This window comes from Helianthus annuus, chromosome 16, assembly GCF_002127325.2.
Source record: "Helianthus annuus cultivar XRQ/B chromosome 16, HanXRQr2.0-SUNRISE, whole genome shotgun sequence".
Classification (NCBI taxonomy): Eukaryota; Viridiplantae; Streptophyta; class Magnoliopsida; order Asterales; family Asteraceae; genus Helianthus; species Helianthus annuus.
Window position 1 is genome coordinate 55887000 of NC_035448.2, and position 72089 is coordinate 55959088.

At 39.0% G+C, this 72089-nt stretch overlaps 2 protein-coding genes across 5 annotated transcripts; one reads left to right on the plus strand and one right to left on the minus strand.

Moving 5' to 3' along the window:
* Positions 1-25241: 25241 nt before the first annotated feature.
* Positions 25242-25733, minus strand: LOC110919228. The gene has a single exon (XM_022163504.1). It carries the CDS (start codon positions 25731-25733, stop codon positions 25242-25244), a length of 492 nt encoding a protein of 163 aa, XP_022019196.1.
* Positions 25734-64471: 38738 nt separating this feature from the next.
* LOC110916377 lies at positions 64472-69130 on the plus strand. 4 transcript variants are annotated; one of them, XM_022161130.2, is made up of 11 exons: positions 64472-64865; positions 65033-65079; positions 65410-65495; positions 65604-65724; positions 65825-66071; positions 66802-66906; positions 67018-67146; positions 67223-67272; positions 67361-67458; positions 68090-68374; positions 68522-69130. In XM_022161130.2, the coding sequence occupies exons 1-11, from the start codon at positions 64846-64848 to the stop codon at positions 69026-69028; spliced, it is 1695 nt and encodes a 564-aa protein (XP_022016822.1). In that variant the 5' UTR covers positions 64472-64845; the 3' UTR covers positions 69029-69130. The 4 variants fall into 4 exon arrangements, with proteins under 4 accessions (XP_022016822.1, XP_022016824.1, XP_022016825.1 ...); XM_022161132.2 differs by having other exon boundaries at positions 64474-64865; positions 65437-65495; XM_022161133.2 differs by lacking the exon at positions 64472-64865 and adding an exon at positions 64868-64948 and having other exon boundaries at positions 65437-65495.
* The last annotated feature ends 2959 nt before the right edge of the window (positions 69131-72089 follow it).

The following is a 72089-nucleotide window of genomic DNA, read 5'->3' on the forward strand; positions in this document are numbered from 1 at the left end:
CATGGTACGGGTCGAAACGGTAGAGGTCAAAATGGTACGGGTCGAAACGGTTCGCATCGGAACTGTAAGCGTCGAAACGGTTCGCATTGAAACGGTACGGGTCGAAACGGTTCGCGTCGAAACGGTTCGATTCGAAACAGCACGGGTCGAAACCGTTAGCGTCGAAACATTACGGGTCGAAATGTTCGCGTAAAAACGGTACGAGTGGAAACGGTACGGGCCGAAACGGTTCGGATCGAAATCAGTATGGGTCGAAAGGGTACGGGTTAAAACGGTTCGGGTCGAAACGGCCGAAGATTCCAATAATTTACTTTAATTCCTTCACATATAGGAAGAATTTTGAATTCCTTTATTAGTTAAAGGAATTTGAAGGAATTCGTGCCTAATTCCAATTCATGTTCCATGTTAATCTAAGAGTTATGTTGTTCAGAATTGTATATTTCAAGCATATATTTTTTTTGAGATTTAAACATGCGCGTTTGCAAATTGCGGATAATAATTGTTAGATACTAATCTAAAAATCATGCAGCTTGTGGAACAGGCCTAAAAATTAAAATGTGTTACAAGAACATGCCCATCAAGTTTGATAAGGGGGCGTTTGGTTTGCGGAATGATTTGGAATTAAAATTGGAATTCATATAGGAATTAGAATTTGAAGAAATTGGATTTGGAATTTAAACATTCCAATTGGAATTAGAAATTGTTGGATTTGGAATCGCAATTCCATTTTTGTTGTGTTTGGTTGTCAAATGAATTGGAATCCATCACCCCGGCACCCACAACCACCATTTCGGGTCGAAATGGTTCGATTCGAAGCGGTTCGATTCGAAACGGTATTGGTGGAAATGGTACGGGTCGAAACGGTTCGAATGGAAACGGTTCGCGTCAAAAAGGTTTGGGTCGAAACGGTACGGGTCGAAACGCTTCGCGTCGAAATGGTTCGGATCGAAACAAGTATGGGTCAAAACGGTTCGATTCGAAACGGTTCGGTTCGAAACGGTACGGGTAGACATGGTACGGGTCTAAACGGTACAGGCCAAAACGGTACGGGTCGAAACGGTTCGCATCGAAACGGTATGGGTCGAAACGGTTCGCGTGGAAACGGTTCGATTCGAAACAGTACGGGTCGAAACCGTTAGCGTCGAAACATTACGGGTCGAAACGTTCGCGTCAAAACGGTACGAGTGGAAACGGTACGGGTCGAAACTGTTCGGATCAAAAGCAGTATGGGTCGAAACAGTACGGGTTGAAACGGTCGAAGATTCCAATGATTTACTTTAATTCCTTCACATATAGGAAGGATTTTGAATTCCTTTAGTTAAAGGAATTTGAAGGAATTCATGCCTAATTTCAATTCCATTATCAACCAAATACATGAAGATTGGAATTGGGATTCCAATTCTTTTGAATTCCTGCGAACCAAACGCTATATACATGTATATATATACATATATATATATATATATATATATATATAAGAAGATTAAATAACAGCCAAGGTTACCGAGTACGATAATGCTTTTAATGTTTTAAAATTAAGAGGTGTTTTTCGTATAAATATAAAGGTGCTCGCAGTTTGATTTGAACTGTTTTTAGGTTAAATTGTGAATCAAATCGTTAGTAGCGGGTTTTTATCAATAAAAAGAACAATTTAACAAATAACTAATAATGATTCCTTGTTGTGGTTAATAAATAAAGCTTTTCTCACGTGAACATTTCTGTAGCTTCCAAATAATAAATTACTATTTCTGGAGCTTCCATATAATAAATTACTTAGATACATAATTGTACTATTAATATAACTAGTTATAAAAACCGTCGTCGCGCGTTACGGAGAACTTCTTTTGTTATTTAGTCTGTGTTTATATGTGTTTGAAATCACTATGAGCGCGTTACACACGGAACTGCTGACAGGAATAAAAAGAAAATGTAGAAAAAAACACTAAAAAATAACCGAAAGAAAATCAACTTAAAAAGTTGTATGGTAATGATGTTGTTCGGTAGAAGCACGTAGTCACGTAGTCAGAGATGAGCAAATAGTAATGGGTACCGGTACCGAATTTCCTGACGTTTGACGTTCCTAGTAACAGTTCACTGCCGGTTTTTACCTTCATATACCGGTACCGTCACCGGTATCTTCGGTACCAATACCAATTCGGTATCAGTTGGCACCGAGCTCATCCCTACCCCTGAAACAAAAAAAAAGTTGTACATACCGTTGGTGTTCGTACGGTACCCGTGATTAGGGATAAGCAAATGGTACTGGGTAGCAGTACCAAATTTCTCGAACTAAAAGATTATCAAACTCAATCCGGTACCGACTTTTGGCGTTTTATGTACCAGGCTGGTGCTGGTTTTTACCTACGATAACGAACCGGTATTTTGAATACAAGTACTGGTTAACACGAAGCTTATCAGACTTAAAAAGTAAAGGAGATAACAATTACTATAGAAAAAACTATATACAATATTTTATTATATTATAGTTTGTTTATTGTTCATTTTATTATATTATAGTTTGTTTACTATTCATTTTATTATATTATATTTTGTTTACTATCCATTTTATTATATTATAGTTTGTTTACTGTTCATTTCATTCGTATATTAATATATAGGAGAATTAATAATAGTAACTTCGATACATATTCTAAAAGAATTAAAAACTAAAGTACAAAGAACATGAAGCTTGTGGAACAGACGAAAAATGTGTTACAACAACATGTACATCATTTTTTATAAGAGTTGAGAACGATATACCTTATAGAAGAGGATTAAATAACAACCAAGTTTTATCATAATGTTTTTTTTTTTAATTTGAGGTATTTTTAGGTTAAACCATGAACCAAACCGTCACGAGTTGTTTTTAATCAATAAAACAGAACAATTCAACAAAGAGAACTAAGACCTTGGGGGTATACTTTTACTCTCCTCAACTTCACATAGATGCCACATCACTCACTTTTCTCCATTTCACTTCACCTCACCTCAAGGAAATGGTTGAATCTCATTAACTTCACCTAACCCTATTATATTAGTAGTTTGGGTATAATTAAAAAAAGAAAACAAATTAATTCAATCTTTTAACATCCCGTTAACATGTTAACAAATGATCCATTTAACACCCCTTAACATAAGGAAGGATTGATGTACAATGCCGGTTAACAAATTACTTGAATACATAATTGTAGTATTAATAAAATAAAAGTTACTTCATTACAAATTCTAAAATATTGGAAACTAAACTGATGCAGACGACCCGGACCAGCTCGTGGACCGTGGACCTGACCCGTAAGGTGAAGACCGGTGCAAACCCGGACTGAAAGCCAGCTTGTTTCGGAGTTTATCTCTATCTTGTTTTATGTTGTTTATCTTGTATTTGAATTTTGATTTATTAGTTTTATCCCTTGAATTGTTAGGTATTTCCAATGGACATTTATTTCTTTATATTCTGGAACTTAGTTTGAGATGTTTGTTGGTTTTTTTATCAAAGAATAATACGAATTTGAGTTCTTGAAACCTTCTATGAGAGAATTTGCATCAGTTGGTATCATAGCACATCAAGAATCAATGCTTTTCGTGGCGGAGCACCTCAACGTCCTCGTAGAGACGCCGACTGAGGCAACGAAGATTACGGGAGAGACCCATGAGACATAGCCGAGAATGCGGGGTTACAACAACAGGTCCAGGATCCCTTTTGGACGTCGTGGAGATCGAAGGGAATCAATTGGTTCATATTCACTTTGAAGTCTAGGGATTAAGATCGAGATTCTTGAGTTCGATGGCAGAGCACAACCAGATGATTTTATTGACTGGCTTAGCACGGTGGAATGCGTCATTGATCTTCGGGAAATTTCTGACAAATGTAAGGTAAAACTTGTTGCTATAAAATTACATAAATATGCTTCCTTGTGGTGGGATCATGTGAAAAAGAAAAGAGCTCAAGAGGCGAGATCAAAAGTTGAAACCTGGGCAAAAATGAAAAAAAAAAATTATTACAGGAAAAGTTCTTACCCGTGGATTATCGCCAAGATGCTTTCTTGGAGTATCATAACCTCTCCCAACGAACATCCACCGTTGAGGAATTAATTGCTGAATTTCACAGGCTACGCATGCGGTCCTGAGCTGAAGCATAGGAAGAACAAATTATCGCGAGGTTCCTTGGGGCGCTACGCTCCGAAATCGCAGATATGGTACAACTCCAATCTTATTGGAACTTTTGTGATGTGTGTAGGTTGTCTTCGAAGGTGGGAAAAAACTTAAGGTTAAGAGCATAAGCATGTCTTCTAAACCCGACCCAATCAGAGCCGAGGTATCACATGCCCCAGTATCCTCCTCATCCGCGAACCGGTTTTGTCACAACCCCCGTCCCCTAATTACCCGGGAACGGGCGGCCGCGACCAGTATTAGTGGTATCGGTGTTTATCAATTTGGCAGCGGAAATTACATCAGGACCGTAGTTAGGAAATATTTTATCAAAGTAAAATACCACACTTTTATAATATTAAACACATGGGAAACTCCCAAGTTTCCATTACAAACATTTTATAGGGGTAAACCCTATTTTATTTAATAAAACATCTTCTTTATTTTAGGTAACTTTATTGCCACTTTTCCAAGCCTTCAGTGTTGTCCAGCTCGCTTCTATTTGGCTTTCACATTTTGTTACCTGAAACGCGTTTAGAAACATTTTGTCAGTGGGAAATACTGGTGAGTGAATCCCAATTTAATCAAGACAAGTAAAATCGTTTACAGCATTGACGGCGATCTCGCAATTACATTTGTTTATTTTTCTACTTTAATTACCACCCACAGTACTATCAACCCGACTTATGGTTATGTTACTACTCACAGTGTAGTAACAAATTTTGTATACAAAACCCCAACATACCGACGATAATTGTAGAATACAAATACTCAATCACTGTTTAATATAATGTAAATCATTTGAGGTTTTGTAAAAACAGTTTGCAAAAAGGAGGATTACTCACATTGCTATCTTAGGGTTTTCCTTTGTGATTTCCTGGTGATTATCTATTAATTACACAATGCACACGCATTAGTATAATAACCCAATATTTACATTAGTTATACCCTCCCCGAGACAGAACTCCAACGACTACGTCGGACAGAGCCTCGACAGCCGTTACGGAGCGCTAGATCAATTGGGCAGCGTATCTAATACGTAACCGGGGGTTAAAATACTTACAACGAGGCAGGGCTTCGCTATTTTAGGGGGTATAATACCCGATACTACTTTCTAATATTCAGAATTGAGAGAGAATTCGAATTTGTGAGCGAATTGCAACTGATGCCGATCGAGCCTATTTATAGTGCTGATCAGAAACTTCGTCGCGCCCCGCGTAACCCGAAGGCTTAGCCTTCACGGCCCGCGACATAGGGGTAGTAGGCCCTAGCCTTGACCAATCACTAATCTAGCTTCGACATGCGTTTGACACGTGGCAGCACCGGGCTGCGCCCTGTTGACCAGCTGTCGCGCCCCACGTAGAAGACAATGAAGGTCTTCGCGGCCCACGAGCGACCCCAAATTCTTGTTTTTATTTTATTTTTATTTATATAAGGAATTTAGGGCCCGGTTTTTGTATACGGGTGTATTTTAGGAACTTTAGGGATATTCTAAATATATTAGGAGTGTCGGAAATATTTTAGGAGGGTTGTTATATCCTCCCCACCTTGTTTTAGAACTCGTCCTCGAGGTCTACTGGAATAGGTGTGGGTATTTCCTCTTTTGGAATCCCATTTCACTTTGACCAGAACTAATCTCTTGTGTTTAAGATTCTTGACTTTTCTGTCTTCAATCTGAAGAGGCTTCTCTACAAATTTTAACTTTTCATTTACCTCTATGTCCTTAAGAGGCACTACCAGTGATTCATCGGCTAAGCACTTTTTGAGATTGCATACATGAAATACATCATGTATTCCTGCCATTTCCTCTGGCAATTGTAGTTGATAACCTACAGGCCCTATCCTCTTGATAATCTCAAAGGGTCCAACATACATGGGGCTTAGCTTTCCCCTTTTGATGAAACTCACTACTCCTTTCCAAGGAGAGACCTTTAATAATACCTTGTCACCTACCTAAAACTCCAATGGCTTCCGCCTGTTATCAGCATAACTTTTCTGTCGGTCGCGTGCTGCTTTCGGTCATTCCTTGACTTGAACAATCTTGTCCGTTGTTTCTTGTACTATTTCTGGTCCAGATAGTTGCTTTTCTCCAATCTCTGCCCAACAGACTGGAGTTCGGCACTTTCGTCCATAAAGTGCTTCGAATGGTGCAGCATTTATACTGGTATGATAGCTGTTATTGTAGGAAAATTCTATTAATGGTAAGTGATCGTCCCAATTACCTCCGAAATCAATTACACAAGCTCTAAGCATATCTTCCATTGTCTGAATTGTCCTTTCGCTTTTCCCATCCGTTTGAGGATGATAAGCAGTGCTTAGATTTAGCTTGGTTCCCATTGCTTTTTGGAAACTTGTCCAAAAATGAGAGGTAAACGGCTATTTCTATCAGAAACAATTGATAAAGGAATTCCATGTAATGAAACTATTTCATTTACATACAGCTTAGCTAATTGTTCCATACTGAAAGATTCCTTCATTGGTAAGAAATGAGCTGACTTAGTTAGCCTGTCTACAATCACCCAGATTATATCATTACCTTTCCTTGTCTTGGGTAATTTGGTAACAAAATCCATTGTTATCAATTCCCATTTCCACACTGGCATTTCTAGCTGTTGCAATAAACCTGAGGGTTTCTGATGTTCAGCTTTAATTTGTGAACAGGTTAAACACTTAGAAACATAAGCTGCTATATCCTTTTTCATTCCTATCCACCAGAAATTCTTTCTTAAGTCTTGATGCATCTTATCACTTCCAAGATGCATCGTATACTTAGACTTATGGGCTTCTTCTAATATACGGTGGCGTAGGTTTTCTAATTTAGGTATCAAAATCCTTTCCTTATGGAATTTCCAAATTCCATCTGTTCCTTGTTCTAATTCCTTAATCATTCCTTTCAACTTCTCAGTATCATCCTTGATTACTGATTCTTGTGCTTTCCTGATCTGTTCATTTAAGTCTACTTGTAGATTTAATTTAAGAGAACATACTCTTTTTGGATTTTTGTGATACTTTCGACTTAAAGCATCGACTACTACATTTGTGACAACTCGTATTTTCAAGGATACTTTATGTACTAGTTTCTATGATATTATGTATGTGATTGAGTGAATGAACTACCTGAATAGATTGTTTAATTATACTTAAACATTAGTGAAATTGTATGTGTTTTATGTCCGTCACGTTTAGTCTCGGATCGCACAAATGCTTATCAGCCGCACCTGCCAAGCGGGCTTCTTGAAGCCCAAAACCTTATAACCCAAACCGAGCCCAAATCCACTTCCTTGTGGCTCGCATATATGCATATGAGTTGCATATCATTCTATTCTTTTCAAGTACTTGCAAACCCTATTTCCTCTCAAGCAAGCGACGACAGGAACTTCTCTTCGAAGCATTGTTTCTCTCGATCAAGCTTTCAACGAACAATCTCATCACCTCTCGGTTAGTGAACCCGTTTCTGTTTTGATCCTTGTCGACTATCCTAGAGTATGTGTGAAGTTGCTGAATATGGTTAGTGAGCATTAGAATGGTTGTTTATGATCTAGGGGTTTTGTTAGAGATTGTGGTGGATATGATTAACTGTGTACATGATGTTGATTGTTACGAATGCTTGATAGGATTTTAGTGTGACTAATTGATTTAACACTCAAGGGATTCGGTAACATCTATGTGTTAACGAACTCATGAAACTGATTTAAACGATGGCAGTAATGTTGTTATATGAATTGATGATTTAGAAATAAATATGGATCATGGAACAATATGCTCATTCGAATTGTTTTTGATGTTAATATGTGCTGTAATGTTCAAACATAGATCTAGGGTTCATGAGAACTAATGGAATATGGAAAATGTGGTAATTGATTTGCAAATTAGAGTGTGTAACCATTTTCCATAAATCTTGGTCAATCGCACAAGGGAGGGTGTCACCTGTTTACACGGATCGCACAAGTCGTGCCAGTCGTACAAGTCCGGATGGGCTTGTGTGAATCGCACAAGAAAAAGGCCCAGTCATATCATCGTTGAGTCTTATCTGGGCCACGGACCTGGTTACAGTCGCACAAGATCAACCAGTCGCACAAGTGGACCGAGGCGCACAAGTGGACTGAGTCGCACAAGTGGACCCAGTCGCACATGTCACGTCGGGTCGCACAAGGGGGCTCAATCGCACAAGCCAATGTTGGGCCTTACTCACACCACTGTTTGTGCACTTGGGCTGGGCATCACTTGGGTTGGGCATTACTGATTATGCACTGATTGTAGATTCTTGTTTAGTGTGTGGTCGTGTTGTAGGATTTATCGATGAAATGTAGTTGGCCCAGTAGTGTGTTGCATATGTTATGTGGTAATCTTCTTGTGTAACTATGTGAACAACTGGAATGCGAACTGATTATGTGTACATGAACATCATAGGCTTTGATTTATTAAGTGTGATCAAGTAACTAATCTTACCGAGCAAACCAAGGTGAGTTCACTTCTCTCAAAACAAGCATGCGTCCGGTGGGGACAATCAAACTGACAAAACTGTAAACGGATTTTCGTAAACCCATATCCTTGTAGGGAATATGAGGCGGTTTTCAAATACCCACATCCTTGTAGGGGATGTGAGGCGGATTTCACATACGCATATCCTTGCAGGGGATATGCGACGGTTTTCAGTAAACGTTAATGTTGGATAATACACTCACTCTCTATCACTTAAGTCCCATCATACTACTGGGTTAGTTGCTTGTAGGGCAACGGGGTTATTAGTTGATAGCGCTATTAGGTTTGGCACCCTCACGATGTACCTGGATAGGACGGGCGTGAACTAATAACTTTAAATCATGACCAATGTTTAATAGAGCATTGGAGAAGGGCAAAAAGGGTCGTCTGCGGTATCGAGTTATTATCAACATAGCATAACAAAACATATCATAAGTCACTACTTGGTATTAAACGGTTAAAGCAAACTATGAACTCACCAGCGTTGTCTGATACACTTTTCTGCATGCTTGCAGGTCCTTAAGTTCATGGATGGGAACTTGCTATCTGGGAGTGCTGGAGTGGTCATGGGTCGTGGCATTTGGACGCTTCTCAATATTGCTTTGATGAACACTTTTTATTTAAACAAACTATTATGCTTCTGCTGAACATGTTGATTTTATTACTGGTGTTTGAATTAGACAATTTCATTTAATGAAAGGTTTTATCACATTTAATATGTCTATGGTTCAACGTGATTAGTGGCTAGATCCTGGTACGTCACACGCCTCGCGGGGGTTTCCGCTTGTGGTATTTTTGGGGGTGTGACAACATTAGCCTTTCCTGCATGATACAGGATATTACAATCATAATTACTAAGAATTTCCATCTAGCGTCTCTGTCTCATATGTAATTCCTTTTGCCTGAGAACATACCATAAACTCTTATGATCAGTAAAAATGGTGAAGTTACTACAGTAAAGGTAATGTCTCCAAATTTTCAGGGCGAAAATTATAGCTCCTAATTCTAAATCATGGGTTGAATAATTCTCTTAATGATTCTTAAGTTGTCTAGAGGCGTAGGCTATAACCTTTTGACGTTGCATCAACACACATCCATAACCTAACTTAGATGTGTCGCAATAGACTACAAAGTCTTCAGTTCCTTCTGGTAACGCTAGTATGGGTGCGTTGGTTAATCATTGCTTAAGAATTATAAGGCTTCTTCTTGTTTTGCTCCCCATTCAAACTTAACAGATTTACATGTTAGCTTAGTTAAGGGAATGGCTATTCTAGAAAAATCTCGGATAAATGTTCTATAAAAACCGGCCAATCCTAGGAAACTTCTAACATCGGTTGGTGATTCAGGGGTTTTCCATTTGGTAATTGCCTCAATCTTTGTGGGATCCACATGAATTCCTTCATGATTGACTAAATGCCCAAGGAACTGTACTTCTTCTAACCAAAATTCACACTTCGAAAATTTGGCATAAAGCTTTTCTTTTCTCAATAAACTTAGGAGTGCATGCAGATGCGCTGCATGCTCCTCTTTACTCTTAGAGTAGATGAGAATATCTGTAACACCCCGTGTTTTCGAATGTCAAATTCAAAGTCAAAGTCCAAGTCAACTTTGACTTCTTGACTGTAATTAGTCGATTTTGTGTTTTATTTATATTATGTGGAGTAAGTGTTGTTTAAATAAAATGATTGAATGTTTAATCAATGCAACCGATTTACGACTGTGAATAGTAGGAAGTAACAATGCGATAAAGTTAATCAATCAATAATCAAGTTAATCAAGTCAATCAATCGAACTCGAGACTCGAACTATGCGAAACTGGTGTGGTAATACTTACGTGTGTGTGTGCCTTATGTGTTACTTGTGTATGTTTACTTTATGTTTTGTGGTATTCAATCGAATCAATCGAAACTCGAATCGAAACTCAAAAAGCAATCAAACTCAATCGAAACCGACATCGAAACGTGACTGATAGATGATTGTATGTTAGATATAGTAGTTGGGACTGAAAGTAATTTGACTAGGAACTCTATCGTATTCGTATCATCGTCTATCGAAATCGAAATATCGAAGACCGTCACGAAACATTCGAAAAGGGGTTGCTGATCGAACAGGAAGCATCCTGATCGAACAGGCCAGCCGATCGGCTAGCACCTTCCTGGCCGATCGAGCAGGCCATTCGATCGGAGATCCTGGCCGATCGGTTGACACTTTCCTCTTTTGGAGCCTATAAATAGCCCTGTCATTGTCACTCTTTCTACTTTTGGAAAGCTCTGACCGAACCAGCCTTGGTCTTCACCTTTTCTCAGATTTCTCTCAACTCTGGTAAGTTTTCACTCTAATTCTTGTACGATTTTGATCATTACATGATTCTACACCTTTCTATCTTTCAAAACTTGAATTCTAACCGTGAAATCACCAAGATCTAAGTGTTCTTGGGTGATGTCATCATGGTGTTCTTGAAGAACATCATACTTTGGCCTCACTCAACCATGAATAGCTTAGATCTGACCGATTTCCACATAAACAACTAGGATTTGTAAGAATCTTAACAATTTCATGGAAGGATTTCCAACTGTTCTTCAACATTTTACACTTAAAACCTTAAAACCGATAGAGACGGAGCTCGAACCCACTGACTAATCATTCTAACAGTCAAGAGGTTCAAGATTCGGATTCTATCTACGAGGCTCACTGATTTCGGGTTAAATGTCAAACTACCCTTCCGAACAGTTCACCGGCCGGACTTGGGTGATTCCTGTCCGAACCGGTGCAACAAGTAAGAACCCACGTTCTACGGTTTAACTCGCTGTCAAAATACCTTAGAAGCATGAAAAATAATCAAACAGCCAAAGGTTAGACCAAAGGCCGACCAGGTCAGAATTGCTGGCCGAACGGCTAGGCTGTTCGAACGAACAACCCAGCCGATCGAACATACCAGCCGATCGGCCGGGCCAGCCGATCGGCTAGCACATGGTTCCACACTTTTCAAATTTCAAGAAGTATGCTATTGACGAAGTGATGTTCGATCGAATACGCTACTCGATTGGTAAACATTACTCTTCGGATCATGAGATACTATGCTTCAACACTTAATCGATTTTGCAACTCGTTCGTAGTGTGGAATGCCAGCCGATCGAACAGGCTGTTCGATCGAGTGACATTCTACTGAGAACCACCTATGAAGTTCCTAACCAATCGGCTAAGCCGGCCGATCAAATAGACCATTCGATCGATCGACCTGAAAGGTAGGAACACTTCAGTGTTTTCAAATACTACAACGAAAACTTCAAAAGTTCAAACCATCATACACAAGTACATCAGAGGAAGAAACAATCCACTCGAATGGTCCAGCCGATCGAGCCTACCGGCCGATCGAACAAGATTATTCAAACGGACTTTCAAGCCGATCGAACAGCCCGTTCGATCGTACCTACTGTTCGATCGACCAGGCTATTCGATCCATTTGCACTTGTTTGCATTTCCGCGTTACTCATCGTTATGCTATCGAACTATTCAGGCTAACCCTACTCTCAGCGCTCCCTTCAATCCATAACCAACCACTGTGAGTATACTCGAACCCTTTTTGCTTTAGCACTTTTGGGTGTTACATACGTTACTTATCAAAATCACAATCGAACACACTATTCAAACTATCTGAACGCTGACCGATTGCATGTATTACGTGACTAAATGTATGCTTGTTGTTATGTTCACACGTGGAATGTTGTCTACATGCCTTAGCAACGTAGTACTATAGTTTGGACTCAGCACCCGTTCACACGGGGGTTGTTAAGGACAATTACTTGCACGGATTACGGTGGTAATCATGTATTACGAACTGTCTCGGACAGTCAACACGCAGTCGTTGGTATCGATAGGTCCATGTCGATAATTAACATGCATCATTTCCCTCTGTGTACGTGCTGGTTATGCGTAAACTATTCGAACTCTATATGCTATTATCAAACTTGTATGCTCACCTTTACATTTTATGTATTGACTTTATTTTAACGTATGTGACAGGTATTTAAGGTTTTTGCCTTCTAGGGAAGTGAAGCTAGAATAAGTCTCTAGAGGCCCCCAACAAATAGTTGTCTGTCAAGAACAAGCTGCTAGTGCTTAGTTGTCTGTAGATCTTGTCAGTCTGGGTCTTTAAGGGCATTGAATAATACTTATGTTTAATTTGAATCTGAGTTGTCGGAGCAGGATTAATTGTTTGGATGTTATTTGTAATAACTTGTTATTTATTCGGGATACGGTATGGGACGTATCATTTTAAACGGAATTTGTATTAATAGTTGTTGTGGAAACTTCTGGACAATCTGTTTCGCTCAGTGCCATGCCCCGATGATTCCGCCATCGGTTGGGGTGTGACAGATTGGTATCAGAGCCATAACTATAGGGAAATAGGCTAGACACGACCTAGTCCGGGTCGCTGTCATAGAGACCTAGACTATAGTTAGGAATCAACAGACCAAGTTTATGTGCCTTATTCTGCAATTCTTCGTTATCACTGCACTCGAATTTTCAATAAAAGTTAAGCAAATTTGGTCAGGAATAGGTGTGAAAACCGCAAACTCTCAACTAAATTGCCTGACTAATGATGATTTTATCCATTTACTCATGCTTATCCTGATATTTTCAATAACATACGAGGAGAATTATACCAAATCAGGAGTGAAATCCCCATTTTGATGAAAATTCTCCTTAGATTTTCTAAAAACAAGGAAGAAATTGCTAAGCCTGGGGTGAGACCCTAACCTTGGCAATTTATTCCGGACATGTTTCCTCTCACTAAAGCTTCGACGGACTCCAACGACCTGAACTCACAAGTATGCCCTAGAGGATGCGTGTGGAAAGCCCAAGAATCGAGGCAGAAACACGACCCTTAAAGTCGAAAGTGACGACAAGTCCACTGTGAATAGTCGGATTGCTTTGGGTAGTCGATGTCTAGTAGCCGCAGACAATCTACCTCTCGATTTTATGCATTTTGATTCTGAGAACCGCAGCCGTGTACTCTGATGACCCGTTGATTTTATGTGTTTCTGTGTGCTTTATCTGTTTACGTGTTTATATTTTGGACATTATTCGATTTTGCTGCCATTTCGATCAACACACACGACTCGCATTGCTATTCTATCTCAATTCGATATTCAATTACAATCTAGACGGTATTATGCTATGCTATGAGTAAGGTAGACTATATTATACGATGCTATTCAGTATGCTATACGCGATCGCTATACGAATGACACGCAAGCTGTGAATGATAGGTTTCTGTATTCTGACTGCATCTGTGATTAAATACCTAGGTGCTTATGTGCTTCTGTGTCTATGTAACTCGGTGCTCTACGTGCCTACGTGCTTATGTGCTTCTGTGTTTACATGTATCTGTGGTTATGTGCCTATGTGCTTATGTGATATGTGTTCCGACGTGTTCCTAAGCTTTAGTAGTCTAGATGTGTGAGGTGAGATTCGATTGCGTTGTGTTGAGTCCCGTGACGATGTCTGTTGCAGACCATGTCGTCGTCTGGATCCCGACACCACCTGACTCGACAGGAGAAGAGAGACAAGCATCTCGCCGCCATCATCGCCAAAAGTGTAGCAAAGGCTGTGAGCAACGTTTATGAGAACGCCAGCAAGTCATCTGAAGAATCACGAACAGACGCACCCAAAGATGCTAGCAAAGCTGGTTTCAGTTTCAAGCAATTCAAAGCATGCGGACCCAAAGAGTTCACCGGAGAAGATGGCCCTACCGCCATGTTTCACTGGTTTGACTCGGTTGAAGTCACTCTGCGCCAAAGCGGCTGTCCTGAGAATCTCCGCACACTCAATGCTACTGGCGTCTTCCAGTCCCGTGCTCTAGACTGGTGGACGGCCGAACGAAACAAGCACGGAAATGATGCAGCTTACGAGCTAACATGGGAGGAGTTGAAGGCAATTATGATCGACGAATTCTGCCCTCCTCATGAACGCCAAAAGCTGGAGAACGAGTTTTGGACCATCAAGCAGAAGGATGGAGACAACGCTGCTCTCACTGCTCGTTTCAAGCATCTTAGCATCATATGTCCCGATCAGGTCAAGACCCCAGATCAAACCATCAAGAAGTACATTCGAGCCCTGCCCGACTGTGTAGCCGACTTTGTTCACACCGCCAAGCCAGCAACGATTGAAGAGACCTACCTACTCGTCGCTGAGATCAATGACAAGCGAGTGAAGTCTGGTTTTTGGGATAAGCAAACCAAGTCTCTGCACCAAGCCACCGCAGCACCCACCGACTCATCTGCTCAACCTTCCAAGTCATCAAGAAGAAAGAAGAAGTACAACAACAACAGCTCCAGCAACAAGAGCTGTGCTACCACAACAACTGCTGCTCCCCTACAAGCTGTACCAGCTCAGCAGCAATAGCACCACCGCTCAGCTCCAGTGATCAATGCACCGCCAGCGAAGCGTGCATACACAGGCCCTCACCCGCTCTGCCCGACATGCTCATATCATCATCCAGTGGGTCTACCCTGTCGTTTTTGCGCTCACTGCAACCTTTACGGTCATTTCACTGGGGACTGTCGCTATAGTCCCCGTCAAGCCCAGTGCAAGCTACAGTCAATCAAGCTCTGCTCCCCGCCCCTCAAGGCCAACAAGCAGCTCAAGCACCTACAGTCAATGCTCGAGTCTGCTTTGCATGTGGTGACCCTAACCACTTTGCAAACAGATGCCTGAACAGGGTGGTTAAGCAAGAGCCCCAGCAGCCCTAGCAGCAACAACAGCAGCCTCAGCAACAGCAGCAAGCAGCCCATGCCCGAACCTTCAACATCAATGCCCGTCAGGCTCAGGTAGATAACAACGTGGTTAATGGTACGTTCCTTGTGAATGGTATTTATGCATCATGTTTGTTTGATACTTGAGCCGATAACTGCGTTGTGTCTTTTGAATACGAGAAGCTCCTTAGTCGTAAGCGTTCTTATCTGTCCTCGTCATTCGAAGTCGAAGTCGCTACAGGAAGAACTGTTGCAGTTAACTCTGTTCTTCGTGATTGTACTCTCGAGCTCAACAATCACATCTTTCCAATCGACCTTATTCTGATGCAACTCGGAAGTTTCGACGTCATAGTAGGCATGGACTTTCTTCACGAAAACCATGCTGAAGTCGTGTGCTTTGAAAAGATGATTCGATTCTCGCTCGCAAATGGTGATCTTCTATGTGTATACAGTGAAACAGCGTCGAAAGGTCTCAAGCTTATGTCGTGTATTCAAGCCAACAAGTATCTCCGCAAGGAATACCGAGCCTTCTTGGCCAACATTGTAGTAGCGGAGGAGGAAAAGAAAAAGAAAGTTGAAGTCAAAGATGTTCCAGTGGTCCGTGAGTTTCCTCAGGTGTTCCCTGACGATCTCCCCGGACTACCGCCAAGTCGTGATATCGACTTTCGTATTAACCTCATTCCTGGAGCTAACCCTGTTGCCAAAGCTCCTTATCGACTCGCTCTATCCGAAATGCGGGAACTCTCGAACCAACTCCAGGAATTGGTCGAAAAAGGCTTTATTCGCCCAAGCACCTCTCCCTGGGGCGCGCCAGTCCTTTTCGTCAAAAAGAAGGACGGGTCGTTCCGGATGTGCATCGACTATAGGGAATTAAATAAGCTAACCATTAAGAATCGATACCCTTTGCCTCGAATCGACGACTTATTTGATCAGCTGCAAGGTGCCAAGTGTTTCTCGAAGATCGATCTACGTTCAGGCTATCATCAATTGCGGATTCAAGAGGAAGACATCCCCAAAACCGCTTTTCGAACCCGTTATGGCCACTATGAATTCGTTGTTATGCCTTTTGGTTTAACTAACGCACCCGCGGTCTTTATGGATCTGATGAATCGCGTGTGTAAGCCTTTCTTAGACCGTTTCGTCATCGTGTTCATTGACGATGTCTTGATCTATTCCAAATCGAAAGCTGAACACGCGCAACATCTACGTTTGGTTCTCGAGTTACTTCAGGGGAACCAACTCTACGCCAAGTTCTCCAAGTGTGAATTCTGGTTAGAGGAAGTTCAGTTTCTGGGTCACATCATGAATAGTCAGGGAATACACGTTGATCCCGCGAAGATTGAAGCCGTCAAAAGTGGATTATGCCTAAGAACCCGTCTGAAGTTCGTTCTTTTCTCGGACTAGCGGGCTATTATCGACGATTTATTGAAGGATTCTCCAAAATCGCTGTGCCGCTTACCGCTCTTACTCATAAAGACAAGCCTTTTGTGTGGGGAACCGCACAAGAATCTGCCTTTCAAACTCTCAAGCATATGCTGTGCAATGCTCTGATTCTTACGTTGCCCGACGGAAGCGACGATTTCATTGTCTACTTTGATGCTTCCAACCTTGGTCTTGGTTGTGTCCTCATGCAGCGAGACAAGGTTATAGCTTACGCATCTCGACAGCTCAAGATCCACGAGAAGAACTATACAACCCATGACCTCGAGCTAGGCGCAGTTGTCTTTGCATTAAAGATTTGGCGACACTACCTGTATGGCACTAAGTGTACAATCTACACTGATCACAGGAGTTTACAACATATCTTCAATCAAAGGGAACTTAATATGCGTCAACGCCGATGGGTAGAACTCCTCGAATCGACGACTTATTTGATCAGCTGCAAGGTGCCAAGTGTTTCTCGAAGATCGATCTACGTTCAGGCTATCATCAATTGCGGATTCAAGAGGAAGACATCCCCAAAACCGCTTTTCGAACCCGTTATGGCCACTATGAATTCGTTGTTATGCCTTTTGGTTTAACTAACGCACCCGCGGTCTTTATGGATCTGATGAATCGCGTGTGTAAGCCTTTCTTAGACCGTTTCGTCATCGTGTTCATTGACGATGTCTTGATCTATTCCAAATCGAAAGCTGAACACGCGCAACATCTACGTTTGGTTCTCGAGTTACTTCAGGGGAACCAACTCTACGCCAAGTTCTCCAAGTGTGAATTCTGGTAAGAGGAAGTTCAGTTTCTGGGTCACATCATGAATAGTCAGGGAATACACGTCGATCCCGCGAAGATTGAAGCCGTCAAAAGTGGATTATGCCTAAGAACCTGTCTGAAGTTCGTTCTTTTCTCGGACTAGCGGGCTATTATCGACGATTTATTGAAGGATTCTCCAAAATCGCTGTGCCGCTTACCGCTCTTACTCATAAAGACAAGCCTTTTGTGTGGGGAACCGCACAAGAATCTGCCTTTCAAACTCTCAAGCATATGCTGTGCAACGCTCTGATTCTTACGTTGCCCGACGGAAGCGACGATTTCATTGTCTACTTTGATGCTTCCAACCTTGGTCTTGGTTGTGTCCTCATGCAGCGAGACAAGGTTATAGCTTACGCATCTCGACAGCTCAAGATCCACGAGAAGAACTATACAACCCATGACCTCGAGCTAGGCGCAGTTGTCTTTGCATTAAAGATTTGGCGACACTACCTGTATGGCACTAAGTGTACAATCTACACTGATCACAGGAGTTTACAACATATCTTCAATCAAAGGGAACTTAATATGCGTCAACGCCGATGGGTAGAACTCCTCAACGATTACGACTGTGAGATTCGTTATCACCCAGGCAAGGCAAATGTTGTTGCCGACGCGCTCCGCAGAAAGAGTTACGTGCTCAGTATCCGAAAAGTTTAAGCCCAGCATAACCTCGAAGCCCTTATTCGCGAAGCTCAACATGCTTGCTTTAACGAGCGTACATTGAAGAGAGAGAGGATCTACCACGATGGAGCTCAGTTAGTAAGCAAATCAGATGGGATATTCTATTATCTGGACCGAATTTGGATCCCTAAGCGGACCGATTTGCGAAAGATTATCATGAATGAAGCCCACAAGTCCCGATATTCTATTCATCCCGGTGCCGATAAAATGTACCAGGATCTTCGTTACAAGTACTGGTGGCCGGGTATGAAACGTGATATCGCCCTTTACGTAGGAAGTTGCTTAACTTACGCAAGAGTCAAGGCTGAACATCAAAGACGTTCTCGCTTACTCGAACAACCGCCGATACCTAGATGGAAGTGGGAGAGTATAGCTGTGGATTTCGTAACGAAACTCCCGCCCACGCCATCAGGTCATGACAGTATTTGGGTTATAGTTGATCGTCTAACCAAATCAGCCTACTTTTTGCCAATACGAGAAGACTACAAGGTGGAACGACTAGCCCAAATCTACACCGACGAGATCATTTGTAATCATGGTACGCCTCGCGACATCATCTCTGACCGTGATGCTCGGTTTACTTCTTGGTTGTGGGAAACGTTTCAGTCGGCTCTTGGTACGTCGCTTAATCTGAGTACTGCATTACATCCACAAACCGACGGACAAACTGAAAGAACGATCCGTACTCTTGAAGACATGCTCCGGGCGTGTGTCATAGATTTTGGTGGTAGTTGGAACAAACACCTGCCACTAGTCGAATTCTCGTATAATAACAGCTATCATGCCAGCATTCAAATGGCACCCTTCGAAGCCTTATATGGTAGGAGATGTCGATCGCCTATTGTGTGGCACGAGATCGGTCATTCGCAACTAACCGGTCCCGACATTCTACAAGAAACGACTGACAAAATCCACCAGATTCGAGACAACTTGGTAAAAGCTCGAAGTAGACAGAAAAGTTACGCCGATAGAAGACGCAAGCCCCTTGAATTTGACGTTGGCGACTACGTACTCCTAAAGGTATCCCCTTGGAAGGGTGTAGTCAGATTCGGCAAGAAAGGGAAACTAGCGCCTCAATATGTTGGACCTTTTAAGATTCTGGAAAGGATCGGAAAAGTCGCCTACAGACTCGAACTACCGGAGGAACTCAGTAACGTCCACCCGACTTTCCATGTGTCTAACCTCCGAAAATGCCTAGCTGATCATGATTTAACCGTACCACTCGACGATCTTCAGGTCAACGAAACCTTACACTTCGTGGAAAAGCCTGTCGAAATCATGGATCGCCAAACCAAGCAACTCAGGCGCTCGCGCATCCCTATCGTGAAAGTCCGATGGGAAGGCAAGCGAGGCGCGGAGTTCACTTGGGAACTCGAAAGCGACATGAAGGCCAAGTACCCGCAGTTGTTTAAATAGATATGAAGCATCAAATTGGTAAAATGACTCACGGCGATGTGCAGCTTCGAGCCTAATTTCGGGATGAAATTCCCTAAACAAGGGGAGGCTGTAACACCCCGTGTTTTCGAATGTCAAAGTCAAAGTCAAAGTCAAAGTCCAAGTCAACTTTGACTTCTTGACTGTAATTAGTCGATTTTGTGTTTTATTTATATTATGTGGAGTAAGTGTTGTCTAAATAAAATGATCGAATGTTTAATCAATGCGACCGATTTACGACTGTGAATAGTAGGAAATAACAATGCGATAAAGTTAATCAATCAATAATCAAGTTAATCAAGTCAATCAATCGAACTCGAGACTCGAACTATGCGAAACTGGTGTGGTAATACTTACTTGTGTGTGTGCCTTATGTGTTACTTGTGCATGTTTACTTTATGTTTTGTGGTATTCAATCGAATCAATTGAAACTCGAATCGAAACTCGAAAATCAATCAAACTCAATCGAAACCGACATCAAAACGTGACTTATAGATGATTGTATGTTAGATATAGTAGTTGGGACTGAAAGTAATTTGACTAGGAACTCTATCGTATTCGTATCATCGTCTATCGAAATCGAAATATCGAAGACGTCGCAAAACATTCGAAAAGGGGTTGCTGATCGAACAGGAAGCATCCTGATCAAACAGGCCAGCCGATCGGCTAGCACCTTCCTGGCCGATCGAGCAGGCCATTCGATCGGAGATCCTGGCCGATCGGTTGACACTTTCCTCTTTTGGAGCCTATAAATAGCCCTGTCATTGTCACTCTTTCTACTTTTGGAAAGCTCTAACCGAACCAGCCTTGTTCTTCACCTTTTCTCAGATTTCTCTCAACTCCGGTAAGTTTTCACTCTAATTCTTGTACGTTTTTTATCATTACATGATTCTACACCTTTCTATCTTTCAAAACTTGAATTCTAACCGTGAAATCACCAAGACCTAAGTGTTCTTGGGTGATGTCATCATGGTGTTCTTGAAGAACATCATACTTTGGCCTCACTCAACCATGAATAGCTTAGATCTGACCGATTTCCACATAAACAACTAGGATTTGTAAGAATCTTAACAATTTCATGGAAGGATTTCCAACTGTTCTTCAACATTTTACTCTCGAAACCTTAAAACCGATAGAGACGGAGCTCGAACCCACTGACTAATCATTCTAACAGTCAAGAGGTTCAAGATTCGGATTCTATCTACGAGGTTCACTGATTTCGGGTTAAATGTCAAACTACCGTTCCGAACAATTCACCGGCCGGACTTGGGTGATTCCTGTCCGAACCGGTGCAACAAGTAAGAACCCACGTTCTACGGTTTAACTCGCTGTCAAATACCTTTGAAGCATGACAAATAATCAAACAACCAAGTGTTAGACGAAAGGCCGACCAGGTCAGAATTGCTGGCCAAACGGCTAGGCTGTTCGAACGAACAGGCCAGCCGATCGAACATACCAGCCGATCGGCCGGGCCAGCCGATCGGCTAGCACATGGTTCCATACTTTTCAAATTTCAAGAAGTATGCTATTGACGAAGTGATGCTCGATCGAATACGCTACTCGATTGGTAAACATTACTCTTTGAATCATGAGATACTATGCTTCAACAGTTAATCGATTTTGCAACTCCTTCGTAGTGTGGAATGGCAGCCGATCGAACAGGCTGTCCAATCGAGTGACATTCTGCTGAGAACCACCTCTGAAGTTCCTAACCAATCGGCTAAGCCGGCCGATCGAACAGACCATTCGATCGATCGACCTGAAAGGTAGGAACACTTCAGTGTTCTCAAATACTACAACGAAAACTTCAAAAGTTCAAACCATCATACACAAGCACATCAGAGGAAGAAACAATCCACTTGAATGGTCCAGCCGATCGAGCCTACCCGCCGATTGAATAGGATTATTCAAACGGACTTTCAAGCCGATCGAACAGCCCGTTCGATCGAACCTACTGTTCGATCGACTAGGCTATTCGATCGACCAGGCTATTCGATCCATTTGCACTTGTTTGCATTTCCGCGTTCCTCATCGTTATGCTATCGAACTATTCAGGCTAACCCTACTCTCAGCGCTCCCTTCAATCCATAACCAACCACTGTGAGTATACTCGAACCCTTTTTGCTTTAGCACTTTTGGGTGTTACATACGTTACTTATCAAAATCACAATCGAACACACTATTCAAACTATTTGAACGCTGACCGATTGCATGTATTACGTGACTAAATGTATGCTTGTTGTTATGTTTACACGTGGAATGCTGTCTACCTGCCTTAGCAACGTAGTACTATAGTTTGGACTCAGCACCCGTTCACACGGGGGTTGTTAAGGACAATTACTTGCATGGATTACGGTGGTAATCATGTATTGCGAACTGTCTCAGACAGTCAACTCGCAGTCGTTGGTATCGATAGGTCCATGTCGATAATTAACATGCATCATTTCCCTCTGTGTACGTGCTGGTTATGCGTAAACTATTCGAACTCTATATGCTATTATCAAACTTGTATGCTCACCTTTACATTTTATGTATTGACTTTATTTTAACGTATGTGACAGGTATTTAAGGTTTTTGCTTGCTAGGGAAGTGAAGCTACAATAAGTCTCTAGAGGCCCCCAACAAATAGTTGTTTGTCAAGAACAAGCTGCTAGTGCATAGTTGTCTGTAGATCTTGTCAGTCTGGGTCTTTAGGGGCATTGAACAATACTTATGTTTAATTTGAATCTGAGTTGTCATAGCAGGATTAATTGTTTGGATGTTATCTGTAATAACTTGTTATTTATTCGGGATACAGTATGGGATGGGACGTATCATTTTAAACTGAATTTGTATTAATAGTTGTTGTGGAAACTTCTGGACAATCTGTTTCACTCAGTGCCATGCCCCGATGATTCCGCCATTGGTTGGGGTGTGACAATATCATCTATAAAGACAATTACGAATTTATCCAAATATGGCTTTCATATTCAGTTCATCATGTCCACAAAATGCGGCTGGGGCATTGGTTAAACCAAATGGCATGACAGTAAATTCATAATGGCCATACCTTGTTCTAAAAGCGGTCTTAGGAATGTCCTCTTCCTGTACCTTTAATTAATGATATCTTGAGCGTAAATCGATTTTCGAAAAGAATCGAGCTCCTTGTAACTGATCAAACAAATCATCGATTCTTGGTAACGGGTACCGATTTTTAATCGTGACTTTATTTAATTCACGGTAATCAATGCACATCCGCATTGACCCGTCTTTCTTTTTGACGAATAAGATCGGTGCTCCCCATGGCGATGAGCTTGGCTGTATGAATCCTTTTTCCAACAGTTCGTCCAATTGTTTCTTTAACTCTTGCATTTCGGCTGGTGCCAAGTGGTAGGGTGCTTTGGCAATTGGTGCTATTCCTGGTAGCAGATGGATTCTGAATTCGACTTCCCTGTCTGGCGGTAGTCCTGGTAATTCTTTCGGAAATACATCTGGAAACTGAGATACTACGGGAATATCTTTCAGTTATTTTCCTTTAGTGTTAATGATTATAGAAATCAAATACACTAATGATCCTTTTCTTACATAACTAGTTGTTTTCATCACAGAGATAAATTTTGTGAATCTAGACGGCTTATCTCCTTTAATTGTGATCTTTTCACCCTTTGGTGAATTTACTTGTATTGACTTTTGATCACATTGAATACTGGCTTTATTGGCTATTAACCAATCCATTACTAATACAACATCAAATCCTGCCAGATTCATTGGATAAAGGTTTGCAATAAACTTTTGATTTAAAAATTCTATTCTTGCCCCCTGCAAGATTTTAGTGATCTTAATGGTTTCTCCATTTGCTCGCTCTACTAGACATTCTTGTGGGAGTTTAGTTAATGGTTGATTGAGAAGTTTGCAAAATGAAGTATTAATAAAACTTTGGTTCACACCAGAGTCAAATAATACTTTAGCAAAAACATCGTTAACTAAAAACGTACCGGCAATCACGTCCGGAATCATCTTGGCTTCTTCTGCAGTCAGAACAAATGCTCTAGCATTTTTAGTAGTCTTGTTATTCATGGCTGGAGCTAGTTTTGGACAGTTCAGCTTAATATGACCTTTTTCTCCACAATTGAAGCACACTCTATTACTAGGTTTCTTCCTACAATCTTCTTCCTTGTGTCCTGGTATCTTGCAGAAATTGCAGTAAGTGGAGCATCTTCCTGAATGCTTTTTCTTACAGGCTTTACAGTAAGGTGTAGAGGTAGAACCTACATTTTTCCCACGATTGGAATTTCCATAACGAAATTCTTGGGTAAGCCCTTGGGCTAGGTTCCTCCTCTGGTTCTCTTCTTGTGTATGTACTAATTCATCTGTCAAGGTATTAGTTAGTTCTACAGCTTCTTCTATAGTTTGTGGTCTAGCTGCCTTGACTATATGCCTAATCTCACTGATTAATCCCTAGATGTAGCGGGAGATTAATACTGGTTCTGATGATGCAAGGGTTGGCACTATTCGAGCATATTCAAAGAATGTAATAGTGTAACCCTTACTATCTACTCCAGTCATTCTAAGGTTTAAGAACTTGTTTGCTATGTGTTCCTTTTCATTAGGGGGACAAAATTTTCTTTCCACCATATTCTGAAATTCATCCCATTCCATATTATAAACCCTGTCACTTCCCCTAGACTGGAGGATAGTGTTCCACCATTATAAAGCTGAGTTCTTAAACAGATTGGAGGCAAACATTATCTTATCCTCTTCTGCGCACTTGCTTATTTTCAGAAGTGACTCAGTCTTTTCTATCCAGCGTAGAGCTGCAATGTGTCCTTCATTGCCCGATAATTCCATTGGTTTACAAGACCAGAATTCTTTGTAAGAACAACCATAAGACATGGTTCTTCTTCTTTTTGGAATGGGCACTTACAGTATTGGTCCATTGTTCACGCTGTGTTCTGGTTCAGTAGGTGGTCGTTTACTGCCATTATTAATTTTATTATCCGCTTCCTTAACCGTTTTGATAATGTATGGCATTGCATCTATAATCCCTTGTGCCACTATATGTTGGATGACACTGTTATCTACTTGGTTTTCGTTATTATCATTATTCTGGTTTTCTTGATTCACTTCGTTGTCTATCTGAATTTTAAACATTTTTCACATATTAATATCACAAAACAATATTTACTGCAACCAATCACAGAACAAGCATATTGATCAAAATCGTCGAACATTGCGACCTTTACTCTATTTTATATTATGCATCAATATCTATATCTATTACAAATACAACTGGAATTGAAAATATAATACTAGTATGCATTCGTAGCTATTGTCTATTCTAGTTGGTTATGATATATATATATATATATTCAACTTACAAACATACACACATACATATATTAATATATTATTATTATTATTACTACTACCGATAGGGTTCATCCAAAATTCCATGTTACGCTCGTCATATTTCCAGACGAGTCACTCCCCTATTTGTCTCATCCTCTCACTTCCTTATAAAATCTCCTCACCAAAGGTTCGGAGTTCTTGCACATTCTCAGTGCTCATGGGTAGGGCTGGTGCTGGTATTGGGTCTGGGAACTGAGGCATCGGTTCTTCGTGTGGGTAAGGGTTCTCTAGGATTTCCCTGATGAATTGGTCATTATCAAAATATGGGTCCAGGGGGTCTAGGTTTGGATAGGCTGCTAGGTTTGGCATGGGTTCGTCTTCTAGTGGGTAGCGTTGTTGATAATCTCTATGGTTATCAAACCATGGGTCATAGTCTGGGGGATGAGGTGCTGGTACTCTAGGTATTTCAGCTGGGTCAAAATCAGGCATTGGAATTTGGTCTACTGGGTTTGGCTCCAATTCCATAGGTTGTGTGGGAAATAGTGGTAACGACTGGGGTGCTATTAGTTGTTCTAGATTCGGGTCTGCAGCTGTAGTGGCTAATATGTGGAAATTGGCTAGTCTCCTATTGATCATATCCTGTGTTTGAGCATTCATTTCTCTATTAGTGGCTGCTAAAGCTCGCTGCTACTGAAGTTTTCTCATCCTTTTTCTACGTTCATGAGCTCCTCTGCTGAACCATCCTCTTTTCTTGGGAGGGAATGGCTCTTCAGATTGTGCTTTGAAAATCCCGTCTTCGGTGTCAGCCGAATACCCCGAGGGGGTAAGCTGTGAAGAGGTGTCTTCGTCCCTAGGTGAGCTGGACAAATGACGGTAAGCGTCTGAAGGTCCTTGGTCGCTCATACTATAAACTAACAAATTGTCAAATAACACACAACAATAATATACAGATATGCACATATCCATGTAAATTATTTCCTAACATATTGAATAATATTTTAGTGTCAGCAGAACACTTCTGTGGCTGAATCAGTGGCTGTAGCTCTGATACCACCTTCTGTCGCAACCCCCGTCCCCTAATTACCCGGGAACGGGCGGCCGCGGCCAGTAATAGTGGTATCGGTGTTTATCAATTTGGCAGCGGAAATTACATCAGGACCGTAGTTAGGAAATATTTTATCAGAGTAAAATACCACACTTTTATAATATTAAACACATGGGAAATTCCCAAGTTTCCATTACAAACATTTTATAGGGGTAAACCCTATTTTATTTAATAAAACATCTTCTTTATTTTAGGTAACTTTATAGCCACTTTTCCAAGCCTTCAGTGCTGTCCAGCTGGCTTCTATTTGGCTTTCACATTTTGTTACTGAAACGCGTTTAAAACCATTTTGTCAGTGGGAAATACTGGTGAGTGAATCCCAATTTAATCAAGACAGGTAAAACCGTTTACAGCATTGAGGGAGATCTCGCAATTACATTTGTTTATTTTTCTACTTTAATTACCACCCACTGTACTGTCAACCCGACTTGTGGTCATGTTACTACTCACAGTGTAGTAACAAATTTTGTATACAAAACCCCAACATACCGACGATAATGGTAGAATACAAATACTCAATCACTATTTAATATAATGTAAATCATTTGAGGTTTTGTAAAAACAATTTGCAAAAAGGAGGATTACTCACATTGCTATCTAAGGGTTTTCCTTTGTGATTTCCTGGTGATTATCTATTAATTACACAATCCACATGCGTTAGTATAATAACCCAATATTTACATTAGTTATACCCTTCCCGAGACAGAACTCCAACGACTACGTCGGGCAGAGCCTCGACAGCCGTTACGGAGCGCTAGATCAATCGGGCAGCGTATCCAATACGTAATTGGGGGTTAAAATACTTACAACGAGGTAGGGCTTCGCTATTTTACGGGGTACAATACCCGATACTACTTTCTAATATTCAGAATTAAGAGAGAATTCGAATTTGTGAGCGAATTGCAACTGATGCCAATTGAGCCTATTTATTGTGCTGATCAGGCACTTCGTCACGCCCCGCGTAAGCCGAAGGCTTAGCCATCGCGGCCCGCAACATAGGGGTAGTAGCCCCTAGCCTTGACCAATCACTGATCTAGCTTCAACACGCGTTTGACACGTGGCAACACCGGGCTGCGCCCTGGTGACCAGCTGTCGCGCCCCACGTTAGAAGACCATGAAGGTCTTCGCGGCCCGCGAGCGACCCCAAATTCTTGTTTTTATTTTATTTTTAATTATATAAGGTATTTAGGGCCCGGTTTTCGTATACGGGGTGTATTTTAGGACCTTTAGGGATATTCTAAATATATTAAGAGTGTCGGCAATATTTTAGGAGGGTTGTTATAGGTTTGGTCAAAGTAAAACGGAGGTGTCGAGCGATTTGGGAAGTTCGTACGGCTCAAAAGTGACCCGTTGCAGCAACCTTGTAAACGAACCAAACGTTCAGTGAACCGTTCATGTATCGTTCAGCAGGAAACTCGTTTATGTTTGTTTATTTAGTAAACGAACAAACATGAACATTTTTTGCCGTTCATTTAACTAAATGAATGAACACAAACAATGTCTCGTTCATTCATTTACGTTCATGAACGATCGTTTATGTTCGTTCAGTTATGTTCATTTGAATTCAATCATTTATGTTTGTTTATATCAGTTCGTTTATTTAATTGTTTAACTTTATATATTACTAATATATTAAGTTTAGAACTAATACTAAATTTGAAATTTACAAGATTTTCTTTGCCATCCCATTACATGTTTCAAGTTTCCGATTTCAAAATAATCTTTATTTGGTATTAATATATTTGATATCTACATTCCAATTTAAAAACAATCTTTTATGTCTTATGAATGGTTGATTAAGGTTTACTTGTTTTTAGCTTTTTCTTTTTCTCTACTACACCTACACAATTGAGACTTGTTTCGTTTTTCTATAACAGGTAAGCACTAAAAAATACATATGTAATTTTGGTTTGACAAGTAATGTTTCCTGACATTGTCATATACATAGAGTTAGAATGAAGTTGATGCATTGTTGATCATAATGGTGAATTAGTGATTTCAAGATGGTTCTTTGAAGTGTCTATTAGACTATAATTTTAACGAATTTATTTACATTTGAAGTTCTTTTTTTTATGATGGTTATGTTTGGATATTCACGTTTACCTTTAATTAGTGTTTCATCATTTGTGTTCGTTAATTTATATTTAGTTATTTTCATTTTTTTGCTCATTTATGTTCGTTTAGGTTCGCTTATGTGAAATCGCGTTCGTTTATGCTCGTGTATGTTTGTATGCTCGTTTATGTTCGTGAACTGTTCGTTTACACTATTGATAAATGAACATAAACGAAGATGAACATTTTCGTTTTCTAAACAAACGAACACAAACAAGAAAATCCGTTCGTTAGGATGTTTATGACCGATCGTTTGTTCGGTTAAACTTTAATGAACGAACACGAACATGCTTCGTTCATGTTCGTTCGGTTCATTTACAAGCCTACCATTGCATCAAATGTCATGGCATAGGACATTTCGTGAGAGATTGTTCTACGGAGGATACTCTTGATACTTTACCTATTTATGATACAGATAAGGAGGCAGAAAAAGACACAAGCGGGGAAATTTTTTATCCCGACAAGGGAGAATCTCTAATTGCTCAGCGGGTCCTAAGCACCAATAATATGTCAGTGTGTGATGACACAAGATGGCTCTGAAACAACATTTTTCGGACAAAGTGCACATCCAAGTGAAAAGCTTGCACTATCATTATTGATGGTGGAAGTTATGAGAACATGGTCGCGACAAACATGATCGAGAAACTTGGCTTGAAAGTGGAACCCCATCCTAAACTTTACTAGTTAACTTGGTTGAAGAAAGGCAACATCGTTAAGGTGACTCATCGTTGCCTCGTTCAGTTCTCTATTGTTACCCGATATTCTAACGACGTATGGTGTGAAGTTATTCGATGGACGCTTGTCATGTTGCAACCCCGGCTATAACAACCCTAAATCGACATCCTCGTAAATTTTCCTGACACTCTAATATATTTTAAAATATCCCAATATGTCCCAAAATATACCCGTATGTGAAAACCGAGCCTAAAATCCATTATGCCATTTAAAATAAATAAAAACAAGAAATATTAAGTTCAGGCGGGCCGCGTAGGACCCCACCTCAACCTTACGCGGGCGGTTTCAAGGTTGAAACCTGATTCTGTTTGATTTCTTAAGTTCAGGCGGGCCGCGTAAGACCCGGTTTAGTTAACGCGGGCCGCGTGAGACCAGAACATGGCAACACCCCAGGCCGACACGTGTCCTCATCGTGGCGGACCTACCTGATGATCCGGACAAGCTAGTCCGTTGACTAGCTTTGACGCGGGCCGCGTAGGCCTTGCGCGTATGTTACGCGGGCCGCGAGGGAACCAGATTCAACAACTATAAATAGATGGCCTCGGATCTCAGTCGAAATCATTCAAAAATCATTTCTCAATCTCAATTTATGAATTGTAGGCTTTATACGCGGGTCTTAGACCCCCCCTAAATAGCGAGGTTCTACTACGATGTAAGTATCATAACCCCCTGGAGACGTATTAGATACTCTGCCCGGTTGATCTAGGGTTCCGTAAAGACTGTCGTGGTTCTGCCCGACGTAGTCGTTGGAATGCCATCTTGGGGAGGGTATTACTAATGTTAAAATGGGTTATTATACTAACACACGTGCATTTGTGTAATTTATAGATTGTCATCAGGAAACCCTTACGGATAATCTAAAACAGCAATGTGAGTAATCCTCTTTTTGTTAAATGTTTTTACAAAACCTCACTTAATTAAATATATAATAAGCAGTTATTGAGTATTTGTAAGAATACAATTATCGTGGGTATGTTGGGGTTTTGTATACAACATTTGTTACTGGCGTGGTAACATTTCCACAAGTTGAGTGTGACAGTACCACGGATGTTAATTGTTATATCTTGGAAACAAATGTAATTGCGGATGTGCCCTCAATACTGTAAATTGGTTTTTATTTAAACTTGATTAAACTGCGATTCACTCACCAGTATTTCCCACTGACAAAATGTTTTTAAAATGCGTTTCAGGTAACAATATGTGAAAGCCAAATAGAAGCCAGCTGGACAGCACTGAAGGCTTGGAAAAGTGGCAATAAAGTTACCTAAAAGAAATAGATGTTTTTCTTAAATAAAATAGGGTGTATCCCTATTGTGTGTACTAAAAACTTGGGTTTTACCCATGTGTTTAATGATTTGGAAATGTGGTATTTTACTCTGATAAAATATTTCCTAACTACGGTCCTGATGAAAATTTCCGCTGCCAACTTAGATAAATAACGCGATACCACCGAAACTGGCTCGCGGCCGCCCGTTCCCGGGGATTAGGGATCGGGGGTTGCGACAGAAGGTGGTATTAGAGCTATGCCACTGATTCAGCCACAGAAGTGTTCTGCTGACATCAAAATTCAAATTGTTAGGGAATAATTTACGGAAATACGTGCATAATTGTATTTTCTTATTATGTGTTATCTGACTATTTGTTAGTTTAAAGTATGAGCGACCAAGGACCATCTGACGCGTATCGTCAATTGTCTGGTTCGCCTAGCAGCGAAGGTGCCTCTTCTCAGCCTGCCCTCTCGGGGTACTCTGCTGATACGGAAGAAGGAATATTCGTATTTAAGGCTCAATCTGAGGAGCCATTTCCTCAGAAAAAGGGGGGATGGTTCAATAGGGGAGCACATGAGCGTAGAAAGCGTATTAAAAAGTTACAAGACCAGAGAGCACTAGCCGCAGCCAAAAGAGAAACCAATGCATATGCCCAGGATATGCTCAATAGGGGTATAGCTAATATCCATATTTTAGCAACCACTGCAGCTGACCCAAACCTTGAGCAAATGCTAGCACCTCAACCACAACCACAAATTCCTGACCAACCCATGGAGATAGAAAACCCTGAAAACCAAGTAGAAATGCATGATTTCAATCCGGAAGAAATACCTAGGGTACCTGCAGCAAATCCCCTAGACCCAAATTACGACCCCTGGTGGGATGACGTTAGGGACTATGTGCAACGTTACCCGATACATGAAGATTTGCCAATGCCCAATCTAGGAGCCTACCCAGGGTTAGATCCTCTTGATCCCTATTTCGATAATGATGTATACATTAGGGAGATCTTAGAGAATCATTACCCATACCAGGCCCCGTACCAGGAATATGCACCCCAGATTCTGAACCCAGTCCTAGAACCTGCACCCCCAATGAGTGCAGAAAACGTACAAGAACTTAGGACTTTTGGTGAGGAAATTTTAGAAAGCAGTGAACGAATGAGATAGGTGGGAGAGCGTCTCGTATGCAAATACGACGAACGCAATATGGATTTTTGGATGAATCCATATCCTTGAATCGATGGTGGAAACGGTAGAAATAATAATAATATAATAATAATAGATGTGTGTATGTGTTAGAAAAAAAACTACGGATGCCTATTACTAATAGTGTAGTTTTAAATTTCAGTTGGTATTGTAATTTATATTTCTGTACTAGTGTGTAATAGACGCATAGTATATGAATTGAGTAAAAGTCGCAATGCTCGACGCTTTTGACCAAAAGTGTGTGACATGTGATTTGACTATATTCAATTATTATTGGTGATATTAATATGTGGTAAATGTTTAAAATTCAGATGGACAACGAAGTGAATCAAAAAACCAGAATGATAATATCCAGAACGATAACCACTCGAATAATGATAATCTGAATAACGAGAATCCGAACAACAATAACAATGGAAATCAAGTGGATAATAGTGCTATCAAACACATAGTGGCACAAGGAATCATAGATGCAATGCCATTTATTATCCAAACTATTAAGGAAGCAGATAACAAAAGTAAGCATAGCAGTAAGCGACCAATTGAACCTGAACACAGCGTGAGCAATGGACCCGTACTTCAAGTACCCATTCCCAAAAGAAGAAGAACCATGCCATATGGTTGTTCTTACAAAGAATTCTGGTCCTGCAAACCAATAGAATTCTCGGGCAATGAAGGACCCATTGCAGCTCTACGCTGGATAGAGAAGACTGAGGCTGTTTAGAAAATAAGCAAATGTGCTGACGAAGACAAGATAATGTTTGCTTCGAATTTGTTTAAGAACTCGGCCCTAGAATGGTGGAACACTATCCTCCAGTCAAGAGGAAGTGATATGGTATACAACATAGAATGAGAGGAGTTTAAAAACATGGTAGAAAAGGAAATTCTGCCCTCCCAATGAAAAGGAGCAGATAGCAAATAAGTTTCTGAACCTTAGAATGACCGGGGTAGATAGTAATGGATACACTACCACATTCTTTGAATATGCTAGAATAGTACCGACCCTTGCATCACCTAAACCGGTATTAATCTCCCGTTACATCTGGGGATTAATTGGAGAGATTAAATATGTAGTCAAGGCAGCTAGACCTCAAACGATAGAAGAAGCTGTAGAGCTAGCCAATACCTTGGCTGATGAACTGGTGCGTACTAGAGAAGAAGACCAGAGGAGAAACCTAACCCAAAGACTTACCCAAGAATTCCGTTTTGGGAATTCCAACTGTGACAACCCTCCAAATTACATGTATCCGTATGATTAATTAATGTTAATTAAAGTGCTTGATGACTGTGTTGAACTAGTTAACAGCCTTCTGATTACTGTGTCATACTTACATGTGCTTGTTAACATACTAGTCTTGTGCAGAAAAAGTTACTAAATAGTCCTGTATGCTTCCCTAAGTGTTGGAAATTCAAAGTGTTACAAAAAGATATATAAAAGACACTTTACGACATAACTTAGCACCTTAACAGAATAATATCAAACCGAACAACCGGACATTACCCGGAGCACGAAACTAATGCTAGAAGCATTGTTTTTATTTTTCTGAACTAGTTATGGTTCCCGAACATCAAAACACACCTTATAATTGCATAACATCTAAAACACTAATCTTTATACTTGAAACCTAACTAAACATCTAACTAACTAGTTGAAACCCAACCTTATACCCCCCCCAAACCGGTTATGAGACAAGTAGGACCCCCCCCCCCCCATGATTTTATTTAGTTGATTATTAGACATGTTAAGTACTTAAGAAACACATGGACTAATGGTTAAAGAATTGGTGGAGGATTATAAGACTAACTCCTAGATCTTCATACTTTCATTATCATCTTCACACCAACAACAAAACTCCTTCTTTCTTCCTTCCTTGGCTTCGGCCGAACTTAACCACCCTCACCATCATCATCATTCAATCATCTTCAACCAATCTAAGAGCATACCAAGGTGTTAAAGTGCATACAACGAAGCTTGGTGTTCTCGGAAGTTGAAGGACCTTCTCTACTTGCTATTAACCACCACTTTTCTTCTCTTGAACTTCCCTAGCCTTGAGCTAGTGGTAAGAACATGAATCCCTTCATATTTCATCTTATCTTAGTGGTTAAAGTAGGATTCATGGTGTTAATCTTGAAGATCATCAAGAACACTAAAGAACATAAGGATGAAACTTAAACATAAGCTTTAAATACAAAGAAATCATGTTGTTTTAGTGATGAAATACTTGTTGATTATTGTTTGTTTGTTGAAATGATGTTGATCATCATGAAGTCTTGCTAGATCATGATTAAAAACATAATCTAGCAAGATAAGAGGATGAACATGTTAAAGGTTATGGATCATCCTCACTAAAGTCTTGAACTTGAATGAATATAATGTTTCTTGTAAAATGATGAACAAAGTAAGTTTAAAGTCTTGTAGATCTAAATATTTCAAGTATGATTTACCAAGAAACCAAGTTAAAAATACAAGTTTTACTAAATCTTGGTTCTTACATAAATATACATCATTTTTAGTGGTTAACAAAGTAAAGAAATACATGTGTAACAAGAAAAATACATGAAGAAACATTTCTAGAAAATATGAACATAAGTTGTAAAGATCCATATTCTTTAGAAATGGAGTTTTTAAAGAAGCAATCACACTTTAAGGGGTAACAAGACTTACTAAATTCGCTAGTAAGATACAACACATTTTTATAAATTTTCAAGTTCATGATATAGAAATTAATGCTTGTTTTTAACAAAGATTGATAAGTAAAGATTTTATATTGTTGATTGATGATTGTTGAATAATTTTTGGAAAAGAAAATGATATGCTAATAAGCATGGACACCTCTAGTTACAAAGGAAACTTTGGCGAAGTTTTCTAAAAATTTCAACACTTAGAAAATATTTTTCTAAACAAGCGTTACAAGTATATTTTATAACTTGTGTTTCGAATATAAACTTCGCCATAATTTTTGGTAACAAAATACAAAGTGTCGGAGGTTAGATTTTGTAAATAAAAATGGGTAAATATATATTTAGAATATATATCTTAATACTAGAACACTTGTGTGGATACTTGTTTATTTTGTGAGATAGTTATATTATTTTAGGATAAAATACTGTAACTTAACAATATAACTTGACATTTGAATTGTGTGGTATGTGGTAGAAGTAATAAGTAAATAAACCGTATGTAGGATACGTGTTATGCATGCACGAGAAACTGATTGTTAACTTTACCTTATTAGGACGTGCTTGATTTCCTGATTATTTGAGTAATTAATCTAACCGAGCAAACCAAGGTGAGTTCACACACTTTCTAAGGCATGGGATTCCCGGTGGTTGGGAATGGGTTAAAGAATTAAAACAAAACCTACATATCCTCCTTTGGTAGGATATGTACCGCCATCCTCCATAGGTAGGATGCCAATATTAATACTGCGTATTCTCCTTAGGTAGGACAACAACCTTAAAACTTACTAGACAAAACTCTATCATGAAGTCCCTCATTTTATATCGACTTAATCGCCGAGGCCAATGGTGAGCGGGTCATTAGTTAATAGCGCTATTAGGTTTAACAAACCTCACACCGTGCCAGTCGGACGGGCGTGTGCTAATGGACTATGGCAAACGGTCAGTGATGATAGACACTGATGTAGGGCACATCTCATTTTCGTTAGTAGTCGATATGGTACGGTCTAGTGGTTCACATGGGGAAGCCCCCACTGATTATGGATATGGTTCGGGTAATAAAGAAGGAACCGGTTAATCATACTTTCAACTATGGGGTAACCCCCACGGTAATTAAGCCAACGAAAGGCAAACCATGTTTTCGGAAACAACTTAAAACTAAACAACCAACCGTGAACTCACTCAACTTTGTTGTTGACTCGTTGTTACATGCCCTACAGGTCGCTAGATGCTTATGGAGCTTGCACGAGGAGTAGGGCGTTGTAGGATATGGACTATTTGTCCCGTGCTTAATAAATAAACTTTATGAACTTATGGAACTGATGTTTTGGTCTTTGAACTTATGAACTATGAACTTATGTTTTAGTTTCACGTGTTATGCTTCCGCTGTTAACTTAAAGATGATCACCAATCGTATTGTGGTTGGTTTTATTTACTTAATTACGTGTTCAATATGATTGATGGTTCAATCCTGGTCATGTCACGCCTCCAAGCGGTGATACTCCGCATGGTGGATTTTGGGGGCGTGACAGATTGGTATCAGAGCCATTGGTTATAGTGAACTTGGTTTTAAAAAAGAAAAAAAGCTTTTTGACAAAACCAGACTATAACCTGTACAGTGCTCAACGATCCACAACGACGCTTCGCTCCACGTGCAAGACTCGACACAATAGGTGGTATGATTTATGTTATATTGTCGGTTAGATAGTTCACATTGTGCATCAATTAACGTGATAATTGCTATTTGAATCTTGTGTGCTTACTCTCTACTGTCGTCCCACACTTACGCACTTTCGCGACACTTTTCTCATTACGTTGCTACGTTGTGAAGATCATGAACGGACGTGGAGGACGTATCAACCTAACTCAAGCCCAGTTGACGACTTTGATCAATGAACGAGTTGCTGAGGCACTAGCAGCAGCTCCAATGGGAGGTATAACCTGCTATTTCGACCTATCCTAGGATGTTTAGATCCTACTCTCATAAACCAACCTTTGTGATAAACTTTGTCCTTCCTTGCTCTCACGACAGGTCAACCTGCACAACCTCCTGTGTGCATGTTCAAAACATTCATGGATTACCGACCTAGTACTTTCAGCGGCACAGAAGGAGCTGTAGGCCTTCTCCACTGGTTCGATAAGCTTGAGTTTGTTTTTGAGATGTGTGAATGCCCTAAAGATCGTAGGGTGAAATTTGCTACTGGAACGCTGGAAGGTGCTGCGTTAACGTGGTGGAAAGCACAGGTTCAACTGCTTGGGTTGGCGGTTGCTAATGCCGCCCCATGGAACGACTTCAAAGAATTGATCAAAGAGGAGTACTGTAGCCGTGACTACATCCACAAGCTTGAGGTGGAATTTTTCAATTTGAAGATGACGAGGTCTGAGATCGAGGCATACACAAAGAGGTCGAACGAACTAGCTATCTTGTGTCCCACTATGGTGGACCCTCCCATCAAACGTATTGAGCTGTACCTCAAGGGTCTTGTACCAGAGATTCAGAGTCACGTGACCTCAGCTAATCTTGGCACCATTCAGAAAAGCATTCGGTTGGCTCATCGTCTCACTGGTCAGGCAGTTGAGCAGAACAGGCTGCCCAAGCATATTAGCGCTACTACTACTTCTGATGCTCCCAATGATAACAAGCGCAAGTGGGATGGAAATTCGGGCAAGGGTTCTACTTTAGTTCAGTCTCAGCAGCGAAAGACTGATGACCACCAGAGTCCTGGTCAGCAGTCTTCTGGTAGTCAAGGACAGGGTGGATACCGAGGGAACCACCCCAAGTGCAACCGGTGCAACAAGCATCATAGCGGGCAGTGCCACAAGGGTCGTCGCCTGAGATGTAACAAGCTGGGTCATGAAGCCAAGGATTGCAGGAGCCCACGTCCTGCGAATCTGAATCGTCAACAGCAACAACAAGCTCCACTGAACCACCAACAGTAGCAACAGCAGGGCAATAAAGGATGCTTTCAGTGTGGCACTGAAGGCCACTTTTAGAGGAACTATCCTCAGCTGAACCAGAATCAGAACAACAACAACCAAGGAAACGGGAACAACAATGGAGGCAACAACGGAGGTAACAATAATGGCAATGGCGCCCAAGGTCGTGCCTTCGTGATTGGTCAGGGTGACGCAAGGAACGATCCCAACGTTGTGATGGGTAAGTTTCTCCTGGACGACTTCTTTGTTACTGTTTTATTTGATTCGGGTGCCGATACTAGTTATGTGTCCTTAAAAGTTAGCCAAATGCTTAAGCGCACTCCAACCCTTTTGAACACCAAACACGTGGTAGAATTAGCAAACGGTAAAAACTTGAAGCCACACACATAGTTAAAGGCTGTAATCTCGTCCTAGTTGGTCAGACCTTCTCTATTGATCTTATTCCTATCGTACTGGGTAGTATTGACGTTGTTATTGGGATGGATTGGTTATCTCATCAGCAAGCAGAAATTCTTTGCAACGAGAAGATTGTCTGCATTCCTCGTTCTGGTAAAGAACCCCTCGTATCATCTCTTTCCTTAAGGCCCAGAAGTGTCTGCGAAAGGGCCACACTACTATTCTAGCCCTCGTTTCCGATACATCCTTGGAAGAAAGGAAGATAGAAGACATTCCTATTGTGCGCGACTTTCCTGAGATATTTCCGGAGGAGTTACCTGGTCTCCCGCCCCATCGACAAGTCGAGTTTCAGATCGAGCTAGCTCCTGGAGCAGCGCCCATAGCTCGAGCACCTTATCGTCTAGCTCCGTCAGAACTTGAAGAATTGTCCACGCAACTACAAGAACTCTTGGAAAAGGGTTTCATACGTCCTAGCTCTTCGCCTTGGGGAGCTCCAGTGTTATTCGTGAAAAAGAAAGACGGTACCTTCAGAATGTGTATTGACTACCGCGAACTCAAAAAGGTGACCGTGAAGAATCGTTATCCTCTTCCACGCATTGGTGACTTGTTCGACCAGTTTCAAGGGTCGAGCTATTACTCTAAGATTGATTTGAGATCGGAATACCATCAGCTGAGAGTCCGAGATGAGGACGTCTCCAAAACAGCGGCCATTACGAGTTTCTAGTTATGCCTTTCGGATTGACGAATGCACCTGCGGTCTTCATGGACCTCATGAACCGAGTGTGCAAACCTTACCTGGATAAATTTGTCATAGTCTTCGTCGGCGACATCCTGATCTATTCTAAGAGTCAGGAGGAACACGCGCAACATCTGTGGCTTATCCTGGAACTTCTTTGAAAAGAGCAGTTATATGGCAAGTTTTCGAAATGTGACTTTTGGCTTCGCGAAGTCCACTTTCTAGGCCATGTGGTAAACGAGGATGGGATTCATGTTGATCCATCCAAGGTTGACTCAATCAAGAATTGGCCTGCACCCCGTACACCAACAGAAATCCGCCAATTCTTGGGTTTGGCAGGATATTACAGAAGATTCATCAAGGATTTCTCTAAGATTGCGCAACCTCTCACTTCACTAACTCAGAAGGGTGTCACCTATCATTGGGGTGATGCACAGGAGTCTGCATTTCAGCACTTAAAGGACAGACTTTGTAGCGCGCCTATCCTCTCATTGCCTAAAGGCACAGATGATTTTGTGGTTTATTGCGACGCTTCCATCCAAGGACTTGGTTGCGTGTTGATGCAACATGACAAGGTCATTGCTTATGCATCGCGCCAACTTAAAGTTCACGAAAGGAACTACACTACGCATGACTTGGAGTTGGGAGCAGTTGTTTTCGCACTTAAGATATGGAGACATTACCTGTACAGTACCAAGTGCACCATTTACACCGATCACAGGAGTCTCGAGCATATCTTCAAGCAAAAAGAGTTAAACATGCGACAACGCCGATGGGTCGAGCTTTTGAACGATTACGAATGCGCCATCAAATACCATCCGGGCAAGGCCAATGTTGTGGCCGACGCTCTCAGTCGAAAGGATACTATACCTAAGCGTGTACGTGCGTTACAGCTTACCATTCACTCTAACCTTCCCGCTCAAATTCGTGATGCTCAGGTTGAAGCATTGAAAGCAGAAAACATCAGGGCTGAGTCCCTGCGAGGGTCAAGGCAGCGGTTAGAACAAAAGGAAGACGACGCCCACTATGTTAACGGGCGCATCTGGGTTCCACTTTATGGAGGCTTACGCGAGCTTGTGATCGATGAAGCACATAAGTCTCGTTGTTCAGTACATCCTGGTTCGGATAAGATATACATGATCTCAAGACTACATACTGGTGGCCTAGCATGAAAGCCCACGTAGCAACCTATGTTAGCAAATGTTTGACTTGTGCGAGAGTCAAGACCGAATATCAGAAACCATCCGGCCTACTTCAACAACCAGAGATACCTAAATGGAAATGGGAGCAAATTTCCATGGATTTCGTTACTGGTCTGCCTAGATCTCAACGCGGAAATGATACCATTTGGGTAATCGTGGATCGACTGGCTAAGTCTGCACATTTCCTGGCTATCAGGGAAACGGATAAGTTTTCTACTCTAGCAGACGTCTATCTAAAGGAAGTAGTATCAAGGAACGGAGTGCCAACCTCCATCATTTCTGATCGTGACTCACGTTTTACATCTGAATTGTGGCAAGCTATGCACAAGTCCTTTGGTTCTCGATTAGACATGAGCACAGCATATCATCCACATACGGATAGGCAATCTGAACGCACCATCCAAACCCTTGAAGACATGCTTAGGGCATGTGTAATCGATTTTGGTAATAGCTGGGAAAAACATCTCCCGTTAGTGGAGTTTTCGTATAACAACAGTTACCACACCAGTATCCAGGCCGCTCCGTTCGAGGCATTGTATGGACGGAAGTGCCGATCACCTCTCTGTTGGGCAGAAGTTGGTGACAGCCAAATCACTGGCCCAGAACTTGTAATAGATACAACCGAGAAGATTGCTCAGATACGACAACGAATGGCGGCAGCTCGTGACCGTCAGAAAAGCTATGCTGATAAGCGAAGGAAACCACCCGAGTTCCAGGTTGGGGACCGGGTGCTACTCAAAATCTCACCATGGAAAGGTGTAGTTCGTTTTGGCAAACGAGGCAAGCTCAATCCGCGTTATGTCAGACCATTCGAAATCATTAAGAAAATTGGCAAAGTTACCTAAAAGCCAAATCTACCGGCCGAACTCAGCGGAGTCCACAATGTTTTCCATGTGTCGAATCTGAAGAAGTGTTTATCAGATGAGACCCTCATAGTTCCCTTAAAGGAGCTCACTATCGACGACCAGCTGCGATTCGTCGAGGAAACGGTAGAAATTACTGATCGAGATGTTAAGATTCTCAAGCGTACCAGGATACCTCTTGTCCGAGTTCGTTGGGATTCCCATCATGGCCTAGAGTATACCTGGGAACGAGAAGACCAAATGAAACTCAAGTACCCCCAGCTGGTTAAGAAAAGTGCAACCACTACTGAGGCTGAAGCTACTGCAGAATTTCGGGACGAAATTCCAAACCAATGGGGGGTGATGTGACACCCCAGGAAAACCAGGAAACCAACGCAACTCAACTAGCTTCCTCAGTAACCACGTAATAAATTTCGGGACGAAATTCTCTTAACAGGGGGAGAATGTGACAACCCTCCAAATTACATGTATCCATACGATTAATTAATGTTAATTAAAGTGCTTGATGACTGTGTTGAACTACTTAACTGCCTTCTGATTACTGTGTCATACTTACATGTGCTTGTTAACATACTAGTCTTGTGTAGAAAAAGTTACTAAATAGTCCTGTATGCTTCCCTAAGTGTTGGAAATTAAAAGTGTTACAAAAAGATATATAAAAGACACTTTATGACATAACTTAGCACCTTAATGGAATAGTATCAAACCGAATAACCGGAGATTACCCGGAACACGAAAATAATGCTAGAAGCATTGTTTTTATTTTTCTGAACTAGTTATGGTTCCCGAACATCATAACACACCTTATAATTGCATAACATCTAAAACACTAATCTTTATACTTGAAACCTAACTAAACATCTAACTAACTAGTTGAAACCCAACCCTATACCACCCCCAAACCGGTTATCAGACAAGTCGGACCCCCCCCCCCATGAGTTTATTTAGTTGTTTATTAGATATGTTAAGTACTTAAGAAACACATGGACTAATGGTTAAAGAATTGGTGGAGGATTATAAGACTAACTCCTAGATATTCATACTTTCAATATCATCTTCACACCAACAACAAAACTCCTTCTTTCTTCCTTCCTTGGCTTCGGCCGAACTCAACCACCCTCACCATCATCATCATTCAATCATCTTCAACCAATCTAAGAGCATACAAAGGTGTTAAAGTGCATACAACGAAGCTTGGTGTTCTCGGAAGTTGAAGGACCTTCTCTACTTGCTATTAACCACCACTTTTCCTCTCTTGAACTTCCCTAGCCTTGAGCTAGTGGTAAGAACATGAATCCATTCATATTTCATCTTATCTTAGTGGTTAATGTAGGATTCATGATGTTAATCTTCAAGATCATCCAGAACACTAAAGAACATAAGGATGAAACTTAAACATAAGCTTTAAATACAAAGAAATCTTGTTGCTTTAGTGATGATATACTTGTTGATTATTGTTTGTTTGTAGAAATGATGTTGATCATCATGAAGTCTTGCTAGATCATGATTAAAAACATAATCTGGCAAGATGAGAGGATGAACATGTTAAAGGTTATGGATCATCCTCACTAAAGTCTTGAACTTGAATGAATATAGTGTTTCTTGTAAAATGATGAACAAAGTAAGATTAAAGTCTTGTAGATCTAAATATTTCAAGTATGATTTACCAAGAAACCAAGTTAAAAATACAAGTTTTACTAAATCTTGGTTCTTACATAAATATACATCATTTTTAGTGGTTAACAAAGTAAAGAAATACATGTGTAACCAGAAAAATACATGAAGAAGCATTTTTAGAAAATATGAACATAAGTTGTAAAGATCCATATTCTTTAAAAATGGAGTTTTTAAAGAAGCAATCACACATTAAGGGGTAACAAGACTTACTAAATACGCTAGTAAGTTCCTACACATTTTTATAAATTTTCAAGTTCATGATATAGAAATTAATGCTTGTTTTTAACAAAGATTGATAAGTAAAGATTTTATATTGTTGATTGATGATTGTTGAATAATTTTTGGAAAAGAAAATGATATGCTAATAAGCATGGGCACCTCTATTTACAAAGGAAACTCTGGCGAAATTTTCTAAAAATTTCAACACTTAGAAAATATTTTTCTAAACAAGTGTTACAAGTATATTTTATAACTTGTGTTTCGAATATAAACTTCGCCATAATTTTTGGTAACAAAATACAAAGTGTCGGAGGTTGGTTTTTGTAAATAAAAATGGGTAAATATATATTTAGAATATATATCTTAATACTAGAACACTTGTGTGGATATTTGTTTATTTTGTGAGATAGTTATATTATTTTAGGATAAAATAATGTAACTTAACAATATAACTTGACATTTGAATTGTGTGGTATGTGGTAGAAGTAATTAGTAACTAAACCGTACGTAGGATACGTGTTATGCATGCACGAGAATTTCATTGTTAACTGTACCCTATTAGGACGTGCTTGATTTCCTGATTATTTGAGTAATTAATCTAACCGAGCAAACCAAGGTGAGTTCACACACTTTCTAAGGCGTGGGATTCCCGGTGGTTGGGAATGGGTTAAAGAATTAAAACGAAACCTACATATCCTCCTTGGGTAGGATATGTACCGCCATCCTCCATAGGTAGGATGCTAATATTAATCCTGCGTATTCTCCTTGGCTAGAATACGTACGTTCGTCCTCCTTGGGTAGGACAACAACCTTAAAACTTACTAGACAAAACTCTATCATGAAGTCCCTCATCTTATATCGACTTAATCGCCGAGGCCAATGGCGAGCGGGTCATTAGTTAATAGCGCTATTAGGTTTAACAAACCTCACACCGTGCCAGTCGGACAGGCGTGTACTAATGGACTATGGCAAACTGTCAGTGATGATAGACACTGATGTAGGGCACAACTTATTTTCGTTAGTAGTCGATATGGTACGGTCTAGTGGTTCACATGGGGAAGCCCCCACTGATTATGGATATGGTTTGGGTAATAAAGAAGGAACTGGTTAATCATACTTTCAACTATGGGGTAACCCCCACGGCAATTAAGCCAACGAAAGACAAACCATGTTTTCGGAAACAACTTAAAACTAAACAACCAACCGTGAACTCACTCAACTTTGTTGTTGACTCGTTGTTACATGCCCTACAAGTCGCTAGATGCTTATGGAGCTTGCATGAGGAGGAGGGCGTTGTGGGATACGGACTATTTGTCCCATGCTTAATAAATAAACTTTATGAACTTATGGAACTTATGTTTTGGACTTTAAACTTATGAACTATGAACTTATGCTTTACTTTCACGTTTTATGCTTCTGTTGTTAACTTAAAGATGATCACCAATCGTATTGTGGTTGGTTTTATTTACTTAATTACGTGTTCAATATGATTGGTGGCTCGATCCTGGTCATGTCACGCCTCCAAGCGGTGATACTCCGCATGGTGGATTTTGGGGGTGTGACACCAACCGTAGGAATGTAGGTTCTACCTCTGCACCATATTGTAAAACCTGCAGAAAGAAGCATTCAGGAAGATGCTCCATTTCTTTGCAATTTATGCAAGGCACCAGGACACAAGGAGGAAGATTGCAAGAAGAAATCCAGTAATGGAATGTGCTTCAATTGTGGAGAAAAATGTCACATCAGGCAAAATTGTCCGAAATTAGCTCCACCGGAGAACAACAAGAACCCTAAAAATGCTAGAGCATTTGTTCTAACTGCAGATGAAGCCAAGATGATTCCAGACGTCATAGTTGGTACGTTTTTAGTTAATGATATTTTTGCTAAAGTATTATTTGACTCTGGTGCAAACCAAAGTTTTATCAATACTTCGTTTTGCAAATCTCTAAATCAATCATTAACTAAACTACCACAAGAATGTCTAGTAGAAACCGCACATGGAGAAACCGTTAGGATTTATGAAATCTTGTAGGGAGTAAGAATAGAAATTTTTAACCTAAAATTTATTGCAAACCTTTACCCAATGAATCTGGCAGGGTTTGATGTTGTATTAGGAATGGATTGGTTAATAACCAATAAAGCTAATATTTTATGTGATCAAAAGTCAATTCAAGTAAAATCACCAAGGGGTGAAAAGATCAAAATTAAAGGAGATAAGCCACCTAGATCCACAAAATTCATCTCTGTGATGAAAACTGCAAGTTACATAAGAAAAGGATCTATAGTGTATTTGATTTCTATAATCACTAACACTAAAGAAAAAGAATTAAAAGACATTCCAGTAGTTTCCCAGTTTACAGATGTATTTCCAGAAGAATTGCCAGGACTACCGCCAGACAGAGAAGTTGAATTCAGAATCCATTTACTACCCGGAACAGCACCGATTGCCAAAGCACCTTACCGTTTGGCACCCACCGAAATGCAGGAGCTGAAGAAACAATTAGACGAATTGTTGGAGAAAGGATTTATACAGCCAAGCTCATCGCCCTGGGGAGCACCGATTTTATTTGTCAAAAAGAAGGACGAATCAATGCGTATGTGCATTGACTACCGTGAATTGAACAAGGTCACGATTAAGAACCGGTACCCATTACCAAGAATCGATGATCTGTTCGATCAACTGCAAGGAGCTCGATTTTTCTCTAAAATCGATTTAAGGTCAGGATATCAATTAAAGGTACAGGAAGAGGATATTCCTAAAACCGCATTCAGAACAAGGTATGGTCATTATGAATTTAATGTCATGTGATTTGGTCTAATCAATGCCCCAGCCGCATTTATGGACATGATGAACCGAATATGTAAGTCATACTTGGATAAATTCATAATTTTCTTTATAGATGATATTCTAATTTACTCTAAGAGTAAAGAGGAACATGCAAAGCATTTGCACTTGCTTTTAAGTCTATTAAGAAAAGAAAAGTTGTACGCTAAGTTTTCAAATGCGAGTTTTGGTTAGAGCAGGTACAATTTCTTGGACACTTAGTCGATCATGAAGGAATTCATGTGGATCCAACTAAAATCGAAGCAATTACCAAATGGAAAACTCCTGAATCGCCAACCGAGGTTAGAAGTTTCTTAGGATTGGCCGGTTATTATAGAAGATTTATTCGAGATTTTTCTAGAATAGCCATTTCCTTAACCAAGTTAACCTGTAAATCCATTAAGTTTGAATGGGGACCAAAACAAGAAGAAGCATTTAGAATTCTTAATCAAAGATTAACCCATGCACCCATACTAGCGTTACCAGAAGGAACTAAAGACTTTGTAGTCTATTGTGACGCTTCTAAGTTAGGTTATGGATGTGTGTTGATGCAACGTCAAAAGGTTATAGCTTACGCCTCTAGACAGCTTAAGAATCATGAAGAGAATTATTCAACCCATTATTTAGAACTAGGAGCCATGATTTTTGCCCTTAAGATTTAGAGACATTACCTTTATGGTAGTAAGTTTACCATATTCACTGATCATAAAAGTTTAAGGTATGTTTTAGGGCAAAAAGAGTTGAATATGAGACAAAGACGTTGGATAGAATTACTTAGTGATTACGATTGTGATATTCAATATCATGAAGGAAAAGCAAATGTAGTGGCAGATGATTTAAGTCGAAAATATCATGAAAAGCCAAAAAGGGTACGTTCTTTTAAATTAAATCTACAAGTAGATTTAAATGATCAAATAAGAGAAGCACAAGAATCAGTAATCAAGAATGATACTGAAAAATTGAAAGGTATGATTAAGGAATTAGAACAAGGAACAGATGGAATTTGGAGATTCCATGAAAAGAGAATGTGGATACCTAAATTAGGAAACCTGCGTCACCATATATTAGAAGAAGCCCATAAGTCTAAGTATACGATGCATCCAGGAAGTGATAAAATGTACCAGGATTTAAGTGGATAGGAATGAAAAAGGATATAGCAGCCTACGTTTCTAAGTGTTTGACCTGTTCACAAGTTAAAGCTGAACATCAGAAACCCTCAGGATTGCTGCAATAGCTAGAAACGCAAGTTTGGAAATGGGAATTGATAACTATGAATTTTGTTACCAAATTACCCAAAACAAGAAAAGGTAATGATACAATCTGGGTGATTGTAGATAGACTAACCAAGTCAACTCATTTCTTACCAATGAAAGAAACTTTTAGTATGGAACAATTAGCCAAATTATATGTAAATGAAATTGTTTCATTACATGGAATTCCTTTATCAATTCTTTCTGATAGGGATAGCCGTTTTACCTCTCATTTTTGGGCAAGTTTCCAAAAAGCAATGGGAACCAAGTTGAATCTAAGCATAGCTTATCATCCTCAAACGGACGGACAAAGCGAAAGAACAATTCAGACAATTGAAGACATGCTTAGAGCTTGTGTAATTGATTTCGGAGGTAATTGGGACGATCACTTACCTTTAATAGAATTTTCTTATAATAACAGTTATCACACAAGTATCCATGCTGCACCATTCGAAGCACTTTATGGACGAAAGTGCAGAACCCCAGTCTGTTGGGCAGAAATTGGGGAGAAGCAACTATCTGGACCTAAGATAGTGCAAAAAACAACCAACAAGATGATTCAAGTCAAGGAACGACTGAAAGCAGCACGTGATCGACAGAAGAGCTACGCTGATAACAGACGTAAGCCGTTAGAATTCCAGGTAGGTGATAAGGTATTGTTAAAAGTCTCTCCTTGGAAAGGAGTGGTATGATTCATCAAATGGGGAAAGCTAAGTCCCAGGTATGTTGGACCTTTTGAGATTATTAAAAGAATAGGACTTGTAGCCTATCAGCTACAACTGCCAGAGGAGATGGCAGGAATACATGATGTATTTCATATATCTAATCTCAAGAAATGCCTAGCTGATGAATCACTCATAGTGCCTCTTAAGGATGTAGAGGTAAATGAATAGTTAAAATTTGTAGAAAGGCCTCTACAGATTGAAGACAGGAAGGTTAAGAATCTCAAGCATAAGACATTAGTTCTGGTCAAAGTGAAGTGGGACTCTAAAAGAGGACCTGAATATACATGGGAGCTTGAATCAGAAATGCAAAGGAAATATCCATATTTGTTCCAGTAGATCTCTAGGACGAGCTCTAAAACAAGGTGGGGAGGATATAACAACCCTAAACTGACACCCTCGTAAATTTTCCCGACACTCTAATATATTTTAAAATATCCCAATATGTCCCAAAATATACCCGTATGTGAAAACCGAGCCTAAAATCCATTATGCCATTTAAAATAAATAAAAACAAGAAATATTAAGTTGAGGCGGGCCGCGTAGGACCCCACCCCAACCTTACGCAGGCGGTTTCAAGGTTGAAACCTGATTTCGTTTGATTTCTTAAGTTCAGGCGGGCCGCGTAAGACCCCGTTTAGTTAACGCGGGCCGCGTGAGACCAAGAACACGGCAACACCCCAGGCTGACACGTGTCCTCATCGTGGCGGACCTACCTGATGATCTGGACAAGCTAGTCCGTTGACTAGCTTTGACGCGGGCCACGTAGGCCTTGCCCGTATGTTACGCGGGCCGCGAGGGAACCAGATTCAGCAACTATAAATAGATGGCCTCGGATCTTAGTCGAAATCGTTCAAAAATCATTTCTCAATCTCAATTTCTTAATTGTAGGCTTTATACGCAGGTCTAATACCCCCCTAAATAGCGAGGTTCTGCTACGATGTAAGTATCATAACCCCTGGAGACGTATTAGATACTCTGCCCAATTGATCTAGGGTTCTGTAACGGCGGTCGTGGTTCTGCCCGACGTAATAGTTGGAATGCCGTCTCGGGGAGGGTATTACTAATGTTAAAATGGGTTATTATACTAACACACGTGTATTTGTGTAATTTATAGATTGTCATCAAGAAACCTTACAGATAATCTAAAACAACAATGTGAGTAATCCTCTTTTTGTTAAATGTTTTTACAAAACCTCACTTAATTAAATATATAATAAGTAGTTATTGAGTATTTGTAAGAATACAATTATCGTGGGTATGTTGGGGTTTTGTATACAAAATTTGTTACTAGCGTGGTAACATTTCCACAAGTTGAGTATGACAGTACCACGGATGTTAATTGTTATATCTTGGAAACAAATGTAATTGCGGATGTGCCCTCAATACTGTAAATTGGTTTTTATTTAAACTTGATTAAACTGGGATTCACTCACCAGTATTTCCCACTTACAAAATGTTTTTAAAACGCGTTTCAGGTAACAATATGTGAAAGCCAAATAGAAGCCAGCCGGACAGCACTGAAGACTTGGAAAAGTGGCAATAAAGTTACCTAAAAGAAATAGATGTTTTTCTTAAATAAAATAGAGTGTATCCCTATGAAATTGTGTGTACTAAAAACTTGGGTTTTACCCATGTGTTTAATGATTTGGAAATGTGGTATTTTACTCTGATAAAATATTTCCTAACTACGGTCCTGATGAAAATTTCCGCTGCCAACTTAGACAAATAACACGATACCACCAAAACTGGCTCGCGGCCGCCCGTTCCCGGGGATTAGGGATCGGGGGTTGCGACACCGACCCCTACCCCAAGAGCGGGTGTCGCGAGATCCAGATCAGTGGTATCGGTGTTTATTAATTTGGCAGCGAAAATGAGACATCAGGACCGTAGTTAGGAAATATTTTTATCAGAGTAAAACACCGAACTTTTTATAAGAGATCTTTGGGATAAAACCCAAGTTCATTTGACAATACATTTATAGGGGTAAACCCTAATTATTGAAGACAAAAACTCCTTTTTATAGGTAACTTTTATAGCCACTTTTCCAAGCCTTTAGTGCTCTCCAGTTGACTTCTATTGGCTTTCAAATTGTGTTACCTGAAACGCGTTTTAAAAACATTTTATCAGCAAGAAATACTGGCAAGTACATTCCATTTTGTAAAGCATCAGTTGTTTACACATTACAGTATTAAGGGCGATTACAATGTTTATATCTACACAATTACTCAGTCAGTACCTGTCACTCCACGGATCTGTGACTATGATCATATCACACATTGGATACCCGTGCCCAATTGTGAAGGTTATCAAGTACTGTATACATACCCCATAATACTGGCAGCACTTGTAGAATTACAAAGACTTAATCACTGTAATTGTATTTGAAAATATTTTTGGTAAAACATTTTGACTCGTAAAAATGTACTCTCAAATAGTGAGAAAAAAGTGAATGTACTTACATTGTTGATTTAGGTAAAACTAGAGCTTCCTGGTGTATCTCCTGGTTATTATCTATTAAAATTAAACAATGCACACGTGTTAGTAAAATAACCCAAATCACATTAATCTTACAACTCGAGACATAATTCCAATGACCGAGTCAGGCAGAGCCTTGACATGCATTATGGAATCCTAGATCTATTGAGTGTAACACGAGACATAACTCCAACGACGGAGTCAGGCAGAACCTTGACATGCGTTACGGAGCCCTAGATCGATCGTGTAGGGTAATAGTATGGTTATAGTACTTACAACGAGGCAGAACTTCGCTTTACAGTGGGTATTATGCCCGAGTATAACTTCTACTATTTAGAAATTAAGAGAGAAAATAGAATTTTGAACGACAGACAAATGAGCCGATCACCTCAATTTATAGGCCTGATCTATGGCGGCTCGTGGCCACCGTAAACCTAAGCTAACTCTCTCGCGGCCCGCGAGAGAGCACGTGTCACTTATTACTTAATGGGTTAGATTAAGTAGGAAAGAGACGTATTTGTTTTAAAAATATATTAAATTAACAATTTAGATTTGAGAATAATTTTTTATTAAAGTATGATAAGATTTAATATTAATTTATTTTTTATTTAGTTAATATAAGATAAGTATAGATTTGAGTATACCTCCAATGAATGGTATGTGTCCAAAAGTTGGTTTCTTTGATTATGTTAGATATATTAGTGCAGTAATGTCTATCGCCTCCGTCAATTCCGTTCGTAGCAGAAACAGAAGAACTTTAGTGATTATAGTGTAATATCTTGTTACTAAAAGCTAAGGTGGCATTATTGTAAATAAGGAAAGATTCCTTATTGCCCCTTGGCCTATAAATAGAGAACTTAGGGTTTTCATTTAGAACTTTTGCAACTTTGGTCACTTTAGAGCTTTGGAGAAGATAGGAGCTAGAGAGAGAAACTAGAGAGAGAAAGTGACATCGTGATTCAGGTTCTTGTACGTTTTCAGATCTGATCAATAGAATCACAGATTATATTACGTCATGTGTGTCTAGGTCGCGTTCGTGTACGGATTCCGCACGTTATACGTTCGTTTCGCAATCGTTTCGGAGTCAAAACCGGTCCTACAAGTGGTATCAGAGCAGGAGCTCGATTGCACTGATCCAACACACATTTCCGCTCGTGATTTCATCGATTTCAGATCCGGATTTCATCTATTTCTTCATCTTTTTCATATTTTTCACGTTTTTACTGATTTTCGTCAAATTGAACGGGTTTTTACGGTCCAAATTGTCTGATTTTTTGATATGTTGTGCGTAAACACCTGATCTATAACCCTACCAAGTTTCAGATCTAAATTCCTAACCATTTAGGAGAAATCTAAGATTTTCAGTTCGAATTCGCTGTCAAAATTACAGGTCCGCTTATTCGAACATTGAGAGTTCCGCTTATTTGTCCAAATAGGTCCGCTTATTCGAACATTTTTAGTAGTTCCGCTCATTAGTTCCGCTTTTAGTGACAAAGCTCATTAGGTCCGCTTATCAGTCATCGAGTGGTTTCGCTTTTTCAGTCATCTCGGTGGTTTCGTTTTTAAGGCATAACATACTGTCACTCAACATACTGTCATTATTGTCGGCTACGAACAATCGTCAAACAAAGATTATTGGTCCAATCATTAATAAGTAATTGAGTGTTGTCGGCCACCTCCAAAAGTTCGGTCCAATTAGAATTGGAATAACATAAATTGTTGATTAGCTCATTAATAAATTATCGGCCATTTTTAATAAAAAAAAACAACAAAGTATACGTTCATTACAAGCGGCCCTATCAGCATATCTGTGCATCGACCCACTAAGGGTTATCGGCCCTATCATATTTTTACAACATAAATATCGGTCCAATTAAAAGCATTTGTTGGCTCATTAGTCAAGTGCTAAAATCAAGTGTGTCAGTTCAGTTCACGTGATTGATATTAAATCCAATTGTGGTCGATATTAATTGGTCCATTTAACTAAAAGTAATCAAAACATTGAGGTCAAATAGAATGAGATACATGTTATAAGTTTGTCGGCCATTTAATTCTTTGCATGTGTATGTAATACTCATTTAAATATCGGCCCAATTCCAATGATAAATGGGTGTGCTTAATTGTTGTCGGACATATTGTAAGCCCATGTGACCTCATATGTTATCGGCCCAATCATAGTTTGTATGTGTTAAGTGTTTACGGCCCAAGTGCATAGTTTGAACTTTAATTGTTGAATTTTTATTGTGTGGCCCAATCAATCAAGATCACACGGTTCGATTCAAGTTGAAGAAGTCACTTGAAAGGGTCAAGGTAGTCTGAAAGTGAATTCTGTGTCACACGGTTTGAATTTGATCCCAGTTCACAAGAGGTGGTTCAGTTCCAGGTCATGTGGTTTTGTCAGGTTGTTTGAATTTGATCCAGGTCCTAGCACTTCGTACGGTTTGACAACTTAAATCTCAGTTCGCATCAAGTTCAATCCGCACAGTGTGTCAACCTTCAGTCTGCACAGTTTATCAACCTTCAGTTCGCACAAGAATATTCACCAGTTCGAGTATTATATTGTTTCAGTTACTTGATAGTGTTTGAACTGATAAGTGTTTGTTTGTTTGTTGATTCAGGTAATTCGAGATATTCAAGGTAATTCAAGAAGTTCGCATCATGGCTGAAGAATTTTACAACACATTTTTCAACGCGTTCACATCCGAATCGTCCGAGATTGCAAATGTTACACCAAAAACTATCACGAAGGCGATCAACGAAAACATCAAGCATGATACCTTTTACGGAACTCATTCAAAGCCACCAACTCTGGAAAGCATTGAAGATTATACCTGGTGGAAAGAACGTTTCATTAACTGGCGAAAGCGTATGCCCATGAAAGCTGGTTTTGTTTGGAGTTTGGGTATGAAAAGCCAAAAGATGATAAAGGCGAAGAACTACCATTCAAGAGATTTACCAGAGAAGATAAATCTAAGTTTGTTGCTGAACAGAGAATGGTTGCTTTGATCCAGACAACAATCAGAAATGATATATTTGCCTTGCTTACTCATGATGGATCCTCAAAATCAGTCTGGGAAGCTTTACGAGTTAAAGCTGAGGGGGGAAAACAGATTAGAAAAAATAAAATTGCGTTACTTAAAAAAGAATTTGATCTGTTTGACAATATAAAAGGAGAGACAGTGAGACAAATGATAGAAAGATTCTGTCACCTCAAAATCGAACTTGAACGTTTTAAAATTGACAAAACAAGAGAGGAACTTATTGATAAAGTCATTGAAGCATTACCACGAGCAGATCAGTGGCAAACGTTTGTTTTTATCTTAAAAAATGATGCTTCATATGATGAAATTTCTCTTGATTCTTTGTTTGAAAAGATTGAAAGTCATGATCTGGAGTTACAAAAGCAAAGCAAGATTACTGGTTCTTCACATCAACAGAATGTGGGCTTGTATTACAAAGGCAGTGTACCTTCTGATAAAGGCGTTGGTTCACCAAAAATAGCATTTAGTGGTGAGAAGATGATAGAACCACAAACAACATCGACAAGTCATCATTCTGGATATCATTCATCTTCAAAGTCAAGTTCTGATGAAACTGAAGAGATTCTGTGCAACATTGCTATCAAATTGAAGAATTCTCCTGCAATGAGCATCAATGCAGCAAAGCAGCAAATGAGTTTTCTTGCATCGGTTCTGGAGTCATATGAAGGTCTTGTAGCTGGCAAAATTGGAAATTCCGAATTGACCAAAGAAGACTACGACCAGATTGATCCGAAAGAGATGGAGCTCATTGACATCCGTTGGTGTTTAGCTAGTTGTATTCGAAGAGCTCAGAGGTATATGGAGATTACCGGGAAACAATCGCTTGGAGGTGCGTCAACAAAGCTTGGATTCGACAAATCCAAAGTGACCTGCTTCAGATGCAAGCAAAAAGGTCATTTCAAAAGAGAATGCAGAAACTCTGAAGTTGCTGATGGAAATGAACGTCCTTTCAACGATGACTATTATCGAAAGGCGATTTACCATCGAAGCAGAGAAGAGCCAAAGTTAATTGAAGATAAACCGAAAGAAAAGTCAAGAGCTTATGCTGTAATTTACGATGATGAAGGCTATGATTGGTCTGATATTTGTCCAGAAGAAGATCGTTTAGAGAATGTTCGTAAAACAGCTCATGGGAGAGCTATGACAGAGGAAAGAAAGTTTGTTTTTGTTGCTGAGATTAAAGATGAAAACAAAGACAAAGACACTGCTAAAATCAGTAAAGAAAAAGTTGAGATCAAAGAGAGAACTCGAGAAGAGATCTTGAGTGAAAAGACTTACAAAGAAAGAAATGTGGTCTACAACAGAATGGACGACATGCAGGAAGAGTATGAAAATGCTGTAAGCAGTCGAAGATGGGATAAGAAGAGAGAATGTTACTACAACAGAGAAGGAGAACCGGTTGTTCCAATGAAAGACATAATTTTTGATGATGTTCTTCTCGTGTCCCAATGAGAGCCGAATATTATCGAAATGTGATGAAAGATGACACATATGCTAAAAGGCTTGAAAAGGAGATCAGATATGCCATGCTGTCATGTCTAAGAAAAAGGGATGAAGAGAGAATGAAGAAGAGTGTTGAAGAGATGGTGAACAATCTGAAGAAGGTTACTGAAGAGGTTGAAACAGAAGCTGTTAAAGTTGAAGTTGTGAAAGAAGCTGTTACTGAAGAACAACAGATTGAAAAGAGGTGAAGAAAGAAGAAAAGAAGAAAAGAATGAGAATTTGGATGCTGGTAATGATGGTGAGGAAGTCAGTATTGAAGAGAAGCAAGATGATGCAAATCAGAAGCAGACAGAAGCTGCTGAAAACACCGAAGTGCCAAACACTGAGGTACATTCTGATTTTGAAGTCTTAAAACCAATTGAACAGTGCAAGAAATGCATGGAACCGTGCAGAGCTTGTACTGAAAAAGATGAGCAATTCAGAACAAGAAATCTTGAATTCACAAAGATTGAAAACATTTTCAAAGAAAAATGTAAAGAAATGCTAGAAAAAGAAAAAGTTTTTAAAGAAAATGATGAAAAACTTTCCGAAAAATGTAAAAAGATAGAAAAAGAAAATGAAGTTTTGAAAGAAAATGTTTCTAAAATGACAGAAGAGTGTTCTCAAAAAGAAATTGCTTGTCAAGAAATGAAAAAGGAATATGACTCTATGAAATTAGCATATCATTTAACAAAAGAGTCATATGAGAAAGTGAAAGATGAAATGAAATATGCTCAATCAAGAATGAATTATCTTTCTGAAACAACTAAAGAGCTTAAACGAATATATGCTATAAAACAAGATGTTGTTAACTCCTATATTGAGGATGTTGCTAAGTTAAAGCGACAGATTGCTGATTTAGAATAGGAAAACAACAATTTAAAAAGTTACCACGTGTCGTCATATGTGCTTGAACGAATTTTCAATATAAAACCGGGAGATGCTGAGCCTGAGCAAAACAAGAAAGGCATTGGCTCAGAGTTTCATCAAGTTCCACCACCGGAAAAGTTTGCATTTTATGATGAGGAAAAGGTCGAAAAAGCTTTCAACATGGTAGACCAATTACCAGACAACATTGACATAACCTATTCCAAATCTGATGATTCTTATCATTCAGAGGTGGTAGGTAAAGTCGTTGAAAGTGTGTTGAAAGAAGAGTCGATTGTTACAGGTAAATCTGAATCACAGGATGAAGATGAAGGAAATCTTCATGATGCATATCTGAAAAACATAAAATCCGAGAAAAATTTGAATGATGATTCAAAGGGATTGATTTATACCATGATTGGATCAGACAAATTGTTCTTAGATGTTGTATTCCTGATTCAGAATGTGATTTCAGAAAAGGTTGATAAAGTTTTCAAAATGGTTGAGATTGAGAAGTCTGAGATTTCAAAATTTGTTGGTAAGAGTCATAAAGGTTCGTATAACAAACCTGGTTTCAAAAAGAAAAACATGAAGGCTGGGTTGGGTTATAAGAAGAAACAGAATCGAAACAAAAATGAGACGCCAAATTATCAGGAAAAAATGAGTTTTGTTCAAGGAAACAGTTTAGCTGAAGAAAAAGAACTCAAAATGAGACAGTCTAATGATGAGTTTTATGCTCAAAAGAGAAAGCCACAACCACAGGTCAAAGATGTGTCCATGAGAACATGTTTCAAATGTGATCAAAAAGGACATCTTGCACGAAAGTGTCCAAATCTAAAACCTGTGGATGTTGACCACAAGAAGATTGATTCTGAGAAACAAAAATCTGAGTTTGTGAGACAAAGGTCAACCAGATTTGATTCAAAACAAACTTGGAGGTACAACACAAACAAGTTTGCTTCGAATCAAAATTGGAAATCAAACACGAACATGTTTGATTCAAGACAGACCTGGAATACTCACACACCCAGATTCAGAACAACACAAAGTTGGAAAACATCAGTTGATATGACAAAACCCCAAGAGTTTTGGAAACCAAAAAATGTTGTTCAAAACCAAAGTGTTCAAAAAGATTCACATGTTTACAAACGTGGTACACCGAAAGGTCAAACATGGAGTGTTAAGAAACATGTTGATTCGGTAAAAGATGAGAAAGCTGAAGTTAAAATTGAGTAAGTTTTTGTGAAAAATGACAATGAATTTCTAGCATTGAATGAAAATTATTGTGTTGAAATGCCTAAGGTCCAACAGACCTGGGCTAAATTATTCAAGTAATTCAATTAGTTGAATGTGCAGGTGCTCAAGAATACTGAAGATTGTGAGATTGAAAGTTGGAGCAGCCTGGCACATGAAGAGGAAGCAGAGGCTGCTGGACCCTGTGTTGGTTGAAACAGGGAGTTTATATCTGTACATAAATAAACAATATTTTTAAAACCCTAAAAATTTGAAAAATTAAAAACCAAAAATATGTTTGTTTTTAATTTTTGTCAAAAATAGAAAATTTCAAAAATATGTGTTGATTGAATACGCCGAAACCCTCACGGCTGAACAAACATGATTACTTTCACCAGATTGAAAAACGGTTTTCAAACTGTAAAAATCAATGTGTTGTAAATCATGGGGGTACAAAATTTGACAACATGATACTATCAATCAAAGCATGAGAAGCAGAAAATGGATGGCGAGACAAAGCTATCTACATCGGTTATCAAATTTCCTTTAATGGTTTTGCATTTTAGGGGGAGAAAAATTGTCAGAAAATACAAAAACATTAGAAAATTTGAAAAGCCAAAAACATGATAAAATTCAAAAATTTGAGTTTTGCGTAAAAAGAGGAAATGATAGTACAGCAGTAGACAGTTACAGTATGCTAAAGAAATGTAATGATTAAATAGCGTTAAACAGTCTCACTGATGATATGTCGATAGGTTTTTATACATTTAGAAAACTTTTCGGGATATAAACCTAAATTCAAACTTGCTTATTTCATGGGGAACACTACTTGGATATATAGGTAACCCCTGAAATCTCGTTTGAAAGGTCCCATATTCTGAGATACTAGGTCTTTATACTCAGTGATATCTGGGGTATTATTCCGGGACTTCTGCTGAATGGAAGTTCTGACCTAGTCCCCGAATAACACTTTCCGCATTGCTTGAAACATAGCATCGCCCTTAGCAAATTGATGAAACAATAAAATTGATAATCATTGCTGTTGTAAAAAAGATCCTCTAAAGGGGACACACCGAAAAGTCGAAGCCGTCATCTCTCTGCGTATACGGAAGTATCGACCTGAGCTCTCACGACCCTCGCATCTAACTCCTTACAGATATCATCTGTGGTATACTGTAACACCACGTAAAAACGTGTCCAATGATACATAGACACGTGTCCTAAACTCCGATTATGTGAAAGATTGAGTTTAAGGGACTAAAGTTGACAACAAGTGAAAATATGCAAACGGAAGGACTAAAAGTGTCAACCTGCCAAACTTGAGCCTCTGAATAACCACACATGAAGAAAGTATTCTTAAATGGGTGATTGATTGGGTATGCGAAGCCGTTTGTGAAAATAATCGGAAGATTATAAATTACAAGGGTTAAAAGTGTCAATATGTCAATTCTGACCTCTGAGTGGCCTTTTAACGAAACCGAGGCTTCGTAATATTCAAATATACTCCCGAGAATAAGTGATAAAAATTTCACGTGATTCCGACATCGTTAAGCATGTTTTCTAAACTTTGGGCCAAAAGCGTCAACTTAATGAAACTTGTGTTAATGAAGGAATTTAAAGAACCCGAGCCTAACAAAGTTTGTTTGTACCTCCTTGGGCTTCAAGAAATTAATTACAAGGGCCTTGATTGCCAAAAATAAAGTTAAAAAGGGGTTTAAACGTTCAGGGACTAAAACTGCCAGCTTTGAAACTTGTTTTACCAGTCACCAGGGTTCAGGCGACCCGCGTAAGACCACCCTTCGGTCTTACGCGCCCCGCCTCAGACTGCCAGATACAGAAAATCATGCCAGGTGCGGGTTTGGCCTGTTCCACCGCCTTAACCTAGTTTTTATCGACTTAGGGAGCTGTAAGTCGGTTTATTTCAGTAGCTTGGACACCTGGGATGATCTCATAGCCTCAAATAACACCTGGAAGTAATCCTTGATCAATTCATTCACTATATAAGAAAGCTAGTTCTTGTGTTCTTGACACACAATTGCAACAATTGCTATTCTACTCATCTCTGGAGCTTGCTAAGGACTTGGAGAAGAATTGAAGTGTAGAAAAGATTGCTAGGACCATTAGTAAGCTTCTAACTACTTGTTTAATTGTTTAATTTAGCTTAATTACTTAAAAGTCAAACTTAGTGCTTAGTTAGTTTGACTTTTGTTTTAATTACATGTGGCTTAACCACTGATTAAATTAAAAGTGGTTATGAAACCACATTAGTATAGGTGATTAACCCCTGAAAGGGTGTCTCCTAATTATCTCGTTTGACTGATTAAATGTCGGGTCAAAGTAGTTTGACAAAAAGTCAAACTGGACTAAAATTACATATTTGATTAAAATTAATAAACCAAAGGTTCTAAATTATAATTTAACATTCTAATGACTTGGTAACTATTATATAATCATGTTTTATCAGTCCTAATCCGACAATTAATAGTCTAAGGGCAGATTATAACCGAAAGTCACAAAAGCTTGACTTTTGCTTTGACTTTCAGTTCTGACCTGTTCAAGCTTAATTCTTCCATGTTTTAAGCTTCCATTAGGACCACATTACATTGTAGTATAACTCTCTGAAGTTATAATGCATGGTGCCTAATCGTTTGTAATTTATGCTCTTGATCGTAATTATGCTCATTAATGCCTAAAACACCCTTTTTACATAAAACCAAGATTTTTAGCAATGTGAATGAACTAAAACCTTTGCTACTGATATTTAGACATGTCACGAAAATTTGACATCAGTTTGAAGTCTAGATTGGGAGTTATGCTCAATAGCGTAATTAAGGGACTTTTTAGTAATTAGAAGGCGTATTTAGCATAAGGCCTATCTAAACCCGATTTTGACACCAAACTTCTTAACCTACTGATGTTAAATAATATTTTGGAATTTTTGAAGATTTTTAATTATTTTTAGGCTGAGCATAACATAGGATTATAGCCAAAGTTCGGTAATTACCGGTTTTACCCTTTTCATGCATAAATTGAGTTTTACTAAACATTTTGATGTCAAACTTTTTGCTACTGATTCCAAATGATAAATATAATATTTTGAACCTTATAAACTGACCAAAATATCAGATTTCTTATTTTTACCATATTAGCCCTTTAAATCGCATTTTAGGCGTTTTTAGCACCTAGTATGGGTCAAAACTATAGTTATCCTTTAAAACTCATAACCTACTGATGTTTTAAGTAAATTTACATAATATTATAGTAAACTAAAGTTTTAAAACTTAGAAGTCTATTTTAACCCTTTTTAAGCCTATATAAAATTACCAAAACGCCCTTACGGTGCATAGTTAGAAATAAAGGGTATATTCTTCATATATTAAGTATCCTACTGATGTAACACATTAAGGTTCATGTTTTTATTAATCTAATCAGACCCGGAACTCAGTTTTATAAATAAACTCTTTTATGAGCATCAAAATTACCGAAATGCCCTTATGGGATTTATTTTGGTTTAAATTGCTTTTTGGGCATAAAAGTTAATATGCTACTGATATCTTAACATATTTTGAGCATAATAATGATTAAGACCTGTTTATAGCTTGTTCAGTTACCCGTTACGCATTTACGTGTTCGGAACGGCTTACGTGACTAGTTTACGTAAAATAGCCGAAACGGGCTTAACTTTGTCATTTAAACCTCATTTTCCAGAATGTGTTTAGTTTACCCATATTATACAAGTACCCAAGCTTGTCGGGTCTAAATCACATTCTATCCCGGTCTCCGCTTAATTTACCGTTTAGGTCCGTAAGGTTCCTTCTAGCTAGCCGGTCTAAGTCTTTGACTTAAATAACGACCCGTTAGCATCCTAATAGATAAACTAAACCTTCTATACAGATTTATAGCTTCCGGTAAAAAGTGCCTTTCAAGAAACTTAGGAATTTACTGCTACATCAGGTAAATACTTTTAACTTATTTTCCCTATACGGGCTTGGGATACGGTATATTAATACCGCTTGGTCGGGTATGGGATTATTTTGTCGGATTGTGATTTAATAAATCCGCATGACCCGTTTTAATCTGTATTATTTGATAACATAAACATTTGGGGGTTAACGACCGTGTCCTGGATATCCTCGGCTCATTTAAATTATTAATGGCCACGACCTATGCACGGGGTGCAGGCATGCACCTGACAGATGCAAATGCTAAATATTAAATTACCCACAAGTTGGGGATAACTCCTCTGTGGGTTCTATAAGTGGTGAGTCAGTTAATCATGTCCGGCTTCCAAACCGGCCCCACTTGTATGACAAATAAGTAAAGCGGTATACAAGACCTTAATAAAGATTGTCCCAAGTTATAAATGATTTGTGCTTTGTGCACCTAAATCAATTTTCTTAAATGTTTTCAAAACGAGTCAGTTAAATTGTATTTACCAGTGTATACTGACGTATTTTCCTAAAGATTGAATTGACAGGTACTTATCGAAATAGGCTGGAGCTATAGGGTGTTGCAGAGGATCTTGCAAATCCCAGAGATACCCGGAGTCTGTAGTTTTTTGTTTCTTTGTACTTTATAATCCGCCTGTGGATCTTATTACATTCCAGTCTGTATTATTCTTGTACTCGAACATCGACAGACAGCATGGTTTGTAATAGTTTATTTACCAGCCTTCCGCTGTGCTATATTATTGTATGTGTTGACAATGATGATATCAACTACGTCACGATACTCCCCGCCGGGCCCACCGGTAACACGTGGAATATTGGGGTGTGACATATACTCACCTGTAAGACTGAATATTGGGATCTGGATACGGGAGTATATTCAAGAGGTGGGACACATGAATGAGTTTAAGTTCTTAAAACATCTAATTCGTATCCTGAATCAGTTGAAATTTGTATGAAAGTTTAAGTGGATCAGTATATCGACAATCTAAGTGAATTGTTTAATTCTTAATGTGTTACTAAGCTCAACGGTACTTGTGACTTGTCAAAAAACTGATATGATCCTCTGACGCATACTCAAGCAAAAATATTGTCTGTAAATTTGTTTGTATATATTTCTTTACTGCTTTATATTTCCAGGAAATACAAAACGATTTTGATTTCTGCTTTATTTTCGATAAATCGATGTCTGAGTTGCTGAGTTTCAAAATCTAAGTAAGCTGATTGTGTTTCTGAAAATAAAACAAGTTCATTAATTTGATACTTGAATTAAAATAAAAAATTTCAAAAACAGTTTGTGATATCTCCAAGGTCATTAGTTTGGACTTGGAAGATTAACTGTGAGGGAGTTGGATTATTTAACACTGCCAAATCTGTAAAGATTGTTGATAGGGGGGAGTGATTTAGAGAGTTGAATAGTGCCAGATTACGATTTCTGGAATGTTTAAAACGTTGTTACTTATAAATGTTTGAGAATTGCAGATGGTATACCAGACTACGATCCCGAAAGCCGAGTCTAAGGGGGAGTCTTAAGACGAGCTCAACGCAAACGGAAGCGTGCAAAGAGCCAGGTATCGTTCCTGGAAGAGCTTGTAACTGGAAAGCCAGGTGTTGATCCCAAAAGCACGGAAGCTTCACGAAAGGGGGAGCCTGAAGAGTTTACCGAAAGGGGGAGCTGAAGCTGAATACAGATCCACGGGGATTCTGTTCAAATAAAAGAGAGTCTACGTTGATGAAGACGTGTTAAAGCTTCAATAAGACTCAAAGAGAAAGACAAGACGCTACGAGATTGACTGCGGCAATATCCAAGGGGGAGTCTGTTAGTGCAGTAATGTCTATCGCCTCCGTCAATTCCGTCCGTAGCAGAAACATAAGAACTTTAGTGATTATAGTGTAATATCTTGTTACTAAAAGGTAAGGTGGCATTATTGTAAATAAGGAAAGATTCCTTATTGCCCCTTGGCCTATAAATAGAGAACTTAGGGTTTTCATTTAGAACTTTTGCAACTTTGGTCACTTTAGAGCTTTGGAGAAGATAGGAGCTAGAGAGAGAAACTAGAGAGAGAAAGTGACATTGTGATTCAGGTTCTTGTACGTTTTCAGATCTGATCAATAGAATCACAGATTATATTACGTCATGTGTGTTTAGGTCGCGTTCGTGTACGGATTCCGCACGTTATACGTTCGTTTCGCAATCGTTTCGGAGTCAAAACCGGTCCTACAAGATAGATTAGGTGATAATTGCTGGAATATTCACCTAGTTTAGCCTAATATATTAATGCATAAAATATTTAAAAATATATAATAATAATAATAATAATAATAATAATAATAATAATAATAATAATAATAATAATGGGTGGAGTTTGGCTACAAATTCTATTTTTCCTACAAAGTGTACAAACTCATAAAACACCATAATTTCAGACATAAAACAAACTCAAACCTCACAAATAATAGAGTAAAAATCACTAAAATACAATATCAAAACCTTAACAATGCATAAAAACTTCAAACACACCCTCGTTAAACTATGAATATAAAACACAACATGAAAATCAACATAAAACACACTAATGTTAGTAATTCGATAATTAAAGTCTTATGATCCAAAACAAAATACAAAACCCACCAATATGGCGTTCTAATAATCTTCACTTTGTTATTTGTGAGTTTTGAGTGTGTTTTACGGTTTGCTTTATGGTGTTTTATGACTTTTTACACTTTGTAGGAAAAATGGACTTTATAGCCAACAACAACAACAACAACAACAACAACAACAACAACAACAACAACAACAACAACAACAACAACAACAACAACAACAACAACAACAACAACAACAACAACAACAACAACAACAACAACAACAACAACAACAACAACAACAACAACAACAACAACAACAACAACAACAACAACAACAACAACAACAACAACAACAACAACAACAACAACAACAACAACAACAACAACAACAACAACAACAACAACAACAACAACAACAACAACAACAACAACAACAACAACAACAACAACAACAACAACAACAACAACAACAACAACAACAACAACAACAACAACAACAACAACAACAACAACAACAACAACAACAACAACAACAACAACAACAACAACAACAACAACAACAACAACAACAACAACAACAACAACAACAACAACAACAACAACAACAACAACAACAACAACAACAACAACAACAACAACAACAACAACAACAACAACAACAACAACAACAACAACAACAACAACAACAACAACAACAACAACAACAACAACAACAACAACAACAACAACAACAACAACAACAACAACAACAACAACAACAACAACAACAACAACAACAACAACAACAACAACAACAACAACAACAACAACAACAACAACAACAACAAGTATAATAATAATAATAATAGTAATAATAGTAATAATAAACATAGTAGTAATAGTAATAGTAATAGTAATGATAGAAGTCAATAGAAACTTGTAACAAGCCAAACTATAGAAGTGTTAAAAATGTAGACGTGTATTTAATATTTTTAAGTCAGTTATTTACGGGAATATAAGATGGAGCTTTCCTGTAATGTGCATTCCAAAATGTGTTTTTTAACTAAGTAAGAGCATATACGTGTATACTGAAAACCGACGTACCCGATGAGTATTAAGAACTGGGTACTCAATTTGTATGAGAGCGGCATGAGATACGGTTTTGGAATTGAGTATGAAACTTGTTTTACTAAAACATGTCCCATACCTCCATTGTCTACCCTATATCCACCTCTAGCCAACTATGACTTGCTTTTTTGTTGGTTCCATCAGCATAACCACATTTGTATATTTCTTTTTTTTTTTTCCCATTAAACTGAGTCTAACCAAATTGAGTTATGATGACTCGAGTTCAAACTGAGTTAAGTTTGAGCTTAGTTTTCAACTTGGCTAGGTAAAAAACCAAGTTGACTTGCTTTTATATTCGAGACGGGCTACAACTAATCCCTTAATTTGGTTCTGCTCGGTCAACCATGATGAGGGGCGAAGCATTGAAGGGGCTAGGGGGATCCTCTGAACTTTTCGCTCAGTAGTGTTATTTGTGTACGTTTTGTATAAATTTTTTTAGTTATATACGTTTTCGACCCCCGATTTTATAAAAAAAAATTAGGTATATAGTTTTAGGCCCGATGACTTCGGTGAAAATTTTCAAGCTTCACCGTTTTTTAATCTTTAAATCTCCTTCCCCAAAGAAAAAGAAAGAAGTGAAGACTCAATTTGCCACGTGTCATACTACTTTTAACTCAACAACATCCGTTTTTCAATCTTTAAATCTCCTTCCCCAAAACACACGTCCGCTAACTACATCAACATCTTTACACGTGTTATCAGTTTTTGTTTTCTCTCTTTACTTTCCTTTCCAACAAAATCTGTTCCTCTTCACTTTTGTCAGATTTATAATAACAAACATGCATTCAGTTTCAAGCAATCTTTGTTCTTTCATTAGTGTAGGGTAATTTCAAATGTTCAAACTTTTGAAAAGTTTCAAAAAATAACCTAATCTTGACTATATATAATTTAGAGGGTTACAACTCAAAAATCTATGGATTCCATCTTCTTGTAAAATTCAGCTTCATAATATTTGTTTCAAAATTTCATATTTTTTAAACCCCACATGTTTTCTTGCGTGTGATTTGGGTCTTCAGGTGGGCCAATATAACCCCCATCGGATAACGATCAGCTTTTTGGATCAGTTTCTATGCGCCACTCCGTTTCAAATCGATGCACTTTTCTTTCATCCGGTTCGCATCAATGATTCATTTAATATATTGATAGCTTTGTTTAATGCTTTAGTCATTTTGGGAAAGTTCATGCGGATGATGCGGTTGCATTTAATTTGCTCTTTTGTTTAGTTATATATAAATGGGTTCTTATGAATCTGAAAGTGAATCTGTATTCGTTTCTGCAGATCAAGTCTCCCTTCATTTGATTTAGGATACAGTTCTACAGGATCTTGTAAGCTCTTTTCTTCAGGTTAATGTGTTTGATCATTTGATTTGTTGTTGAATCTTGCTGCCAAATGCTCTAGAAAGATATTGAAAAGAAAATCTTGTTTTTATCATTTCATTAATTGGTTCATATGGATATGTTTTTGGCTTAATTTCGATCTAATCAAGATGATTGTTGTATGAGTTACTTTACTTTGAATCTTTGAAACTATAGCTTTGATAGATCTGCTTGAATTACATACCAAAAGGCTTGGTTGTTATTCGATTTCAAATCGCATATAATCAGTTTCTAGTGAGTATGTATATGATTCGGATTTTCTGACTATTATATAATCAGTTGATTTGGTGGCTGCAAATTCTTTAGGATTGTTTGTAATGGGAGACTTGTATATCCATGGAGGAATCCGACATAGTCAATCAATAGTGAGTACAAGTATATGTATAGCTTAATTTAACTTCACATTCATAGTTTCAGATAAAAACCATTGTTTCCCCTTTCTTTATCAAATCTCATATAGGTGTCTTGATCAGGATTACAATAGTGGTTTGGGTATTATTAGCCCATTTGCGCCGCAAGCATTGTTTGATGATGTTTTTTCCCGTCTTCTGGCACTGACTTCTTACATAAGTAACCGGTTCATACATTTTTTCGGTGAGTAAGTTGGACATATTCAAGTGCATTTTATTATATTCTGCTATTGGTATACTATTTGAATAACTCTATTTTTTGTTTATGTTTGATGTTACCATAGAGGATCTTGTCTACAGAGATGTTACTAGATTCTCACAAGATTTTGTGGTTGTTTCTTCCTATCAAGATCCGGGATCTTCCAACCGGAAGTTTGTTTCTTGTTCTTCAATTTCCAAGAATCTTGGTACGACTCTTGATATACATAAAAGAGACACTTCAAGTCTTGAAGATCATTCGACTGTTTATTCGAGATGTGAAATGATAGAAAAGAAGTTCTTTTATGGCAGTATCCACTTCATTCTAAAAGGGTATTTACGATATTCTCGTTGTCTTTTTTCTTGGTATCAACTTAGAAGGTGAAGTTATATATATACATGTTTATAAAAAAGTTGAACAAAGCCAACCACTGGCATTGTGGGAGTGTTAGACAGGTTGGGTCATAGGTCAGAGAGACTAATTTACAATAAAGGTGAATAGGAGTCTGGTTGGACCAGCCTGCAAACACTAAAACTTCATGTGTTACATAGATTGCAAAAAGTTATTTTTACCGAACGATCTTAAATTTCTCAACATTTCATTCCAAAGGTTTTATGCATTTGAATAAACTTGAGATTACTTTCAACCCATTTGACCAATATTTCTTTAAGTTATATCGTTTACCATAACATGTTAAACATAAAACCAAAACAAAATCAACTCATTTATAGATAAAGGGTCACAATTGACACCTTTAAAGACAGGCTCATGTGAGCCATTGTGGCCCACTATGCCAAAGACCTAGAGAAACTTCATGTTAGATGATCGACAGCCAAAAACCATGATAGGATCGGTTAATTAGCCATCTTCTTGAACCATTTCTAAGAAGATTTTACTTTCAACATGTCTATTCTGGTGAACTTATTTGTAGGATGCATATTTAATTTATGTCCGGCATTATTAAAGTCTTACTATTTCACAATCTTTCAGTTGCTGTTTGGATTAGTTACTATTGTTTCATACAAATTGATGATTATTTGCAGTTCTTTTGTACAATTGCAGTTTGGAACTCACTAGATTATTTGTAAAATCCACTTTGGTTCTAGCGTTGGCTCCCTACCATATCTCTTCTCAGTGTGCTAAACATGCACAAATTCACATGAAAAGGTATATTAACTGGTTTTCTCCTTCCAACATGATTAGAAAGTTCCATTGATCTTTTAAAGTTAACATTACTTATGCTATATTTGTCCCCATTCATTTCTGGAAAATTTTCAGCTTTCTATCTCGAGTACAGATTACCTTTCACGGTTCCTCCAATGATATTGGATGGATGCAACGGGATCCTAACATGGACCCAGTCAAAGACGGTTCTGCCAGATTTTTAGAACATCTAAATGCAATAAGGTACCAGCAATCGTACAAATATACAATAGAGTGATAAGTTATGGTTTCTGAAACAATTTTCCTTTTTGTTTCCAAGGAATGGAGAGCACAAACTACCTGGATCATACGTTTATTTACTAATTCCGGGTAAGAAATCCTTAGTTGTATTTGCTTGTTTTACTAATTACCGTACGTTCTGTATGCTTAAACGCAAAATTGGTGTCATTGTTATCAGGATTATTTAGCAACCATGGTCCGTTATACTTCGTTAGCACCAAAAGGTTCTTTTCAAAAATGGGCTTAGCTTGCCATATAGCAAAAATACACAGTGAGGTATCATTTCCTGATTTTCTACTTAAAATGTTAAAGATATGCTTATTGTCTAAATTATAATGGTGTTTACGATCACACCTAGTCTTCTTGATTTGCAATCGAAAAATAAAATAACGTATCATTTCTTAATTTCAACCTGAAAATCAAGAAAGTTTATATGTTTTTCTTAGTTTTATGACGTCTAAAATTTAACCATGATATCTTTACATTCAATCCAAAAATATTGTATCATTTTCTTGCCTGAATATCAAAAGTTTATGCTTTATGTTTTAATACGATTTATGACGTGTTTTCGACTTCCACCAAGATTTCATGTTTTTCAATAAAAAAAATGAGGAATCATTTCTTGATTTCCATCCTAAAGATCAAGAAAGAATAATACAAGGTAACATTTCCTTGAAGATTAGATTATGATCTTGTTTGTGATTTCATAAAGAATAATATAAGGTAACATTTCCTTGATTTTAAACTAAACCTCATGAACGTTATGTTTATGTTTAGATTATGACGTCGTTATAGTCTTTCACCAAGATTTCTTGGACTCCAGTCCAAAAATAAAGTCTTTTTTTGTGTATTGATTTTTTTCCGGGAGGTCATTATTTGTAAATTTTTGTTGGTTGTTGTGAACAAGGCATCAGTGGAGTACAATTCATTGGTACTGAAGCAATATATTGAAGAGCTGTATTGGGGTTCAGGAAAACGTGTGATGTTGCTTGGTCACAGCAAGGGTGGGGTGGATGCTGCTGCTGCTTTATCACTTTATTGGTGTGATTTGAAAGACAAAGTTGCGGGATTGGCGCTGGTGCAAAGTCCTTATGGTGGAACTCCAATTGCCTCAGATGTGATGCGTGAAGGCCAGCTTGCTGATAAAGAAACTCGGAGGATCATGAAGCTGATAGTCTGCAAGATCATCAAGGTAAATGTCATTTTTTACTTTCTAGCGTCAAACTGATCGCGCTTCAGATGTGAATCATACGATGTTATTTTAATGTGTGAACACGGTATTACTTTTCTTACCCTTTCTAACACCTACTATCTTCATAAAAATGTTATTTGTACATAGGGTGACATAAGGTCTCTTGAGGATCTAACATACGAGAAAAGAAAGCAGTTCCTGAGCCAACATAAGCTTCCAAAAGGAATCCCACTGATCTCGTTTCGTTCAGAAGCAAATGTGGGACCTGGGGTCATATCAATGATGTCCCACATAGCACACGTGGAGCTTCCTAAGATTTCCTTCCTGGGACTTGGGTCCCACGAGTCTGACTTCGAGGTAGGACCCATTGTGAAGCATCAAGTGCCTGTTGTGGTTCCTGTGTCTGCTGCAATGGCTGTGTCGGCTCTCCATCTGCAACTCCGGTATGGTGAGAAGAGTGATGGGTTAGTCACGTGTCGAGATGCTGAGGTCCCTGGCTCGGTTGTGGTTCGACCCGACCAAAAACTTGATCATGCATGGATGGTCTATTCTTCATGGAAAAAGAATCAAATAGGGGCCGATGCTTCTGAGATGTGTGAAGCTTTGCTAACGATGTTAGTTGAGCTTGGAAAGGAGAAGAACATCGGGAATTAGTTTTATGTTTTCCCGTTTTCTGTTTAATGTTTTGTTATAGGTTTACTTAAATTTAACATTTGCACTCAGTTCCTGCAAAATCAAATATTGATTTAATCAACACACACAGCTAAAAGTACATCAACTGTTTGGGAATCATATAAGGGTGAGCGGGGCACTTCTCGGGGAGGGGAGCGGGGAGTGAAGTCCCCGAGCGGGAACACCGCCGCCATCAATTCGGGGAGGGGAAGCGGGGTGGGGGAGCGGTGTGTACTCACCGATTGAGAGAGAGGAGAGAGAGAGAGGGGGTGATTGGTTGTTAATGTGGGTGATAATACAAGTGATTCTGATGATTACAAATGAAACATACAAACCCTATTTATACTAAACGAACAGGTGCGATTGTAGAGACGTATCCCTTTGTCTCTAATGTATTGCCGCCCTTTCTGAAGAATAGTCGTGACTCCTTGTTGAATAGACGTGCCCATGCTTCCCAAAAGACGTGACCATGCCTTCCAATCAACATGATCACGCCTCTAATTAACATGACCATGCCTTGTGTGTTGCGTCTGTTTGTAATTGACATGACCATCTGATACATCGCTTCCTTTGATATGTAGGTTATAATCTTCAGTTCTTGACACCTTTAGTCCCCGAACTTTTTAACCTCCTTTAAATATAATCTAAACTAACTATTAACTAATTACTAAACAACCCTCGTACTTTAGGATGTGAGGGATTAGAACTTCATTCACCCCCTAATCACGAACATCCTTGAGTTGTTGTAGGACTTCAACTTGCTTGACTTGCAGTAGCATTGGTTTTTCTTCCAACGCAAGATGTGCCTCTTCGTCCTTCTCTTTTTCTTCATCTTTTCGCTTGCTACACTCGTATGCGAAGTGACTGAATTCATCGCATTCATAACACTTTAACTCGCTCTTGTCTTTATTTCCTCGATCTATATTTCGTCCACGTCCTCTTCCTCCTCTAAACGAACTTCCTCCACATCCTCTACCATGATTTTGATCGTCACGTCCTTTTCCATGATGCCAATTTCCGGAATGATTGTCGGAACTTTCCATTAACAAATTAGTGTTCTCCGGATCGTTTTAGCTCTTGAGGCGTTCTTCAAATACTGTAATCCTACCCACTCCTTCTTCAAACGTCATTTTATCTATTTCTAAATACTGCTCGATGGATGCCACAATCGGTAGAAACTTTTTCGGAACAGAGATAAGTAATTTTCTCACAATCTTGTTATCTTTAATGGTGGTACCGAGGCTTTTAAACTTGGATTTTATACCACCCAACTTGCTTGCAAAACTACTAATTGTTTCATTTTCTCCCATCTTTAAGGCTTCTAATTCACTTCTCAAAGTTTGCAGACGCACTTTCTGAACCATATCGGCTCCAAGATATCAAACTTTGATTGCATCCCAAACTTCCTTTGCACTCTCATATTGCGCAACTTGCATTAGAATATCTATCGGTAACGTTTGGAAGATCATTGCTTTCGTTGTATGTGCCTTCTTCTCATCTACCCCTTCCGTTGAAACAACCGTATCCCAAAGACGCCTTTAAGATCGTTTCCATCAGGATTGCCCACTGAGTGTAATTCGATTCGGTCAACTTTGGGCATTGAAGGGATATATTTCCTTGCTCGCGAATTGACATTGACGTGTTTTCTTCGTCGTCTCTTCCAGACATACTTCCTTTCTGATTTGCTTTCTTAGACTTTTTCTTTCCTATCTTCCTTACTTTACTTCAATCTTTCTTCTTGCTTGCACCACACAGGTTTTTTTGATTGCCACACAGGTCTTCTTTGCCACACAGGTCTTGATTTGCCACACATTCTTTGCCACACAGGTCTTGATTTGCCACACAGCTCTTGATTTGCCACACAGCTCTTGATTTTGCCACACAGGTCTTTCTTTCTTGCTTTGCCACACAGGTCTTGTCACCACTAAGGTTCTTGCACCACGAAGGATTTCCACCAGGAAGGATTTTGTACCACACAAGATTTTGTAACACACAGCATTTCGTACCACACAAGATTTCGTACCACACAGGATTTTCTCGAATTTCTAACTTGCTATTGGTTTTGAATTTCGTTCCTTTCTAAATCATACTTTATGATCTTTTGAAAAACAGATTTGATCCGAGATTGATTTCAAAAAAAACGGATTTAAACGAACAAATTTTTTATTGAAATCAATCAATTAATCAAACTGCAATTCAATTTTGAAACGAATACAAAACCTAAAAAAATAAATTCGAGAGAACCTGGTTATGATGTTCCAATCGGTTTCTTCTTCTTCTTCTTCCCAGACTTAAAAAATGCGCACTGATACCACTGTTGGTCGGAACCCTTGATGAACATTGTTTGGAGTTAAGTCGTACTGAAAGCAGAGTCAAAGAAGGTGGAAAAGCACGCGAAAGCTTGTGAGGATAATCAACATGCCTTTGTCCCCCTGGCGTTTGACACGTTCGACTCCTTGGCGCCGGAGGCAGTTCGGTTCTTGTCTAGAGTTCAGCGTGTGGTCCATAGCAACTTTTCGACCCCTCGGGGGCGGGGCTTTGTTTTTAGTAGATTAGGGTTTTCTATTCAAAAAGGGATAGCGGCGCAGTTTGTTGCTCATCTACCTGCTATCCTTATGTAATTTGCCCTGATGATTGGAATGAAATGTACAATTGAAATAAAAAAAGGATATTGACATCTAAAAAAAATTGATATTACATATGATTGTGATAATATAAGTGATTCTAATGATTACAAATGAAACATACAAACCCTATTTATACTAAACGAACAGGTGAGATTGTAGAGACGTGTCCTTTCACGAACGGTTGTGACTCTTGAACTTGTGGATGTGATTGAATAATGAAGAGGTGTGTCTCCTGTGAAAAGCCGCGTCCCTTTGTCTCTGATGTATTGCCGCACTTTCTGAATAGTAGTGACTCCTTGTTGAATAGACGTGCCCATGCTTCCCAATAGACGTGACCATGCCTTCCAATCAACATGATCATGCCTCCTAATTAACATGACCATGCCTTGTGTGTTGCGCCTGTTTGTAATCGACAT

What these genes read in the sequence shown, in the direction of transcription:
- LOC110919228 (XM_022163504.1), bottom strand. Translation starts at nt 25,733, where the DNA reads ATGAATGCTCAAACACAGGATATGATCAATAGGAGACTAGCCAATTTC.
- LOC110916377 (XM_022161130.2), top strand. Translation starts at nt 64,846, where the DNA reads ATGCACTTTTCTTTCATCCG. An exon ending in ATACAGTTCTACAGGATCTT is followed by an intron (nt 65,080 to 65,409) that starts GTAAGCTCTTTT and finishes TTATATAATCAG; the next exon opens with TTGATTTGGTGGCTGCAAAT. An exon ending in ATCCACTTCATTCTAAAAGG is followed by an intron (nt 66,072 to 66,801) that starts GTATTTACGATA and finishes GTACAATTGCAG; the next exon opens with TTTGGAACTCACTAGATTAT.